This window comes from Arvicola amphibius, chromosome 6, assembly GCF_903992535.2.
Source record: "Arvicola amphibius chromosome 6, mArvAmp1.2, whole genome shotgun sequence".
Taxonomy (NCBI): Eukaryota; Metazoa; Chordata; class Mammalia; order Rodentia; family Cricetidae; genus Arvicola; species Arvicola amphibius.
The window spans coordinates 142,032,181-142,104,269 of record NC_052052.2 but is presented as its reverse complement, the minus strand read 5'-3'; the positions used below and the strand labels follow the sequence as shown (position 1 = coordinate 142,104,269).

At 45.3% G+C, this 72,089-nt stretch overlaps 1 long non-coding RNA gene across 1 annotated transcript; it reads left to right on the top strand.

The window, feature by feature from the left end:
- The first annotated feature begins 41,914 nt into the window (after positions 1–41,914).
- Positions 41,915–71,788, top strand: LOC119816751. The gene is made up of 4 exons (XR_005285819.1): positions 41,915–42,025; positions 68,248–68,305; positions 69,085–69,143; positions 71,566–71,788. It is a non-coding gene; the product is annotated as an uncharacterized LOC119816751 (long non-coding RNA).
- Positions 71,789–72,089: the final 301 nt, after the last annotated feature.

The following is a 72,089-nucleotide window of genomic DNA, read 5'->3' as shown; positions in this document are numbered from 1 at the left end:
CATCTCTAAAAAGAATGTTCCCACAGAGCTCCGGTAACATAAATTGGCAGACAGCTGACGTGTGTTCTTAGCAGTCTCTTTCACTGGGCAGCCTTGGTGATCATTATATTTCTCTCTCCAGGACACTTGACTCATTTACCACCTCGTTCCTGGTGACGAAAGTTAAGTGTTAGTGTAGGGTGAGGTGCTGGGGCTAGGCTGGGCGGTGCTGAGAGGCCATTCCCTGCCTGGGGCATTTAATTGTAGTGAAGGGGACAAAGCTGAGCAGGAACATGAGATCCGTGCAAGGCTCCCAGGAAGGAGCTGGTGGACAGATGGCAAAATAGACTCAGAGTCCCCCTGTCCCCAGGTGTCTCCTGTCGCCAGAGGGTCTGTGCTCAGGGTGCTATGAGCACATCTCTTTGTGTTATCTTCCTCCTTGTCTACCCAGTGGTGATTCTCAATTGCTTTCGCTCCTTGTGTCTCTACAGAAGTAGCCCAGTTTTGAGAAAAGCAAGGAGGGCTGGAGAGATGGCTCAGCCACTAAAAGCTAGGCTCACAACCCAAAATATGAGAGAAAAGCAAGGAATGTTCCAGCCCATTGGGCTTTGACTTGCCTTGTTGGTTCCTTCTGTTCTGCTCACGAGCCTCTCGTCTCAGGACTGGATCTAGGCCTGGGGTAGACTTTGAAGAAGATGCAGCTCCTCTTTCATTATCATTCATCTCCGTCAACGTTCTTCACTTTTCTTTGGCCTGTGTTTACCCACGTACAGCTGACACTGGTGGACAAGATGGATTCCCCTAGTGAGAAGTCTCATCTTCCCCTTTCTCCTCTCAGATGTCAGGAAGCTTGGGCTCCTGGGACTAACGAGACTATGGGAGAACTTGCCCACATCTTTCTTCTTTGGTCGTGTAAGAAACATATTTGCCTTCATCCTTTGTGAGTTGGAGTGGACCCTTGTAGTAAAGTCACCTTGTTAGGAAACAGACTGTGTGTGTGTGTGTGTAGTTTTTTTTCTCTTTGGCTCTTTGGGGGGACCCACCACCCAACTCCTAAATAAATATACACACAGGCTTATTCTTTCTTATGAATGCCTGGCTTTAGCTTGGCTTATTTTTAACCAGCTTTTCTTAACTTAAATTATCCCGTCTACCTTTTGCCTCTGGACTTTTACCTTTTACTATTTCTCTATATCTTTTCTTTCCTTCTTGCCTGTGACTTGCTATGTAGCTGGATGGCTGGCCCCTAGAGTCCTCCTCTTCTCCTTTTGCTCCTCAATCTTTTCCTTTCAGATTTCTCTTCCTATTTATTCTCTCTCTGTCTGCCAGCCCTGCCTTTCCTTTCTCCTGCCTAGCTATTGGCTGTTCGGCTCTTTGTCAGACCAATCAGGTGTTTTGGACAGGCAAAGAATCACAGCTTCACAGATTTAAAACAAAAGTAACATGAAAGAATGCAGCACATCTTTGTATCATTAAAGAAGTGTTCCAGAGCATAAACAAATGTAACACATCTTAACATTCTAAAGTGTGTGTGTGTGTGTGTGTGTGTGTGCGTGTGTGTGCATGTGCACGCCGGTGCGTGTGTGTGCGCGCGCATGTGTGTGTGTGTGTGTGTGTGTGTGTGTAAATACAAAGGCCAAAGTAAGATGCCGGGTGTCTTGCTCAGCCATTCTCTGCTTATTTTTTGAGATAGTCTCTCACTGAACCTGGAGTTGACCTATTCACCTGGCCAGCGTTCCACTTGCCTTTGTGTCCTCAGCATTGAGATTATAGCTTGCACTACTATACTTAGCTCTTTAAACATGAGTTTGGGGATCAGATTCAGGTTCTCATGTTTGTGTGACATCTCCCTATCTCCTGATATGTCTTAATGTGTACATTTCACACATATATGGCTGACACCTGGGGACTCAGCAGTTCTCAATGAAGTATCTTATGTACCGTTTTCAATTTAAAAAAAAAAAAAAGGAAAATAACCAAACAGTACATTTTCAGAGAGGTGATGAGGTAGATGAAAAGAGGTCGACAGGATACCAGACGTCTACCAGGTAAAGGCTGGTTAGCGGCACTTATTAATGTAGACTTCTGGTACCCTCTCCAGGCTGATAAGTGTCTAGAGTGGACTCCAGTGGCCTAGCTTTGTTCTCCCTAAGATAAAAGGGCTCCCAGAAGCCTTTTGGTTTGAGGCAAATAGAGGGAGAGCAGAGAGTTTTCATGTATCGTCTCCTGAATTGCCTTCAGTGCAATGACCTGCTGTGTATGTATATGTGTGTGTCCACGTATGTGCGGGTGTACCTATATATCCTCTCACGCATGTGGAGGCCATTGAACAACCTCAGCTGTTGTTGTTCTTAGATGCTCTTCAACTGTGTGGGAGCCCAAGGAAGTGGCTCCGTTCCACCTCGACTAAAGGTCAGAGAGTTCAGGCCTATCCTGGCACCTTCAAGGTTATTGACAGAAGGTTTGACCCAGGGAGTGACTGCCTATAGGATGCTTGGCTTAAGGTGTGATTGCTGCATGTCCCGCCTAAACGTCAGAATACTTAACTCAGGATATAGTTACTTGGTGTTTCAGGTATTAAAGGGGTAATTGTTCTGTTTGTTCTTTGTATCATGTTAAAGCAGTCTCTTGCCTTCTTCCCCCACTTTTTGGATTGGGGTATATAAGCATATGGAAAATAAACGCCGGCAAATTCAGTATTCACTGAATTACCACCTCCCCCCCACACATTCTATTCTCTGTCTCTGTATCTCTGTTCCTTCTGCCTAAAATTTCTAATCCACATGTCCCTACCCTGGAACATGTGAACCCTGTTGAGGCTGGACCTCGCCACAACTGTCTTGTCTTCAATATCTCCTTGGGTTGGAACTTGCCAGGTAGGCCCAGCAGCTTGGCCAGTGAGCCCAGAGATAGGCCTATCTTTCTTTCCAGCTCGAGAATTGCAAGCACGCAGCACCATGTCTGCATTTTCTAAAGAAACTGAGTTCTGGGGGACCAAACGTTGGTCCTCATGTTTGCTCACAAGGCAAGCATGTTACCGCCAGCCATTTTCCTAGCCTTCGTTCAATAATCTTATGTATTCTTGGCTGGCAGATTCTAGTCTCTCCTAAGTGCTTGGTCCTAGAGAAAGAGGAGACAGGCTTGTTAGGTTTTAGAGAGTGATAGTTATACATGTGTAACAAAGAGCATATTTTGCTAGCTGTTTTCACCACGTGAACAGGTGGCTTTGCTCTGGGGGCCCTTCCTCAAGTCTCTAATCATTGATCACATATGAAAATGTCTGGGCGACTGACAGAACCGGAGCCAGCAGCATTTACAAAGCCGGGACAGCCTGAACAAACCGCTATGCCAAGTGAAAAATGATTGGTGTGCAGAGCTCCGGGGGAAGCGAGGAGAAGCGGGCCCAGAAGTGCTCTGAGGCAGAATGCAAGGGCTTAGAAACCACGCAGTACAGCTTGTCCCTCCCTCCCTCCCTCCCTCCCTCCTTCTCTCCCTCCCTGCCTCCCTGCCTCCTTCCCTCCCTCCCTCCCTCCCTCTCTCCGTCTCTCTCTCTCTCTCTCTCTCTCTCTCTCTCTCTCTCTCTCTTTTCTTTTTTTAAGGCTATTGGGGAACCTCTGAAAAATTTAAGGTTGCATTGACCAGACTAGATACATATTTAAGAAAGATACTATGGAGTCATAGTGAGTTAGGAGCAGCAGAAGTGATGGGCAGTTGGTCTGATTAGGATGCAACTGAGCAATGCAAAGTGTCTGAACTGGGTATGCTGGGAGGCTGAAACTGACAGATATTAAGAAAGTAGAATGAATGGCACTGATCGCTGTCTTGCCTTCCAATTAGCTGTTCCATTGTTTCTGTTAATGAGCAGGGCTTATATGTTATTGGGAGGAGTGAAGGGAGCACCTGAAGGTTTAAATTTCTGTAGCCCCCGTGAAGGATTACTAATGAGATCTGAGCTAAATGATGGTAGGTGCTCATGGAAGACTCTTGAGGGAGGCTTGCTAAGATGGAGATGCCCTCATGGCCTCTCCTCATTTTTTTGTTCTTGGAAATCGGAAACTGCCATCTTATCTCTGTGATGTGCTCTAGACAGTGAAAGCCTTTGGAAAACATGGCAGAGAAGCAGGGCAGGAATACAGGGACTGAGTGTATGGTGAGCCCAGCAGCCAACCTCGGACAGCTACCTCCAAACTTTATACTAGGTAAGACATAGTATCCCCACCTCCACCCCCCCCCCCCCTAATTCTGTCTAGAGCCAAACCCAATTCTTGGAGACAGATGCTGACCAATTGTATATAATAAGCAAACAGAAGGATCTGAGCATGAACTCAGATTCACTGCTTGAATGATGGGTGGATGAAGACGCTCACTGAACAATAAGGCACAGAAGGAGAATTTAATAGGGCTGATGCACTTTGCTTTGTATATGTTGAGTTTGAGGGTTCCACACACATCCAATCTACAGAACCATCAACAAAATATATTCCAGGACTAGAGACACACATCTGGGGACTATCTTGCCAAAGATAACCATTTAACTCATTGGAGTGTGTGAGCTGCCATGGGCTAGGACTGTCTTATGTCTCTGAAATCAACGAGTGATGTTTAAGGTTTCCAAGGGAGAATTTGAGACAAGGCCAGGTATAGAGTCTGGGGAGTATCATGAAGTGACTCACCTGTGAGCAGGACATGGGAAGGGTATCCAGAGCACTAGGAAAGGAATCTAGAGACAAAGGTGCCGTGAGCATCAGGAGCGGTTACAGGATAGGACACTCACAAATGCAGGGAAGGAGGATGTCGGAAAAAGAGAAGTCACAAGAAAGAAACTGGCCAAAGAATTTGTTCATTTCCCATACAAAGCATTCTCAGGATGCTCCGCACAGAGCGGGGAGCCACGGATGAGATTTTGATGCGAGGACACTTGAGATTCTTCCAGACTTTTGTATAACCTGTTACTTGTCTAATTATTATTTTTTTAAAAAAAAACATTCTTTTCTCCAACAACAGATCTATCTCCTCAGATATGTCAAGTGATAGATTTTGTTTAAGATCAAAGTGAGCTCACAGGAGCACATAGTCATTTTAAGTAATTTCTTTGTAATGAGTTTTCAAGGGTCCCCATTGTACACCGAGGCAAAGCACAGCTGAGGTTGGATTCTGAGCTCTGCTAATTAAACACGTTGTTAGAGAGTCTCTGCGAAGGATTCTGATGTCAGAGGGGAAAAGGCCTTTTACAGGAGGCTTTAAACCTAAACAAAAGACAAGGCAGAGGGCAAGAACTGCTTTGGTTTGCCCTGTGCGTTCATGGCAGGGCACCCACAAAAGGCTTGGGTCTTCTGGAGTGGAATCCATGCGTCCACGGGTGCCTTGTTGGTTCCTGGATGTTGAGCTGGGCTATCATGGGCTCAGTCCGTCTCTCATTTCTGAATCTGAAAAAGAGCGAAGCTTTGGGTTGTTTCCCTCAACTTTTTAATTTATTGTCTAGAGCTAAGACGCTAGGAGTGTGTCTACTGGGGAATGTGCTCGGATTGCATCAGACAGGAACTACTGGGCCCAGCTCTCCCCCTGGTCCGGCTCCCTCAAGGGTGCCCAGAGAACCTGTTTTGGCTCCAGGCAACTTCCTGCTGGGGATGATGAAAATAATTGTTTTCCCATTTAAAGGGCAGTAGAGTGGGAAACGGGGAGGCAAGTGCTTTGCTTTTAGCTCCTGAGCAGCCAGTGCCCTCCCTGGGGAATGCGTCATGGTCTTCATCTGGAACATTTTAATTGGAAGAGCTCTTACTTGGTGTCTTCGAGAGGGACCCCAGGCACCACTTGGATAAGAAGTGCCTTGTCACTTCGGAGCTGTGGTTGCTCTGTGGCCCATTAGCCAGCTCCAGGAGAACCAGCAGCAGCAGGAATGTTAATGGACAGTGACTACTTACTGAGAACATAGTCCTCAAGATGCCACACAGTGACAAGCCAGAGAGACGACACCTGCTCTTGAGTCGCTTAAACTCTCAACCCGGATGGAGGCTGGAGCAGAGGAGAGATCGTCTAGTTTGCACTCGACGCTTGAAGGTTAGGTGTGTCTGTAAGCATATGCGTGTGTTATACATGAACATGTGACATTTCACAGGGATGGAGACACTGGAAATGTTCAGGATATCAGCTAGCTATATAGAAAAGCTGGAGGCTTTCAGCTATGATTCTGTAACTCATTTGGACACACAAGTGTGTCTGTATAAACGTGTATATAAACATGTGTTTATATAAACACACACACACACGTACAGTTTTTGAGACAGTCTGGCTTCAAAGCCAAGATCCTCCTGCCTCAGCCTCTAAGTACTGGGATTATATCAACACTTAGCTCAGTTCATGTTTTGTGTTTGTCCTATTCCAATTTCACCTTCTAGTGCTTGGGAGGTGGAGGCAGGAGGGTGAAGAGTTCAAAGGCAACTCTGTCTGCATAGTGAGCCTGAGGCCCAGCTGAAACATAGCAAATCCTGTCTCAGAGCAATACAAGCACAGGACTGAGGAGATGTCTCAGTGCATAAGATCACTCGTTCCTGAAGAGGACCTGGGTTCAGTTCCCAGCGTCCTCGTGGTGACGCACCGCCATCACTAGCTCCATTTCCAGGGCATCTGATGCTCTCTTCCAAACTTCATGGCCACCATTCATACGCACAGTGCATATATATGTACACACACACACATAGGCAAAACACTTATACACACAAATAAATCTAAAACCAAAACCAAAACCCACCAACACAAATGAAACAAAAGGTGTCTCCAACTTTCATTTATTGATCTGAAGCATCTCACAACGTCAGCTCTTTCCAGCTCCTGAGATTGCAGCTGAGGATGGTGTGAGCTCTGCTCCCCAACCTGGGCCTAGGATGTCTTCCCTACCTGTGGAGACATGGGGAAGCCCAGAAGTCTTATAGCTATTGCTCATGAAAGATGCTTGCTTGAGAGAGAGGTTGTACTATGATATTAACTGGTGAGAGATCAAGCTGTGAAATTCATGTTTAATATGAGACATTTTAATGAACTCTGTATAGATGACTTCCTAAAAAGCCTGAAAAGAGGAATAAGAACATTGGTTAGGTCTGATGGTGCACACTTTTAATTAATTCTGAAGAAGAAGAGTCAGGCAGAGCTCTGTGTGTTCGAAGCCAGTCTGATCTGTATGGTAAGTTCTAATACAATCAGGGCTACATTGGGAGGTCCTGTCACAGACAACTAATCAATCAACCAACCAACCAACCAACCAACTAACAAACAAACCAACTAACCAAACAACCAACCAACCAATTAACCAACCAACCAACCAATTAACCAATGAATCAACCAACTTAAAAATTCCCCAAACATTATCAGTGGTTACTTTTTGGATGGAAAAAAAATGGGTGCCCCTTTCATAAGGAGAGTATAGGTTTTCTAAGTAAAAACAGAACAAATAAAAGTTCTTCTTTTTATCAATTTTAGTTTTTGAAGTAAGCACAACTGTAAGACTTTATTGTCTTCATATTTAAACAGAAGATGGAATTGAAAACTAGATGTCTTGCTCCTTTCTCTTCTTATTCCCTTCTAGGTCTGAATGTTTCTAGTTCTCAATTGCTCGAATTCTCTCCTCTCTGTATGTAGTTGGTCTCATCCCACCCCAGACTCATCAGTTGGCTTACTAGCCACCAAAGCCCTTCTGCTCTGTGTCCTGAAGCTGCTCTCCCTGGCACACGACTCCTGGTGCTTCTCATCGTGTATTACCACAGGCAGCGGGTGCTTGGCGCATTTCTTATAGGACCATCCATCATGTTTGGAATGGATAATCATGTAGCAGGTTTTCTCGAACCACCAGCCCCCAAATCATGATACAGGGACTTATTATTAGTTATGAATGCTCGGTGTTAGCTTAGGCTTGCGTCTGGGCAGCTTTTAAAACTTATTTTAACCTGTTTCCCTTCATCGTGTTCCACCCAGGATTTTTTTTTACCTTTCGTCTTGCTCCCCTGCTTCCTCCATGTCTGGCTGGGGGCTGCCTGGTTGGCCCCTGGCATCTCCCTCTTCCTCCTTCTCTACTCTGACTTATCCTCTCTGCCTGCCAGCTCCACCTATCCTTCTACTGCTTAGCTATTGGCCATTCATCTCTTTATTAGACCAATCAGTTACCTTAGGCAGGCAAGGTGAAATGAAGGCACCACATCTTTATGTAATTAAACAAATGGAACAATAAACAAATGCAACACTTTTTATAGTTAAACAAATGCAACCTAAACAAATGCAATGCATCTTTACATAGTTTAACAAATATTCTATTACACAACATAAGCAAAGTTCTTCTTTTGAAACAGCACGTCCCAAATGATGCCATGAACCAATACAAATGTTTTTAGGTTTCATTCATTCTTTTCCGAAAAGGTTAATATCGATTGTCAACTTGACATCTTGATCACCAGGCAGTCGAACCTCTGGGCAGGGCTGGAAAGGAGTTTCTAGAGTGGGTTAATTGAGCTGGGAAGACACGCCTTAGATGTGTGTGAAGTCATTCCATGGCCTGAGGTCCCAGACTGAATAAAAAGGGAGAAGGTGAGGTGAGCACCAGCGTCTATTGCTCTCTACTTCCTGAGTGCAGAGACAGCAGGACCAACCGCTCCAGGCTCCTACTGCTGTGGCATGCCCACCATGATGAACTGTCCCCTCAAACTGTGAGGGCAAACAAACCCTCCCTTAAGTTGCCTTTGTCAGGTCTTTTCTTGTAGCAACTAGAGAAGCAGCTAGTGTGGTCTCTGCTTAGGCGGGTAGACAGAGAAGAAGCCATGTTAGCAAGGTCTTTCTCACAAGTCAGTGGCATGAATTCAGATATAAATTCTCTACCCTTGAAGGAGGCCCAGGCCTATGTTTTAACCCATGGAACGAATGCCTTTTGTTGTTGTTGTTTGCTTTTATTTGTGCAAAATCTCTGTATCGTAGTAATGTTCATCACATGATAAATAAATGCTCAATAAGTATTGGTTGGTTGCATGAATTCAGTAGTGATGCTCAGAGGGAGAACTTTAACTTTCTAGAAAAATCTGCTTGTTCCTCTTTAGTACAAAGAAAATAATTTTTAAAAATATGAACGCAGACCAGATCCACGGTCAAAGGATGGCAGAAAGGAACAGATGTCAAATTCTCACTCGGAAAACAAAGGAAAGCTTCATAGCCTGGCTTAGACCTCAGCGGGATTTTGAGGAGTCAATCGAAACTCTACCGAAAGGAATGAGGATGTTCCCAGCACACGGGTTAGCTGGTGCCAAGATCTGAGGGCTGAAGAAAGGCAAGGGTTGAAGGTGGCCAGGTGGTTAATGGGAGCAGGTGTTGTGGGGGAGGAGCTCCTGGCAGGCCTGCTGTTAGGACGAGCAAGCTTGAGGCAAGAAGCTCATCAGTAGGAAGGTTAGGCTTTGGATGTTTGTAAACCAGCTCTTTCGGAAGATTTTGGGGAGGGAGTTCCTAAAGAGGCTCTTTGGTCCTTTATTCCAGGGCAAAGAAAAGGAACCTTTACCCTGGGAGGAAGCTGGACTCTCCCGAGTGACTGTCCTTTTTTGGCTCTGTCACTCAGCCGTCCCAGGCAGTCTTCTAGGAGTGGAATGTGGTAGGACGGGCTTGAATGAGGAACCTTCCAGCAAGGTAAAGCAGCCTGGAGCTCTGTCCGCGCCAGGGGCGGGAGACCGACGTTCTCTGAGATCTCTCTGCTGTTCCTTGGCCAGCCTCTTTCCTCAGTTTGTAGTTTCCTGGTCTCAGCTGGGCACCCCGCTCCCCAACAGTTTTGTTTGTCTGTCCTTTGCTCAGTTTCTCTGCTCCAGCTCCTTCACCTCTGTCAGCATCAACAGTGTGCCTGTGTCCGCTGCTGATCTGGTTCCACCATAGCAGGGAAGGCACAGGGCAACGGTCTCCCGTCAGAAAACGGGCAATGAAGGCTAGCGCTCAGCTAGGCTCTTCGTTTCTGCTCTGCCTGCAAGCACAACATATGGTACGGTCCCATCCACATTTAGGGTGAATCTTTCCACCTCTGTAATACCCTTATAGACACACCCAAGGGTGGATTTTTGTGGTGATTCTACATCTAGTCGAGTGGACCTTGAATATTAACCATCACAGGTCCCATGGCTTCGCCTTCGGTTCTATACAGATAGATAATGGCCAAGTCTGTCTAGACCTGACACCTCCCCTGAGTTCCAGCTCTTACTTTGAGGTCCCTACGAGACACTTCTGCTGGCGTTAGGCTGAAAAGACCCTGTGTTAAAGTCTTGGTCTTCAGCTTTGGTTCTTTAAGGGGTGAAGCCTATTGGGAGTTTTAGGTTATAGGAGGTGTGCTCTCAAAGAAGATCATGGGATGCTTGTCTCTTTCTCCCTTTCTTTCATCACTTCCAGGAAGGGGGCAGAGAGCTCTGCACTCGGTCAAGCTCTGCTTCCACACATTGGAAAGCAATAGGGCTGACAAACCACAGGGACTGAAAACTCAGAAACTGTGAGCCCAAACAAACTTTTCTTTTAAAGAAGTCTATCGTCTAGGGCCTCTTGTTAGCCTAAGAAAAAGCTGCTAGGTGTACTCCAGGCAACGTCACCACCTCCTGCCCCAAACCAAATCCATTTTCTTCCTTCCACAAATATGCTTCTCTTTTGTTCGGCTGATGGACTCTGGTCAAGCAGAGCATCAGTTGGGTGAGCTCCTTCTCACTGTACACACACCGGAGTCTTTAACTATTCCTTCTGTGTTTGTAGCATCCTTAACCTCTTTCCCTTGGACCAGCGTGTTAGCTCCTAACTATTAGGCCCTTTTGCTCTCCATCTTTTCCCACCACCCTCTCTTTCTCTCTTCTCCTCCCCTCCTTCCCCTCCCCTCCCTTCCCCTCCCCTCCCTCCCCTCCCTTCCCCTCTCCTCCCCTCCCTTCCCCTCCCCTCCCTTCCCCTCCCCTCCCTTCCCCTCTCCTCCCCTCCCTTATCTTAGTTGCTGCCACAATAATCTTTCTGACACAGACTGAGTCACATTGTTTTGCTGGAAAACACAAACGTCTCCCTATTGCCTGGTCACAGCCTGGCAGGACTCGCCCCCCTCTTTCATCCTCCCTCCCTCCATACCCTTCCTTGCTGAGCTAGCTTTATGTTAACTCCACATGAACTGCAGTCATCTGAGAGGAGGGAGCCTCAGTTAAGAAATGTCTCCAGAAGAAGGACTGTAGGCAAACCTGTGGGGCGTTTTCTTAATTAGCGATTGATGGGGGAGGGGCCAGCCCACTGTGGGTGGGGACATCCCTGGGCTGCTGGTCCTGGGTTCTATAAGAAAGCAGACTGAGCTAGCCATGGGAAGTAAGCTAGCAAGCCGCACTCCTCCATGGCCTCTGCATCAGCTACTGCCTCCAGGTTCCTGCCCTGCTTGACTTCCTTCCGTGAAGTCAAGTGAAGCGGAACTGTAAGCAAGATAAACCCTTTCCTCCCCAAGATGTGTTTGATCATGATGTTTCATCGCAGCCATACTGACCCTAACTAAGACTCCCCCCTCTCTGCTCAACTCCATTGATGCAGAAATGTCTTCTGTACCCCACAAAGTACCCCAACTCCACTCTCCATTTTTCACAGTTGTTTTTGCTATTTTATTTTGTTCTGGTCTGACTTTCTTCTTCTGTCCAGCCCCAAATACCTTTTGCAAAACTCTGCTACCCAGGAGGTTGTTCTCTCTCTCTCTTTCTCTCTCTCTCTCTCTCTCTCTCTCTCTCTCTCTCTCTCTCTCTCTCTCTCTCTCTCTCTCTCAAATGCCAACACAACATATTCAGTGTTGCTCACTTTGATTGCCCACTTTATTGTTCCACTTATCATATATCTGGAAAATTGTTCTTTATTGACATCGAAGAAACAGTCTCTTTTTTCTTTAGTGAAAAACTAATTAAAGCAGTGCCCCCCATTTATCTAACAAGTTCCCCAACTGTGGGGCAATTAGAGAACTTCTAATGACATGGTAATGAATGCACTAGAGATAATATCATTTTTCACATATTAGTAAACTCATACTATAAATTCCTAAAAACAAAATTGCTGGGTCACCAGCTCACCCTTTCTAGCCAGCTTAAAGGCCGATTCCTTTAGTGTGCTTCAAGCGGAGTCTATGGAAGGATGCTTTGTAGACGTGGGTATCTTCTACCATGTCTCTCTGGGTAGAGCCTGGTCCCAGCCCAGATCCTGGCATTTACACAGCGGATCATCACTCAGAACGTATTAGTAAATGAGCTCAGACAGTCCTCATTCTCCCTAACAGTTTTGCTCCCTCCCCAAAGACCCCCTTTTCATAATAACTTTGCCCCACAAGGTCAAACAATTAGTAGAATATTCCCTTTTCTTTCTGCTGTAGAGAGGGTGACAACTTATTTCAAGAGGGAGAGATGCAGGGGAACAGAATGGAAGCCTCTGGCCTCGCTGCCTGGCTCCTTTGTTGGCACTCAGCAGTGTTCTCACGCTGGGTGGACCGTGTTGCCAGGCCCTGCAATGGTTTCCTCTGGACCTCAGGCACTGTCCTCTCAGGCCTGTGTTCAAGGCCACCACTCGCTAAGGAGCCTCTACCCACCCTGCAGGTCTGTGACTGGGGGTATGGTTTAATCAGGCTTCTGCCTGTGGTAGGAGCAGATAATAGAAAAACATCTGTTTCCACGTCTAAGCTTCAGACTGCAATCGGCTTTACATAGAGATAAAGCGGATATTTTACCCCCGTCTATCTGACTCCGATTCTTTTAACTGGTCCTAGCGTGAAACTGGATGGGCAAAGGTTGGGGAGAGAGCATGTTGGGCCACAAAAAATTATTTGTTTTTCTAAAAGCTAATACTAACCTATGAGTCTACCATTGAGATATTGGGAACTACACAAGTCTCAGCTATCTGAAGGAATCATCAGTCACATAAAATTAGGGAGAAAAGCTCTTGCTTTATAGGGCAAAAGGGTGCCTGGGACTGAGCCCTGTGTATGTTAAATATCCCATACTATTTAAGTGGATGAGTAAGGTGAGGAACAAGGTCTAGTTTAAACTAAAGGATTCTAAGAAGGGCCCAGAGAAGAAATGGGGTTTCCATCTTAATCTCTCACGTGGGCAAAGGCCCAAAGTTTAGTGACTCTCTATTGAAGACGATATGGGAAACAAGTGACCTCATACACTGGGCAGGAGATGACTTTGTGGAAAATAATGTATGCTGGCAATTGGGCAGCATCTATTTAAATACATATGAACTTGACCTTTGACCCAGCAGTTTTGTTTTTAGGAATTCATAGTATGAATTTACTAATATGTGAAAAATGATATTATCTCCAGTGCATTCATTACCATGTCATTAGAAGTTCTCTAATTGCCCCACAGTTGGGGAACTTGTTAGATAAATGGGGGCACTGCTTTAATTAGTTTTTCACTAAAGAAAAAAGAGACTGTTTCTTCGATGTCAATAAAGAACAATTTTCCAGATATATGATAAGTGGAACAATAAAGTGGGCAATCAAAGTGAGCAACACTGAGTATGTTGTGTTGGCATGAGAGAGAGAGAGAGAGAGAGAGAGAGAGAGAGAGAGAGAGAGAGAGAGAGAGAGAGAGAACACTGAGTCTAGCGGTACCTGCCTGTAATCTCATCCTCATACTCTAGAAACTGAGGCAAGAGCACAGTCAGTTTAGGGCTAGCCTAAGTAATACAGAGAATTCCAGCTCAGTGTGGGCTACAGAGTGAGATCTTGCTTGGCTCGAACAAAAACAAAAAACAAGAAACAAAAAACAAAAAACAAAAAAAAGAAAAAGAAAAAAAAACCTAGGAAGGCAAATAGAAAGCATTTTCTTGGAATGTTTTTGTCTAAAAAATATACAAGAGTAGCTGACGATGTTGTATGCCTCTGGGAGGGAGAACCAGGTAGCTGGAGAGACAAGACTAGGTAGCTCTCTGGAGGAGACATACTATTTATACTGAATTTTTTGAAGTCCATGTTTAATTCAATTAAAAGGTATATATACAAATACACACACTAAGTTTCATTTTTATGGAAAAAAATTCATTTATTAGGTGGAAACTTGGCAGGGGTTTTCACAGCCAAGTCTCAGAACACAATCCAGGAGGTGGGCGTTATCAGGAGAGAGAAGGGAGGGCTAATGAAAGGGCACAGGGTCCGTCTGCAGGTTCTGTCCCACTGTGCAGACGTTGACTGTCTGAGAAAGAATATTACAAGTATTGTACTATTATTAATACTCGGATAGCCTGCTAAAGCCAGCGTTAGTTCCCAGTCCCAGTCAAGGAAAGTTCACAAGGAAATTTGTGAAAAGCAATTTAAGTATTCACTGTAGTTTCCTTAGAAGATTCCAGCCAGAGGGTGGTGGAGCACACCTTAAAGCCCAGCCCTCAGGAGGCAGAGCGAACTGGTTCTCTGTAAGTTCAAGGTCAGTCTGATCTACAAAGTGAATTCCAGGACAGCTAGGACTGTCGCACAGAGAAGCACTGTCTTGAAAAACAAAACCAAAAACCAAAACAAAAGATTCCCTGGGTTCGTATATGCATAGGAGATAACTAATCTTTTTAAATGTCTTGACTCTGGGGCTGGGTTGTTGTTCAGTTGTTGTGTGGGTGTTAGGCTAATTTGTATGGGTTTGAATCCCAGCACTGCAGAAAGGTGTGTTGGCCTTCAATTTATCCCTCCCTCACTTTCAACAGAGGATAACTGTCATTGAAAATCTCTCCTCCATTCATTCTTCTCTCTCAACAAAAACACTTGCGTTCACCTGCTGTGCCTTCTTGGGGCTGATTGTTAGTTTCTGCGAGGCTATTTTCCATTGCAATTATAAATCGCCTTGCTGCCCTGGCTTACAGTAGCCCCGCCTCAAAAGCGGATTAAAGCCCCTGAGCTGTGGGGAAATGCCAAGTGAGCCAAGTCAGAATTTTACAGGTGGCAGTGAGGGTAGACAGACATAGGAAGGGATGGAAAAAGGGTGTAAAATATCCTTATAAATAAGTTTCAGCACCTGTTACACATGTAAGGCATGTATAACATTGCCTGGCACATATGAAGCACCCAATAAATCATAGCCATTAGTGCTCATAATTAACCCTTTCTCATAACCTGGCAGTAATAGCCACAGCTGACATTTACTGAGAGACTACTATATGTCCGCGACAGGTCTAGTTTTTGCAGTTGATTAACCCCGTAACTTCCCTGAGCTGCTGTGCAACATTCGTCTCCTCCATTTCAGAGACAAGAGATGGACAGAGGGGAAACTTAGTCGTTGTTGGAGATACCAACACGGGGATAGACTCAGGCTATGGAGCTAAGCAGTCTGGCTTCATTCAGGCCTCTGTGTTCATATGATTTCTACAGACCTGGTCAATTAACTCCTGCACTGGAGGCTTTTGAAGGGTTTTCTTTTGCTATTTTCCATAACCCTTAGTGGTCCTAAGGGAGGAATCTAAGAAAACAACAAGAATATCAGGCACTATTAAGCCCCTGCTATTATTGTTGGCTGGACTTCTGGAAGGCCAGAGATTCTTGGCCAGGAATCAGAGGAAGGCCTCTTCCAATAAGATCTTAGTTAATGTCTTGCATGGTTCTCTTCGGTTGCCTATCTGTCAAGAGAAATCATGCTAACCAGATAAATGGAATGCCCGTGGATGCTCTGGAATATTTGTTTTATGGTCAGTAGTGCAGCAGGCACTATTTTTTTTTTTGACATACAATGCCAGGATATGTCATGTTGTCCTGGATCTGAATCTAGCTTAGGGATTCAGTAGACATGACCACCCAGAATACAGGTTCGGACTTGGTATTAGAATAGCTATGTGCAAAGTGAGTCCTCAGCTCTGGGCTTTGATGAGGAGAAGCACGGTCCCAGTTTCAAGAAGAACATGAGGAATAGACTATAGAAGACTAAGCACAGAGAATTAACCCAACTTCCAGAGTTTCTCTAACTGCTAGAAATAGAAAACCTTGGCAGTTTGAGAATGAAGGGCTGAGAAGATTGAGTGGTGGGGAGTAGTTGAGTTCTCATTCCTTTTTCAAAGTTCACACATCTTGGTAGATGGTGAGGTAAGGTGGTAAGAACCGGGGACCACAATCCCCAGAAGCCCAGAGGAGCTCATCGCAAGGGAGTTGGGCTCTCATTCTCCATGCAGAACTGGAGAGAACACCACCTCATGATGGCATCTCAACTGAAGTGGTACCACTGCGGAGGAGATACATAGATGAGATGTGACAGTCAAAGGAGTTTTGTGTCATAATATTGTATTATTGCCTCATGGAGTTTTCTTTAGCTTGAGCATGTTCCCAAAGTTTAGGTGTTGGAGACTTAATCCCCAAATTCATATACCAATGCTACTTAGAGATGGGGCTTTTGACAGAAAATTAGGATTAGATGAGGGAATAAACATGGGATCCCTGTGATGATATTAGTGGCCTTTATAAGAAGAGGAAGAGAGCCCTGAGGTAGCACACTTGGTCCATCACACCAATGTGATGCTCTCTATCATGCTAGGATGCAGCAGGAAGGCCTACACCAGATGCTGGTACCAAGCTTTTGGGTTTCTTGGACACCAGAATCATGATCCAAATAAACCTCTACTTTTTATAAATTACCCACCTCGTTTAGTTTGTTATAGCACAGAGAGGTCATCAAAATATCATTTTAATAGAGGATATGGACAAAAGCTTAGGGGTGGCCTCGGAGAACTTGCTGGGTTGATCACCAAGCGAAAGGCAGAGTCCTCTTGAAGGGGATAATTAGAAGGCAACTGTTGGACTTGGAGCAGTAGGAGGTACAGACAGTCCTTGGGGTACCTGAAGGGCCAGGGAAAGTTGAGGTAAAACACCCTTAGGGGAAGAAGATCAAAGTCCCTAGAGCAATGGCCAGTGGGGTAGTTCCATGGCAAGAAGCAAAAGCTGAGCCCCTCTAGTCTTGGTACTTCAATAGTCTCAGTAGTGAGGCCAAAGGCTGATGGCTGGGCTCAGGCAGGAGACACAGGGGCTAGAGAGTACGACCCAGGGCCTCCCTTCTACTGCTTTGAGGAAAGTTAGGTCCCCTCCACTTGGGAAGATGATGGCAGGGTCAGACATTCTAGAAAGCAGCAGAAAGACCCTGGCCTTACTTCAGAGTCACTTCTATGAGCTGTGAGAAGCACCCTTCTACCCCAAACTCTCAACAAAGTATGGGTGCTCAACTGTGCATGCTCAGATGAGCACATATGTGTGCATGTTACATATCTACATTTACATTACTGCATGTAAATATTGGCTTTGGTGATGCTGGGGAAGAGTGTTATAGGATGAGCTGCATCCTCTGAACTCGTGTATTGCAGCTCTGACCCCTAATGCCTCAGGATGTAACTGTATCCAAGGATGGCACCTTTACAGAGGAAAGACAGGTACAATGAGGTCACTGGCACTGGCTCTAGTCTGACTTGACTAGTGTCCTTGGATAAAAAGGAGATTAGGGCACAGACACCTACAGAGAGAAGCCACATGAGGATACGGGGGGGGGGGGCAGCTATCCAAACAGAAAGGCCCCAGGAGAAATCAACCCTGTCGACATTTTCAGCTCGAACTTGAAGCCTCCAGAACTGTGGTTAGACCACCCAGTTGGTGGCATTTTGTTATAGATGCCCTACACAAATGGATATAGCCAGAAAAAGTCATTTTGATAATTCAACTTTAGGATGAAGCCAACATCCTAAATCACAGAGATTTAGAAATGAGTTATTGTTGCCATGTGAATTATTGGTATAGAGTGGTATTGGTATATTAAAAACAAATGAAGCTACATGATATGGTGAAGAGGCCAGGATTATTAAATAATGCTGCATGAGTGGCAATGAGCCAGCTGAAACTATGCGCCCCTTGATTGGCTTATTAGTAAACTTGGAATTTATTATCCATGATCTCCGCAAACCTAGATGTACAGTGCCAATGTAATATGAACCAGACCTTCTATATTAGCCATTTATTCCCTCCTTGCTGTGGCAGCCTATTTGACAAAGGCAATTTAGAGAGAGATGCGCTTATTTTGGTTCACAGCTCGAGGGCACAACCCATTATGTTAGATAATTCACAGAGCAAGAGCTTGAGGCAGCTGGGAATGTTGCATCCACAGTCGGGAAGCAAAGAGACGTGAATGCCAGGCTGGTGTTCAGTTTGTCCTCCTGAAGGGATCAGCTGAAGGTAATTGCTGGACTTGGAGACCAGTAAGGGGGCTACAGCCAACCCTGGAGGTACCTTCAACGTCAGGGAAAGCTGAGAGGGATGCTATCAGGAGAGGAAAATGAAAGACTTTAGAGCAATGGCCACGGATTCTGTGCTAGGAACAGATTCTGAGCCACATTGTCGCTTGAGCAGTCTCAACGGTGAGGACAGAGGCTGGCAGCACAGCAGCCTGAGAAAAACTGAACCAAGACAGTTGATCGCATCACATTGTAGCCACAGCCAGGAAGCAAGGAGAGGGGAACGCTTGTGTTCAGCTTTCTGTCCTGTTGTCACGCAGTCTGGGACCCTAGCCCATGGGATGGTGTCACTTACATTAAGGGTGGGTCTTCCCATGTCAACTAATGGAAACCATAAACTTCCTCAGAGACAGAGAGCGCTTTACTTGTTTCCATGGTGATTCTAAATCTCATCAAACTAACAATCAGAGGTCAACCTTTGCCCCATCACCGCACATCTCATACGTCTTCCGAGTCGTCATCCTTCATGCCGGGTAAAACAAGAGTGATAAGATTTCAACATTAGTGGTTACTGTCTGTGTTGCTAAAAAGAGTCTGTAGGTAAAGGATGTGCTGTTGTCCATTCAGTGGGGTAGAAGAAATGATGGCGGAAGCAGACCTCAGCGGCTTTCACCTCCACTCTGGCAAGAAAGCAAATTTCCTTTAGTAAGCTGTACTCCAAACCCTTTTATGAACCTCCTCCTTCTCTTTCTTCTTCCTTCCTTCCTTCCTTCCTTCCTTCCTTCCTTCCTTCCTTCCTTCCTTCCTTCCTTTCCTCCTCCTCCTCCTCCTCCTCCTCCTCCTCCTCCTCCTCCTCCTCCTCCTCCTCCTCCTCCTCCTTCTTTTTACATCTGTTCTTAAGATACCAGTGGCTCTGGACTCTTCACACTGTGTCAGAGACTAGTTGACTAAAAACACATTGTGATTGATGATCTCCATAAATCACAAAGCTTAACAGTGTGATTAAATCTTATACACATCTGAGAAGCCAAAGGGGTGGTGGTGGTAATCATTTTAAATTTAGGATGATAGTAGGTTTTATGAGAAAAAAAAAACCCAACAAAACAAAACGTGATTTTTCTAGAGTTGGGAAGCTGGCTCTCTTGATACAGTGACGGTAAGCACACAAGCATGAAGACCTGAGTTCAGATCCCAAGCAGCCACAGAGAAAGCTCTGTGCAACAGTGTGGTGTGCATATGTAATCTCTGCACTGGGTGACCGGTACAGCAGGCTCTCTGAAACTTGCTAGTTAGCTAGTCAGGAGCTCCAGGTTCATCTACGGACTCTGTCTCAGAAACTTAAAGGACGGAGTGATTGAGAGGAGTACCTAATATTAACCTCTGACTTCCATTACATACCGGTATACATGCAATCCTCCCAGTAAAACACACACACGCACGCACGCACGCACGCACGCACGCACGCACGCACGCACGCACGCACGCACGCACGCACACGTGATGGAGGACTCCCATTGGCTAATAAAGAAACTGCCTGGCCCATTTGATTGGCCAACCTTTAGGTGGGCGGAGTAGACAGAACAGGAAAAAGGAAGTGAGGTAGATGGCTCAAAGAATTGCCCCGCCTCTCCTCTCTGAGGCAGACCACTGTGCCTCTCCTTTGAGAGAGATACGATGAAGCCAGCTGCCAGGTCAGACATGCTGAATATTTCCCGGTAAGACACTGCTCGTGGTGTTACATAGATTATTAGATATGGGTTAGTCAAGATGTGAGTAAGAGGCTGAACCTAATGGGCCAGGCAGTATTTAAAAGAATACAGTTTCGGTATAATTATTTTGGGTAAAGCTAGCCGGTGGCTGGGAGCAGGGTGGCGGGAAGCCAGCCCACAGCTAATCACTACACACGCACGCGCGCGCGCGCACACACACACACACACACACACACACACACACACACAGTCTGAGGCCAGCTGGATACATTATTAAAATTACTTATTGTGTCCATATATCACCCCCGAAAAGCACCACTGTGCTGTGCTGTGTATCCTGGGCCTGTGGCCATGATGGCCCCTTGTTGAGCTGAGGGATTGTTCCTGTCCCATTAGGAGTTTTCCCTCCATTCTCAAGGAGGGGCCGTCTGGATGAAGCCACTGCTGTGGCTTCTCAGAGTGGCGTTAGAACAGTTACCAGCCAAGAGGTCATTCTTACTTTGTTCCAGAGAAAACGTCATCTCAAGATTTGATTAATTAAAACTTCACCCAGCTGCGCAGTGGTGGTGCACACCTTTAACCCAGCACTCAGGAGGCAGAAGCAGGTGGATCTCTGTGCGTTCAAGGCCAGCCTGGTCTACAAAGCTAGTTCTAGGACATCCAGAGCTACGCAGAGAAATCCTGTCTCAAAAAAGAAATCAAAAACCAAACCAACCAACCAACCAAACAAACAAACAATAAACCCCCCCAAACTCCCCCCATAACAAAAAACAACACCTAGACAAACAACAACAAAACAAAACAACCAAAAAACAAAAGAAAAAAAAAACCAAACCTTATCTGTTTTATGGTAATCCTCCCCGCTCCCCCCCCCCTCCCCCCCGTTATCTCTTCTTTTCCTTCCCCGTCCCTGGCACGGCACAGCAACAATTACTTAAGTGATGCTATGATGGACATGCGCCCTCTAATTAATTTCTACTATGGATGGGGACCTTTAGTTGGTGAGGTATATTTTTAAAATTCTTTAAAAGACTTTGAATACAGCATTCCGTCTGTCCCCAGTATACTGCGGGCACTGTCAGTGGGTATTTTCTGTTCCCCGTCTACCAAGAAAAAAAAACAAAACAAAACAATGGTGGGTAGACTGATAGACTTATAAGGCCGTGTTTCCTCTTTGAATACATATTTCCTGTGGTTTTCTTTCTTTTCCCTTCCTTTTAATAATGGGATCTCAATTCTGCTCCCAAGGGTCAAGCTCTATTCTGCTGCCATTTCTAATCCTCTGTGTCTCTTTACTAGGATTTCGTCTGGCAATTGATGGCATTTGAATGGCCTGAGTATAAACCCGTTTGTATTAGGTATGTTAGAGGAGCCATGCTCACACCAAGAGCTTCCCTTTCCTCCCAAAGGGTTCAGGTCAAGTCAGCAAGTATTATCCAACAGGACCTAGCTAGATGGTGAAAGAGGCATGAAAAGAGAAGTTGAGAGCGCTCTCGCCTTTCCTGGAAATAAATCGTCCTCTGGAAATTGTCGCTTGAAGCGAGGTGTTCGACAATTCAAGGTTAGTCATGTGATACAGACGGTGAGCAACAAGGCTCCAGAGAAAGCTAATTCTCAGGAATTGAGTTAGCCAGGGAAGACGTACTGAGATCAAGAATGGACTTGATAACCAAGAACAAAACCCATTCACTGGAAGACAAATATTTTGAGCTAATCTTTTTCTCTCTAACTCTGAACTACTTGGAACAGTCTCTATTTCTTTAGGGAGGATTAATCATACGAACAATGCATATCTTTTGAAAGCTAGACATTATCTAATCTGTGACACAGACTGACATAGGGGATTATCAGAGCAGAAGAAACCATCCTAATCCTTTGTGTCCAATGAAGACAAAAGTTTTTAACTGGACAGTTGTTAATATGATCTCCTTTAGCTCTCTTATATGTGGAAAATAATTACATGTTGTTCTCATTTTATGGATAAAGGTATGTTCATATGAGGTGTCCCACTGCCTCTAGCAATAACTCCCTCCTCTTCTCTTCCCTCTCCTTCTCCTCCTTCATCTTCCTCTTCTTCCTATGCACTGATGGCCTAGTTTCCTATGCAGTACTTCGGGTAAGCAGTGGGATAAAAATCCTCATACACAGGCAATCTTCACCGTGTTCCATTGAAATAGGGTCTTCCACTGGACCTGCAGCTAGGTGAGTCTCCAGCAAGTCCCAGCGAACCTACGCTCTCTTCCTCCTAGAGTGCTAGAGTTGCAGGGACAAGCTGCCCATGCAGCTTTATGTGTGTGGTGGGGATTCAAACTCAGGTCCTTGAGCCTGCGCAGCAAGCGCTCTTACCTACTACGCCATTGCCCCAGCCCCCAAACTCCTCGTTACTGTTGTCAAGTCCAGACAGTCTTAGAAGCCATTTGCTAAACAAGGCGGAAGAAATATTTGTTTCCTAAAGTCAAGAGAACACAACATAGCAAGATTAATATCAAAACATAAAACGCTGCTTTCTGTCATTGTAGCAATTATTGTGCTCCTTGTAGAGCATTTAGAATGTCTGAATATGTTTAAAGAAAATAAGAGCCGTCCCTGATCTCATAGGCCAGGTCCCTAAGCTATTCAATGGGTCTTCTGCATTTAGACCTATGAATGAGAAGATGTCACTTAGGTTTCTCTGAGTGTTTGGATCACTGAGTGATTTTTATGAAGGAAGTTTATCTATTTCCAACCTGCCTAATTTTATTTGGCTATGTAATATGATACAGAGAAACGTGTGTGTGTGTGTGTGCGCGCACACACACACACGCTCATGCACATGCTAAGCTGCTGAGATGTTGAAATTAGTCTCACACCATAAACTAGCCAATCCAATTAGTACAAGTGTTTTTGGGTCAGGAATGCACAGTATTCTTTCGAGAACCAGACTTCCTGTTGCATAATAATTATTCCTGTCACGTACTTAGCTATGATCTGGGTAAGTGTTCCCTAAAGGCCCATGTGACAACGTTTTGGTCATCAGCTTTTGGTGCTATTGGGAGGTGGAAGGACCTATAAGAGGTGGGGCTTTGTGGAGGAACCCAAGTCATTGGGGGTGTGCCTTTGAGGGGTGATACTGGTGTTCCAGCCCCTTTTTCTACATCCTGTTTGCTTTTCAGCCGCCATGAGGTGAGTGGCCTTTTCAGCCCTACCCTCACAGCAGCATGGGCTACGCTGCTCCATAGCCATGAGGCTCCAGAAGGCTTTTCTCCTGAAGTTGATTATACTGCGCTTGTTGTGGTCACGGAAAGCTGGCTAAAACACATATTATGTTTTCCTTAGTCATTTCTGTATCACCAGACATTTATTTCTTTCACACATTCTTTTTTTGTTGTTGTTGCTTAAAAATAGCAAAGTAGTGGAAAATCTCGCTTGCCTGACATGTTCTCCTGAGGAACTTTTTAAAGAAATGAAGTTGCTAAGTCAGAGAACTGGGATGCATTCAAGGCTGTGGTTATGAATCAACAAGAGTCCTGCAGAGACACCCTCCTGGAGTGTGCTTCCCCAGGCCGTGTGACTGGAGAATGCACACTTGGATGTGCTGTGATCAAAGTCAGGTTTTCAGTATTTCAATATATATCATTTTCTGATTTATAGGAAGGGATCCCATTTATCTGAACAATAATAAGGATGAATTAGTGTCCTTTTGTCTATTTGTGTGTCTTCTGAATGTATATAAATCATGACCTGACTAGGTAGGGCATTTTTTTCATTTTGCTATTGACTTGTAAGTACCCTCAGGATTTTTGTTGAAATATTTTGGTGTGTGCGTGTGTGTGTGTACGCGCGTGCGCACGCGTGTGTGTGCATGTGTGTGCATAGACTCTGGCCTGGCAAAGTCTGGTTTCTGTAGTGGAAGTTCAGACTCTCCCTCCATAGGCTTGGCGAGTGAGTTATCCAACGTGAATGGGGAATGGAAGGTAAACAGAAAATTGACAGAGGAAATGCATGCAAATTCGTGAACATGTGCATATGTGCATCAGAACAACACAACATGCAAAACTGAAAGAGAGGTCTGGTAACTGAGGCTTGCGTACCCGCTTCATAGGGAAAAGAGAAGTGAGGAGAGCCTGTGGGACTTTTAGAATGAGGGTAATTATTTTCAGAGTGATCCTGGAGAACAATGAATGGCCAGGGACAGTTCCTTTGAGCACTAGGTGTGGTGACCGGCTCTCGGTGCCCTCTGTGATATAAGGAAATCATCCCTTCTCCCTGTAGGAAGATCAAACCCCACTGGTCTCCTTTTTGATATGTGCAAACTTTAGGTGGTGAGGGAACTTCAGAGAAAGCCCCTCTCTGTATTTGAGATTCAGATGAGGAGAGTGGTAAGGGGATGATAGAGGGAGAGAGAGAGAGAGAGAGAGAGAGAGAGAGAGAGAGAGAGAGAGAGAGAGAGCGCGCGCTTGACCCTGAGGCAGCTTCTCACACCTTCCCAGGTCCTTGGATCCGAAGAGCTCTGTGTGTCACAGCTGGCTCTTCTTTTTTATTTCCAGTCGTCTGAAAAGCACTCTGATACGTCTTCGTAGAGGCATGTGTGGTTGGGGGCCCTCTTATGGGACAGGTCTCTGGAGATGTGGAGGTTGGGTCTTGTAGAGAAGAAAGGAATGATCTTGAGTCACTGTTATGTGTTAGGGGACAGGAAAGACCAAGCCATGAAGGAGAACCACAGATCTGGCGCGATGGTGCTTGGAGAAGGAGGTGAGGGGGTCAGAACGTAAGCAAGCAAAGGTGGTGGTGTCTGATCCAGTCGTGAATGATGGATGGGTAGGAATCACCTCTTCTGAGACACAGCAACCACAGAACTCACTGTTTGACTAAAATTCAAAGCTAACTGAGCTCCCTAAATTTGTTCCATCCGACCGCTCGGGTAATGGTGAAGGAAAGGGTGGCAGACTCTGGGTGGCTCCTAGCTTTGGGCTCCTGCTGCTCAGACAGGACAAGACAGGGGAGCTGGAGGAAGTCTCTAAAGGGAAGGAGCAAGGGCAGGACTCTAGCTGCCAGCTCTAAGAAGTGGATTAATTAAAGACAGTGTGTGGATTAATTATATCACACAGCAAAGTTACTTAGGTACATGTAGATTACTGTGACTCTCTTCTAGGTGCAGTAACTGGCAAACTTACCCTTAGAGCTGAGCACAGCCACCGTTTGGACCACGCACTTACATCCAGAAGAGGATGCAAGAATTTGTTTATCACCCAGGAGTCAGTATTTGAATACATTGTGTGTAGATGCTTTTTAGAATTCTTTCCACTCTTGTTAACTTTCGGTTTTTCATTACACACTGCATGGCCTATGAGCTTTATGCTTAAAAATCTGGGCCTCAAGCTCCCCAACTTCACCGTCTGCATTCAATTGCTCGGTAATAAAGGGAGGACCAGGTGTGTTCAGCATCCTTATTCAAAGCCTGGGCTCCCCAGAGGGACCCTGCTTTTGTTTGATGGAATTCCACGGCTTCATCTTTCTCAAATGTTTCACAAGTGTGTAGGATTTGCATTACTCGATGCAGAAGGGCAGAGACTTGGCTGTGTTTCTTGTTCTCAGGTATTCGGCTCCAAGGCTGGTGAGTTGCCGCTGTTTGCTATTCCATAAATACTTGATAGACTGAGTAGTTCATCATGGGAGCTGAGCCTTCTTCGGAGCTCTGCTTCTGTTAGCAATACAGGCTCCATGTGTGGGATGTGCACATTGGCTATCTGAGTTTTTTTACATGGGTCTCTTCTACTGTGAAATGCCAATTAACAAATAGATATTGGGCATGTTGGAGGTGCCAGGCCTGAGTCCTGGGACACAATGATAGGCAGTTTCTGCCTTCACAGAGCTTGTAGGCAAATGTGGGGCGAGAGCTATATAATTAAGTTACCATAGCATCCAGCCATAATGGAGGATTGAGTAAATTAGAGGGAAGCAAGAAGCTGTACAGGGCAGAAACACAGTAGTAGCCTTGGCAGAATTAGCATGTAGCATTCTTCAAGCTGATACTTCTGAAATATATGTCCAACATATAGTTCATTTAGACACAGTGAATCCTCTAGTGAGAAAAAACTTCACTCCTTTTCTTCTTGTCTAAACAAAGAACTTAATGGTAGACACCAAAATACAGCAACAGCTTCATCTTTAATTATTGGAATCTTTGAAACCAGCTCATTTGGGGGGGACATTAAAATGACTGAGATTTAAATGATACCATCATCCACCTCTCTGTGCATCTTTTTGTGCAATAGTCCCATTCCTGAGTCTGGATAGTGAGGGTTGGAGTAAAAGGGTGTGACCATTTGGACATCTGGTCACCAACGCTACCTTCAACTCTGGCAAAGTAGATACTGTTGCCATGAGTGACCACCTAATTGATCTCAACTACATGGTCTACATGTTCCATCATGATTCTACCCACCACAGGTCCCATGACACTAGACTGAGAAACTTGTCGTCATTGGGAAGGCTGTCTCCATCTTCGGGAATTGAGATTCCCACCAGTACCAAGTGGAGTGATGCTGGTATGTAGTATGCTGTGGGTCCCTCTGGTGTCTTCACTACCATGGAGCAGGCTAGGGCCCTGGAGTTTAAAGGGCCATCATCTCTGCTCTTCTGCTGATGTCATTGTGATGGCTGTAATCTAGGAGACGCGCAACTCACTGACGATTGTCGGCAATGTCTCCTGCACCACTTACTGTTTAGCTCCCTGGTCAAGGTCATCCATAACAACTTCAGATCATCAAGGGACTTGTGACCTCAGTACACGCCATCAGTGCCACCCAGAAGACTGTGGCTGCCACTTTGGGAAATTGTGGTGTGGTGGCTGTAGGATTGCCAGAACATCATCCCTGCATCCACCGGTGCTCCCAGGGCTCTGAGCAAGGTTATTCTAGAGCTGAAACCCATTGTCATGACCTTCCATGTTCCCACCCTGATACGCCTGTCTTGCTGCCTGTAGAAAAGTGCCAATATAATAGCATCAAGCAGGTGGTAAAGAAGGCATCAGAGGGACCCCTAACGGGCATTCTGGGTTATATAGAGTTCCAAGTTGTTAAGATCTCTGGTGATCTTAACAGAAACACATGTTCTTGTACTTTTGATACTGAGGCTGGCACTTCCCTCAATGACTACTTTGTCAAACTCATTTCCTATATACATATACAGCAAGTATAGGTATGGCAACAGGCTGGTGGGTCTTATGGTTCACATGGCCATAAATAAGCAAGAAACCTGTGGGCATCTATTCTAGCAATAACATGAGAGGAAGAGAGGGTCCTGGCTGCTTGGGAGGCAGAAAGAAGCAGGTCCTTGGAGCCCTCTAGCCAGCCAGCATAACTGAATCAGCAAGCCATAGGTCCCAGTGTGAGAGACCTTGTCTCAAAAATTAGGGTGGATAGCTCCTGAGGAATGATCCCCAAGGTTGGGTTCTGACCTCTACTCAGATGCCATAGCAAGAACCCAAGGCAGTGACACTTAGTGTACTATTGGTATTCTTTAGTGCCACTAAGAAATATCAATTTCAACCAAGATTGCTCTTCATGAAACACTCCTAATTCTTGCTTTATTAAGTCTCAGTTTTTTTTGGGGGGGGGGCTTGTACTGGGGTTAGGGCCTTATGCATGCTAGGTAAGTACTCTACACTGTGCTATGTTCACTGTTCAGGCTCAACTCTTGAGTACATTTTTTTGATATTCTGAATGATGAAATAAGAACTGTGAATAAGCACTGCTGCCTCCACCTTAAAATATGATAGCTGTAAGTAATCATGTGGTTGTTTAGGTTACTAGCTAAACTAGCAGCCTTGTTGTGGAACAATAAATTTTCACTTGAAAGGAAAAAAAACATCTTACTTACTAAGGTTGCTGCAGCAAATTATCACAGCTGTGTCACAAAACAGAAGTATATTTCCTCTGTTTCTCTGGAAGTTTCTCTGGAAGCCAAAAGTCTAAATTCAAGGGCTGGCAGAACCGTGCTCTCTCTTTTGAGATTCTGGGTGGAAATATGTTCCATGTTTCTCTTAGCTTCTAGGGGTGATGAACAGGCTTTAGTGGTCTTTGACTGGTGATTCCATTACTCTGGTCTTTGTTCCTTTCTGTATATGCCCTTCTTGTCTTTGTATCTTTTGTCTTCTCTTCTTATTTTTGGACCTCCTTCTGTCTCTCTCTTATAAGGGACCACCAGATATAAACCTACCTGGGCTGTCCAGAATAAGCCCACCATTCATGGTCCTTTAGGAAGTTAGTTTTTTCCCCTTCTATAAATAGAAACATTCACAGATTCTCGGTGAATATGTCTTTAGGGTAGAAATGTGATGGTGGTCTGCTGGTTCTACTTATCACATGGCTTGACAGACTTGGACATTTGCCAAACCATTTCTTGGAAATGAACAAAGAGAGCTCATCAGTTCAAGGAAAACAACTATATTTCGGTTACTCCTTGAACAATTCTAGCTTTCAAAATACAGTGAATTCTGGGAAAAGTTGTATTCACAACCATAAGCTTGACAGCTTCTCAATACCTAAAGACTCTCCTGATGGGGTTGTGGGTGAGACTGATGTATGGGGTTTTAAAACTCTCTCTCTCTCTCTCTCTCTCTCTCTCTCTCTCTCTATATATATATATATATATATATATATATATATTCTGTAATCAATGAGTCAACATTTAGAAGTTCTGTATAACTCAGTGGATCAATATTTTCTAAATGGTTTAGTGTTCGATACTATGAAATCATAAGTAGGTAAAAATCCATTCCAAGTGTCAGATAAATCAATGGATTTTCATGTAATAAAGTATGAAAAACTTACTGATAAGATTTTAGAATCCATATTTTTGCTTAGATTTTTAGAAACTATCACTTTTGGGGTGCTGGAGGGACAGTTCACTTGCTGAGAACTGGGATTCAGTTCCTAGCACCCACATGACAGCTTGCAGCTGTCCATAACTTCAATTCCAGGGACTTAATACCCTCTTCTGTCCCTCTGTGGGAATTGCACAAGTGTGGCATGCAGACTCATGTAGGCAAAACACTCAGACTTAAAATAAAATAAAAATAAATCTTTTTAAAGTGGAGTTACCACTTTTAGTGATATGAGAAGTTTATAGTACAAGAAGGGAATGTCTACAATTTTTTTTTTTAATCCCACTAAAACTCTCCTTCCTTTACCTATTATAATATCCGTGTGGCTGAACTTCTTTTCTCTGCCTCACCAAAAAGGACAAAAACAGAAACAAACAAAAATGACAGAAATGATATCACAAAAGACTGAATATAGAAACAGATCTGAGAATTCAGATTCTTCTGTTAAACCAAATAGTAAACAAATTTACATTCATCTAAAATGTTGCCAAGGTTACTATTTTTCATTTGGAGAGATACAATTATTTTTCATAAAAATGTGTTTTAATGATAATAAGGAACATGCTTTATTTTTACTGAGCAAATAAATATTGAAAATTTTCATTAGTTTAATTTATAATCTAAAGTTTAATTACTGGCAATTCATTGGTAAGTATAATTATATTGGTAAAATGGATAGCCCATCGGACTAAAGCTCTTTGGGTTCTTAATAGTTTTGAGTATGCAAAAGAGTCTGAAAATGAGTAAGTTTGAGACTTGTTCTAGGACTAAGAGCAAAGAGAGGTTGAGGCCTTGGGACCTGATGAACTGTCGATGGAATAATGCCCTTCAAATATGTAAGTGGCAGGCACAGGAATGGAGAGCCGAGAAGGTTGTGTTTTATTAGAACTTCAACTAGGTCAGTGATAGTCAGTTTTCACTGCCCACCTGATACAGTCTAGGTCACTGAGAAGAATTTCTTAACTAAAGTATAGCCCAACTCAGATTAGCTTGTGAGCATGTGTTGGTGGGGGGATATAACCCCCAAATTTGCATTTGAATTAAATAAATAAAATCAGCCTCGGGTCAGGAAGCTGTGTTAGCAACTAATTGACAGAAAGTAACCATAGAGCCTCAGAGGGCATCCAGGAGAGATAGAGAGACACAGGAAGTAGCAGGGTAGGGTTTGGAGTGGTGCAGGCAAAGCAGAAGCACAGGTCTTCAGTGGATACCAACAAGGAGAGAGGGTTAACTAGTTACTATTCAGCCTCTCTAGCAAGCAGATTTTCACCCCAACCTTTGAATCTCGAGTTTATTCATAATTAGAATTACAGAGATTTAGTTATAGCTACCTTTAGTGGGAGGAACAGGGTCAGTACCTGCAGGAGCAGAATTCTCTCCAGGGTGCGGCCTGAGTGGCCAGGCCACTGGTAGAAGCAAGCCGGTAACTGCAGAGTTGCAATTGCTGGCTGAGATAGCAGGAGATTAAGGCACAGCCACTGTGCCAAAGCTACAACAGGCAAGTTTGTGGGAATTGTCATAGTAATTACATGATGTAGGAAGCCCCAGCCCACTGTGGGCAGCACCAGTCCCTGAGCATGTGGTCTTTTATTTATTTATTTATTTATCCAAGTAAACCCTTTCCTTCTGTAAGTTGCTTTTGGTCAAGAGTGTTTAATCACAGTAACGGAAAGGAAACCAGAACAGTCCGTGTGGCAGGACCAGATGATGACTGGGAACTCAAAGTTCTACAGGTGGTGGAGCCAGCCATGTGGCTGACAGGCAGGATTCCTGCTGAGGGGTAGAAAAGCCGTGTGGGGAGGCTGTCTAGGCTGGTAAAATGTTCCATGCATAGGAGCTGAGGCTGAGGGCGAGGGTATCTAGGCTGGTAAGATGCTCCATGCATAGGAGTTGAGGCGATGGGCCATCTGAGACTGTGCTATGGTTCAGGCATGAAGTAGCAAGGGACAGGCCCAAATCAATGAAACTTCTGTGATGATACAATGATTTAACACATGAGACACCAGAAAGGGAAGAAGGGGAGAAAGGGGACCACCCTAAAGTCCTAACATTCATAGGATGTTTGGAGTGCTTTTTTCCAGCCTTCAGACAAGAGGGGAAAACCCTTTAATGCCTTCTCCTTCCAATACATTTTGAATTCTATGAACAAATTTTGTTAAATTCACAAGGATGGGCCAACTTCTTGGATATGACAAGACTCTCATTCCTGGGAATAATCCTCAAATTTAATCGTTGATTACAAAGTAGCATTTCTGCTAGAATTTAGAGCCAGTGCGCTATTATAGCACGGAAGACCCAGGTGTGCTCACTAAAGAAGGAGGAGATTCGGGTGAAGAATGGAGGTGTGGGGATGGCGAATTACCTCACTGATTAAAGGCACTTGTCACCAAGCGACGACCTGAGTTTGATCCCTGGGGACCCTACATGGTAAAAGAGGAGAATCAACTCCCATAAGGAATCCTCTATTTTCCACATGGGCTCTGCGGTACATATGTGAAACCTTCCCCTGAAATAAATAAATAAATGTACATAAAAATTATTTATACAGACTGAAGGAAAGTGGGGGTGAATGGCCTTGGACTAAGAACATTATTGCTGCGCAGAGGGGATGTGACTGGTGTCACTAGGTATTTGTTATCCTGGGTCCTTAGATTCTCCACTGGAGCCTTCCTGGTGACCCAATCCTCTACTCTGTGAGACCCTGGCCCAAACTTGACGTCCTCTCTTCACTCCTGTGTCCTTACTTCCTCCTGGGTCTTTTTAATTTTTTGTTTTCTTGAGATACAGTCTCATGTAGCCCAGATGGCCTCAGATTCCCTTCTTAGCTGAAGATAAGAAGACCTCGACCCCCTGATCCTCCTGTTCTTACTTCCCAAGTGCTGGGACTACAGACGTGAACCACCATGCCCTGCTCCCTTGCTTTTATTTAATTTAATTTTTATTTTGTGTTGTTTTGTTTTTGATATCTGTTGTAGAATATGAGTTTAAGATGTGTGACATTCATTTATGCTGTGGAATATTTGTTTTAATGATGCAAAGATGTGTTGCATTCTTTTGTGTTGCATTTGTTGAACTCTGTGAAGCTGTGATATTTTGCCCACCTGAAACACCTGATTGGTCTAATAAAGAGCTGAAAGGCCCTTTCAGCTAGGTAGGGAAGAGGATAAGTAAGAGGAGAAATGTAGAAAGAGAAGAAGAGCAAGGAGCGAGGAAAGGAAAAGGAGAAGGAGAGGCAGATGCCAGGGGCCAGTCACCCAGCCTCACAACCAGCCACGAAGTAGGAAGGAAAGAAAGATATACAAAATAAAGAAATGTAACTCTGGGCTCAGAGACAAAACATAGTTAAAGAGAAACAGGATAGCTTAACTTGGCAAAGCTGGCTAGAAACAAATCAAGTTAAGACCAGGCAATTATAAGTAAGAATAAGTCTCCATGTATTTATTTGGGAGTTGGGTGGTGGGCCCCCAAAGAGTAAAAAAAACAAACACAAAAAACCAAAACAACAGCAACAACAACAAACAAAAGCCAACTACAGACATCCCTCAGGACAGTGTTTTTCTTCTTTTTAAATTCTGTTCATTTTCTTTCCCTCTCATTCTTCCTAAGTGACCTCTGCCATTTAATAGTTTTAATTACCTAGAAAATAAATTCCCTGGGGGCCGAGATTTTATTTTCATTGTCTTATTCTTCATTGTTGTGGAGTTTTCCAGGCTGACTCCACAGTTAACCTTAGTGACGGGTGGGTCTAGGTCCAGTTTAACACACCAATATTCACAACAAAAGACACTTGCAAGCGCGGGTGGACAAAAAGCTCTGGTAAATCCTAAAGTGTACACAGGTCCACACTGTGCAGCTCCTCTGGTTGTGTATATTAGCCAAAAAGATCTTACATGGACCCATGAAAGAAATGAGGGTGTTTGTTCTAGCATTATACATGGTAAGAGGTTGGAATCAATTTAGACGTCCTTTGTTAGGAAACATCAAATGAAAGGTGGCAGCTACACAGACCTAATCCTAAGAAGTAGCTGGAGAATACCTCAACGCCGAAAAAAACCGCCGTGCTGTAAAGTGAGGCAAAGCCCAGTGCTCTCTCCTGTGTGTATCGTGTCACGGCTCTAAATCAAAGGCACGCTGAGAACTGCACAGACATTTTCTGTGTCTTGATTTGGTTACACAGGTGAACACATTCACGTAAGATCAGAAAGCTTTGTAATCAAAAGGTTATTTTACCTTCCTGGGTGCATGCTTTAACCTCAATTGAAGTTCATACAGAAATTATATGCCTTATGTAATAACAATCGCCTAAATGAAAAGATAGACACCCATTAGAAATAGAATACATTAGAAATGTAGTAGGGTAAGTAGAGAAAGAAGCAAATGAATGCATTGAACTGATGAATTTATTTAAAAACGGAAAATGGATGATAATGTATTAAGGATGATAATGTACCCAGAACTAAGATGTGTGGGGTCTCTTCTGTATATTTCATCTATAATGACTATGAGTTTGATAAACTATAGAATTACCTGCACTCATGACATCAAATGACACATGCCAGGGTTTCTCAAATACTATTCTTTTCCTAAACTCTAATTCTATATATGTCCCTTCTTGTTGCAGAATATTTGTATATACTGTAAATATGTGTCTTTGCCAAAGATGCCTTCTGTTTGGTTTAATAAAGAGCAGGATGGCCAATAGAGAGGCAGGAGAGATAGGTGGGATTTCTGGGGAGAGAGAGGAAGAGGAGGAGGAATCTAGGCATGCAATTATGCCAGAGAGATGCCAAAGAGAGAGGAGGGAATCAGACATACAGAAGTAAAGAAAGGTAAAGAGACAGGAGGCAAAACAGATTAATATAAGTTGGTTAATTTAAATGATAAGAGCTAGTAGGACAAGCCTAAGCCAAGGTCGAGCTTTCATGATTAATAATGTCTCCAGGTCATTATTTTTGAGCTGGTAGCCCAAAGGAAAGTTCAATTACACTTTTTCTTTCTAGGCACCTGTATGTGAATGGTTTTATTTTTGTATTTTGGATGCTAGACAAGTGGAAAATGCTGTCTTTCTTTAGAGATTGTCTTTTCCTGCTGTTGAAGTCCTACACAAGTCCATGCATCTCAGCACATCCTTTTAGCCAGTACAGCATCTTAGACCAGCAGCATCAGCACCACCCAGAAGTGTACAATATCCCAGATTCCATCCCAGACTTTCGAACTCCAACTTTCTTTTTAATAAGATTCCTAGTGATTCTTTTGCTCCTTAAGACTTAAACTACTCTCTAATTTTTTTCCTTTGTTAACTGGAGCTAGTCCATTGTCTGGAGATAAGTTGGGACCTTTTCTCAAGATTCTAAGTGGGGTTAAAGACACACTCTATTCAGGCTTTGTATGTCGGGCCTGTTAGACGAAGAACAAGGCAGCCAGCTGTCTAGTATCTTCGTGGGCAATGACCTTGAAGAGGCTACTCTCCATGATGCATTTCAATAGCACTCTGTATTAACAACATACTTCTCCATCAATTTATTAGTGATTCTCTCATCCTCTCTGCATCGTCTTCCCAAGCAATAAATCGTGGGGAATTTCTCTTAGTAAAGTGTAAGTGGTTGATAAATTGTAAACAAATGGGTTGAAAAGGTAACACAGCAGAGAAGTGTTTCAATTTGCCTCCATCCATCCTCCCTACGCTACTTAGGGGGAGAAGGAGAGTGCCCACAGACTTGATCTGGTGTGTCAAACATCCTTCTAAACAGAGGCAAGGAGGGAGCAGCTTTGTGTTCCATTATGTAAACCATTAGTTTGATAACTTCAGGTGGGTTTGACAAGGTGGTCTGTCAATCTAATGACATTAGCTGAAGCCCAACATCAACAAAATTCAGTAAAGGCCTTCCAAACACTGTGCCCACATCACTGTAAAACTACTGAGGGCCACAGGAATTAAGCATACTTAGTTCTCAGGCATAGTTGAAGGGCTGTCTTGGCATGAATTATTTAGAAAGTAAATAAAACAATTAATATAGACTCTGGTTTTACTCCTGTATAAACCAATTCTTCAAACAGTATCCTCTTTGCTCAACAAAGAGAGAAAGGTAGCGATAAACTTTCTTATCCAGGGTCAGAGAGTTGATCCAGCTGGAAAAGCTGCCTGCCACCAAGCCCGATGACCTGAATTCAATCCCTGGCATCCACACGGTAGAAGGAGAAAATTGGTTCTTGGAAGTTGCCCTCTGACCTTTACAAAAGCCCTCATGTGCACGCACGCACACACTCACACAAACACATTACACACATGCAGACACATGCATATATACTTTTTTTTTGAAGCTTAAAGTTCCCTGCTCAGCAGTTTCCATTCTGCAGGGGTCTCTTTGAGCCTTTTTCTCCAGAGCTCTGTGTCAAGTCAGTACCTTTGACCTCTTGGTAGATTCCCGTTCTTTCAAACACCTTACTTCTTCAGAGTCAAGTTTCAGTTCCACAGAGATTCCTACGTACAGCTTCAGGCCAACGAAGAACCCAGGGTGATGTCTTCATCCTCCAGACCCAGACTGGTGGGGTAACAGTGAGCTGGGCAACCTGAACAGCTGGATTCCACTCTCGACCAGCTTACAGGACTTGGCCAAGCTGCTTAGCTTTCCCTAAGGTAAGATGCATGCCATATGCAGACCTGTGGCTTCATAGCCCGGCTGTCAACTTCTGGGATGGTGATATTCTTAAAATCAATGTGTTTGACTCCCAGAATAAGAAAACGCCCATAAGATGGAAAAAAAAATGAAACCACAACTCTTGGTCTACTAGGAAAAACACAAGCATTGGCAATTAAAAAAGGATAATGATAAAGGCATAAGCACAAGGATTGATATCTAAAACTAGATATTGTATGTGTGAATAAGGAAAAGGAGGGAAAGGATCAGACAGTCTTGTGGTGAGCAGCATCCACGGACCTGCTGACCCTGACAGAATTTCCCTACTGCCTTGCCAGTACCCACAGGGCAAAGCAATCATTTTAAGAAAATCTATTTGAGGCTAACACTGTCATTATCCTTTTAACGATGCTACTCTAACAATCCAGTTACGGCAGCGTTAAAAAAAAATAAGAAATGCTTTTTTTTTGTCGGTACAGTTAAGGCATTTTGGAGGCAGTTGACATCAGAGCAGTGTATAGAGGCTCTTTCTCTCATGACATCTAGAAAAGGACATTTTTGCAAGTGCACTATAGTATAGTACAGTATGGTAACCACGCCCAGCAAAGGTGTGCATAGCCAAGCAATCTTAGTGGTTTGCCAGAAAAAAAGCAAACCACAAAAGACCATGAAACCCCAATGCAAAAGGGGGCTTCTCCAGGTTTCAGACAAATGTGTTACAGCAGTGGAGAGTAAGTGGGAAGTAAATCACTGTGTTTTCTAAGAGGAGAAAAACTGACTTTTGGCCCCCATAATCTCTTTCTCTGGATCGTCATGGTGGCCACCTGTCTGTCTTCATCCGTAGCATCTGCACTGATATCCGTACATTCTTTCTCACTCCCAAGTGTCATTCCCAGCCCAACATTCTTTGTGGTGTAGATTCATGTCTAGGGGTTTGGGCATAACAAGCCCCCCTTGACTTATGCATTTGAGCACTTGGTCCACAGCTAATGCTGCTGTTTTATTAGAGGGTTGTGGACCCAACTCATTGGAGGAAGTGGGTCATGTGGTAGAGGGACCCAGAGTAGACCTTCAGGTTTATATTAAGGCCCTGCTTCCTGTTTTGTTTGCTTTCTGAGACGTGAGTGAGTATCAGCTGCCACACCCTCCCTGGCACTGTGGACTGTATCTCCTCAAGTTGTGAGCCAAAATAAACCTTCCCTTGAATTGCTGTGCCAGGTTTTTGGTCACAGTGAAGAGGGATGTAAATAAATACAGAGGTTAAGCCTGCAACTTGCTTTGCTACCACTCAGGAACATAAGGCAGATGGATGGATTAAAGGAAAGAGACACGGAAAGTGTGTGACAAACTGCCCTATTTCTCCTGACATGGGTGTAGAACAAAGGCGTCTTTGCGACGGCCTCCGTGTGTTGCTTCCTTTTATGCCATCTGACACAAGCTAGCGTCGTTTGAGCAGAGGCAACCTTGCCAGTTGTGGTCGGGCGTGGTGATAGGACTTGCTGAAAGAGAAGAAGGAACCTCGCCTGAGAAAATGCTCCCACCAGATTGGCCTGTAGGCAAGCATGTGGGACATTTTCTTGACTGATGATTGATGTGAGAGGGCCCAGCTCACTGTGTGTGGTACCATTCTTGTGCTACAAGAAACAGGTTGAGTAAGCCATGGGGTGTAAGCTGGTAAGCAGCACTTCTCCATGGCTTCCACATCTGTTCCTGCCTATAGGCTCCTGCCTTGAATTCCTGCCCTGACCACTCTCAGCGATGGACTGCAAGCTGTGAGCTGAAATAAACCCTTTTCTTCCCAAGTCACTTTTGGTCATGGTGTTTCATCATAGCAATAAAAACCCCAGTGCAGACACTCGGCATGAGTCAGTGGAGACAATCACTTTTATTTAGCTTTTGGCTTGAGCTCAAAATAATAACAAAGAATGCTGTAGAATGAACAGGATCTAGAGACTGAACCCATCAATACCTTCAAGAATAGATGTTTTAAAAAAACGTATGAAATATGCTTTTTGAGGTGCTGATAGTTCCGTAGCATGCTAGAGAACAGGTCTCTCCGCAGTTCTCTCCATATATGACATTAAAGTGGGTAACTTTGAAGCAATTGTCATTTGAGTAGAGAGAGTAAAATAAATTATTTTGTCAATCCTGAGATGTTAACACTATGTTCAGTAGATCTTTAAAGGGAATTCACTAGAGCTCACACTGAGACTGCTACCTGGAAACTTGTACAATTAGCTCTTTTTGTGATCTCGTAGATAAACAACTTGGGATGATGTCCAAGGGGATCTTCTATACTGAGCTTACCCTGTGAGAGCCTAGTAATATGGTGAGTTACCAGTCTCTCTCTCTCTCTCTCTCTCTCTCTCTCTCTCTCTCTCTCTCTCTCTCTCTCTCTCTCTCTCTCTCTCGCCTTCCCATCCCCTCTATTTTCCACCCCTTCTCTCTCTCCCCCCCATCTCTTTTGCAAAGAACACAAGGTAGGAGATATTTGCAATACCTATAAAGAGGATTTGCTGCATATTGTGTACTTTAGATGTAATCTGGAACTATTTTGTCACAAGAAATCAGAACCAAGCATATCCTAGTTCCCAGCATAATTTGGACTTATTTTATTGAATATGGTTCCAATTTCTTGGAGTGAAATAAGTCTAATTTGTTTCTTCTGAATCCAATTCAGAGTGATCTTTGCAAAAGGGCTTGGCATCAGAGAGAGTGCTGAGCGTGTAAGGTGAGGAATTTTCAAGACGGATTGGTAATCATTATTTCATTAATAATCGTAAATGTTGTATTGAGATATAAATAATCGTAAATGCTGTATTGAGATAATATTGAGATTATATATTTTAAAAATATATAATCTTATTACTGGTATCTTTTTAGCTTTGTGAAAACACATTCAAGAGTCCAAGTTGCATACAATAAGATGAATAAACAACAAACAAATAAACCAAGACAAAATCCCTTATCCTCATTTTTGATATCAGCATAAAGTATGTGCCATCGTAACATCTGAGAGAAAAAAAAAAAAACCCTGCTACTAAGCAAATCTTCTCATGAAGATGTAGACAAAGATGTACTTTTACCAAATGTCAAAATTAGGTTGTCAACTTTGATATGTAGCGCCACAAAAATGAATCTATTGCATGGATTTCCATGGTAGCAGTTCTCTGTGGGAAGGAGTATATTTGGTAAGGGAAATAGTTTGCAATCAAAGTATTATTGCTTTGGGCGCAAGGAGAATGCCACTCAAAATGAGTCAGTGGCAGAACGCAGCACCTCTGTAATTCTGTGTGGCATTGTTAATACAGTCGCGTTCATTAGTGCACCGAATGTTATTTTGCATTCTCTTACAAACTTCAGCACTGGACTTACGGAACTAGATGGAAGTTCAGAGTGTGGGAGGAACAAAACAAAACTGAGGATTCATGATCTTCTGGAAAATTAACTGTATCTATAGCAACTCAGGGTTAGTGATGAAGCAAATTTGAAGACAATGGAAACTGTTCTTCCATTCTTCTGAAAGTTCTGATGCTTCTCAGGCTGCTTTACCATTTGACCTAAAGTAGGGCACCTCAGAGCCCCAGCTCTACTCTGTGTAGCACATCTATTTGCTTACATATACGTCTGCGTAGAGCCTGGGTTTTGATTAATAGAGTTAGGTTTGCACTCCAGCTCACCCATTAATTGTGTGGACAGTGCTGGAGCAGCTGCTTGACCTTCTGATGCCTCAGTTTACCCATCTGTAGAAAAGCATTATGGCAGTTGCCTTCTCGTTGTTGTTAAAGAGGCTTCATGAGACGTCGGTGGATCCTCAGCGTCTGGAAGCTCTTGTTTCTATGCAACCACACTGGCTTTGCATCCGTCTCAGGGTGACAAGGCAGCTTCCCCCACAAAGACTTAGAAGCTCGCTATCAGATGCTGTAGAGAAGTTTCTTAGGCGCTGCTCCCTTAGCCCTGTGTCTCCTCTTTTTCATTCTTTTTCCCTTTCCAGGAATCCTCACCAGAATTCATTTCAGACCAGAAGAAAAGTGTAGGGGCATCCACAACGGGACTGTGGGGTTTTATAGACACTTCATTTAAGGAGGAGACAGGGATTACTATTTGAAATTTTGAAATTCTCCTGGACACCTCCTTTCCTACTCCCTTGGTAGGTTAGTTTCATGTATGTGTCCACTTGACTGAGCACATATGTTATTTCTGCCTTTCTCCTTGATGTGGCTAAATACTTCAAAGAAACAGCTTATGAGAGGGAGAAGTTTTTGGAGCTTGCAGTTTGAAGGGACACCACTCATCACGGAGGAGAGGCATGTTGGAAGAGCGTGAGGCAGCGATCCTGTTGTCTCTGCTGTCAGTTATTAGAGAGTAGAAGGAAGTGGGGCCAAACTACAAAATCTCAAGGGCCCCTCCTAGTGATCCCCTTCCTTCAATGAGATCCATCTCCCAAAGATTCCAATCCTTCAAAATGGCATTCAAACACGTGAGTTCACGAAGACACTTTTTTTTGTTTGTTGTTTTCTTATTGCTTTGTTTTGTTTTGAGTTGGGGTTTCTCTGTATAGCCCTAGCTGTCCTAGAACTCTCTATAAACCAAGGCCTTGAAGGTGTGTACCACCACCACAGATTCTTGGAGACATTTTATATTTAAACTCCACAGATATTACTCCATTATGTGGTCACTCACTCACCTTGGGGCCACTGGGAAGGTGTTTTGCAGATGTTAATACCAACCAGCAGTGGGCTTCATTTGTCCTTGGGTATGTGGGTGATCTCCACACACTTACCATGGACACTAAAAACAAAAGCACAATTTCCTGGAAAAGGAGGAATTGTGCTCAAGTCTTTCTGGGACTTCTAGCCTGCTGATCTGACCTCTAGATTTTGGGTTCCCCAGCTCTATCATCACATAAACTGATTCTTTGAAATCTCACCTGCCCTGCCTTTTTTCTAATTGTTTGTGTACATCCTATTGCTTCAATTTTTCCAGGAAGCCCTGGCTAACCAGCCTCCCAATCCCTTGTTCCGTAAGCTCTCCCTACTCTTTGCCAGATACCCCTGTATTCAGAAGTGAAGTGGTTACAGGCTGGCCCCGCCTGCAGCAATCCAACCCAGAGCCAGTTGTCCATTCCCAGGAGACAACAGAGGACAGAACTTCTGGAAATAGAGGCCTTCCACCAAGCTTATCTTAATGTTTTTTTTTTTAGCATCCCAACACTGACATTCTTTTTCCTTCTCTGTCAAGCAAGGCTTTTTTTCTCTCGTTCTCTTTTTTCCCCCCAGAAGAAATTGTGCCGCCGATAAACATTAGTTATGGAAAGGTTTTCTTTGAAGCTCAAGGGAAGAAGCGAGATAATTTCCCCTGGTTCAGGAAAGCGGGAGAATAAGAACTCTTCTTGAAATATGAGCTTGATAAAAATAATATTGTCAGTATGAAATAAAAATGAGGACTTGGAGACAGTTTCATTCAAACGCACTTGATCATATATAATAAAACTCGGGAGAACTGGGTTGAGGGAGGGATTTTAACATGTTGAATTGAATCCAGCCTGCTCTTAGCTTGTGAGTTTAGCTTTCTCTGGCAGTGTGTTAAGCCAGCTTTCTGCCATAACAAATACCTGAGCTGATCAGCTTACAAAGAGTAAGGGTGTAACGGTAAAAGTGAAATACCGTGCTGTCCCCGAGGGGCGCAGTGGCAGAAATGCTGCAGGTCCCAGAGTGGCAGCAGTGGGCAGCGGACCATGAGACCATGCCGCTGGTCCCCACGGCGGCAGGTAGCGGGCAGTGAGTCCGAAGGCAGCCAGTTCCAGGCAGAGAACAAGTCCCAGGCAGGGAGCACATGGTGGGTGAGAAACTGAGACATATATAGGCATGCCATGCAGAATGAAGTTGGATATTTATTTGGTGGGTTATGGAAGAGAAGAAACAGAGAGAGAGGGGTGGGGGGGGGGGGGGGGAAGAGCCACAGCAGCAGCTGCCTCTTGGGTAGCTGCAGGCAAGAAGGAAGATCTGCCTGCCGTGGTGGTGGTGGTGGTGGTGGTGGTGGTGGTGGTGGTGGTGGTGGTGGTGGTGGGGAGTGGGTGGGGCTTATCTCTTAAAGGGACAGAACAGCCCATTACAAAGGGTTTTATTGGCTCCACAGTTTCACAGCTGTCAGGCCATGGCTGCTTGGCCCTATTGCTTTTGGATCTATGATGAGGCAGGATGGCATGGCTGGAGCTGGGTGAGAGAACAAAGCTGGTTATCTGATGACCAGGGAAGAAAAGAGAAGATGACACCAGGGTGGGACAATCACTCTCAAGGACACATCTCCAATGACTTAAAGCCTTCACTTGATCTGGCCACAAGGGTAATACCACTTCCCAATAGCTGACTGCCTGGGGACCATGCCTTTAACACACGGCCCTTTGCATGGTGGCTTGGATCCAAGTTCCAGCAAGCAGCTTGACTGCTGGAATTGTCACTGTGGACTGGAAGGTAACACGTGCCTCTGGACCGTCCACTGAAAACTCTTTCTCTGAGTTCAGCTTAACTTTGCTCTTCCCACCCCATAAGCAAACAGCAGCACCAACAAAACGTAAGGGCTACTAGTGGAGTGGTCATCGGAACAGAGACCAACTGTCCAGCCAGGGAGGTACGCGGTGCTACTTCTTCAGTTTCGTAAGTCACATCTCTTGTAATGTTCAGACCGCTGTGGCTGTAAGAGTGCCTGCCATCTAGACTGGAAGAAGTTCAGGGTCCTAGAAGGGTTCCCTCTATATTTAGGATGTCCTCAATGAATGACTTTTTCCGCAAGCTTATCCTAGGAGGGCTGGGTCATTGACACTGGATACGTGGAGCGGCTCCACTTACGGCTCTGCCTAGCTCTCTTTCCATTTACCATGGAATTTCCAGGTCATGTCCTTACTTGGAATTCTTTCACCCCAGCAGTGGATTTACTCAAGGCCTTAAATGTGGCTCCAGGTCTAGCTTTACCTCACACTCCCATGTTCCCTTTGACTACGTATCCATGGGAGACTCCAGGACCTTTCCTGGGTCCCCTGCAGAGATGGCCCTTCCTTCCCTCGGTCCATGTCTACCTACTCTTTATGACCCCAAATGGTTGACAATGGAAACATTCGTTTTCTTCTTTCTTTCTCTTTCTTTCTTTCTTTCTTTCTTTCTTTCTTTCTTCCTTCCTTCCTTCCTTCCTTCCTTCCTTCCTTCCTTCCTTTCTTGTTTTGCTTTTTTATTTTTATTTTTCGAGACAGGGTTTCTCTGCATAACAGCTTTAGCTGACCTGGAACTAGCTCTTGTAGACCAGGCTATCCTTGAACTCACAGAGATCTGCCTGCCTCTGCCTCCCGAGTGCTGGGATTAAAGGCATGCACCACCACTGCCCAGCAGCATTCGTTTTCTTAACAAGAACCATCTCAATGATGGTATTTAGTGTACAAGCAAATCACACACTAACCCTCCCTCAGATCCTAAAGAAAGGGGCTGTCTGACGTATTTGCCCATTGTCTCAGCACATCTCCAGGTGCACACACATTCATATCTCCCTCGCCCTGTGGCATCCTGGAGGGCTGGCTGAGCCAGGCTGTCAGCCCTTGTTAGCCCTATCATAATGGTTTCTGGTCTTGCTGCCCTCAGATCTACCCTTGGATGATTTCATTCATGCATCTGAAAGCATAGCCTCATGACTCCCTGCTGCTCCTACACAGCTCCCCATGTTAAAGGGCTAAGACAAAGCCCCTTTTTTACATGGCTCTCTTGACTCAATTCTTGTTCCTTTCAGATTTATACTTAGAATGACAACCCCGGTATGCTTCATGCCTTGAGTCATGTGACCTCAAAGACCTATTATGAGCTAACCTTTTGATGAGGCAGGGGAAAGAAGAAAGGGGGGATGAGGAAAGGGGAGAGGAGGAGGAGGAGAATGCCCACCTCTCCATCCTGAAGGCTAAAGATGCAGGGTGGGAAGATTATAATGGAGAAGGCTTTTTGGCCACTGGGTCTATTCTGCAGCATGATGGTAGCATCTTCTTTGGGGGAAGGAAGTGTCTCCCAGGACCCAGCTTGGAAGTATGTTTCATTGTGTCTGTAGTTCATTGCCAAGAACCTGATGTCTCCTTCAGACCTCTCATCTCTGTAATGTTAAAAATAAAACACTGTAGGTCCCTGAGGGGGAGGCAGACCACTGAGGGTGGTTTAGGGCAATGGCAGATGGGAGACCATGGTGGGCTGGGACAGCCAGTCCCATGAGGAGCTGTGGCAGGTGAGAGACAGAGATGGATAGGCATGCCATGCAAAGTGAGGTTGGACATTTATTTACGGGTTATGGAAGGGAAGGGGAAAGGAAAAAGGGAGGGAGAAGGGGACAAGGAGAGAGAGAAAGAGAGAGAGAAACAGAGAGGAACAGAGAGAAACAGAGAGAAACAGAGAGAGAGAAGGGGGCAGGGGAGAGGAGAAGAAAAGCTACCTCCAGAAAAGGAAGGGTGCAGACTGGAAGCGAAGGGAGATCCCCTTGCCTGAGAGGATGGGGAGGGAGTGGGCGGGGCTTGTCTCTTACCTGGACAGGACAGACTATTACAATCTCTGTCTGTCCCCAAAGCAGGGTGGGTGTTACCTCTGCTCTGTAGGTTCTTCCCTTTGGAGAAAAAAGGGAGTGTCAGCATTCTTCCTCCTGGTGATGGATTTACCAGGAACAGTGAGGCACATCACAGGTACCGTAGGCATCGAGGCCAAGGCTATTTGTCTAATGTCTCAGTGCGGATGGTTGAGTTGCTGTCTTCTGGCCCTAGCAAACATTTATATTAAAAGAGAGAGGGGGTATGACCTTTTTTGTATTATTTTACTTTAATTTTTGACACTGGCTCTCATGTATCTCAGAATGGCCTGGAACTCTGTGTGTAGCCAAGGATGACCTTGAATTTCTCATTTTTCTGCCACCCAACTCCACGCTATTTTATCATTCGCTCTGACAGAGATGATACACCCCAGTCCTCTTCCAAGTCAGATTCTAGAACCATCTGTGCTTTTCCAGAAGCCATCCATGCCAAGTAATTATTGGCATTCCTGAAGTGAGGCGTTCATGCTGTCTCCAACTCCAAGGGCAGTGATAACAGAATGAAGCCATCAAGGGTTGTTTAAGGATGGGGGCAATGTTTTATTACATTTCATTCTTGTGCGCCATCACAGTATGTACTTATACAAATTAAGATGGTTGTGATATTGCTTCTGGGCTTTAAAAAATTGTGTGTGTGTGTGTGTATGTGTGTGTGTGTATATGTGTGTGTGTTGGAGGACAATTCTTGGGAGTCTGTTCTCTCCTGCCACTGCTACCTTGTGAGGTCTAGGAATTGAATTCAGGTTTTCAGACCTGCATAGAAGTCCCTCTCGCTGGTCCTTCCCCAGTCTTTGAACTGGGAGCAAGTGAAGATGTCTACTACTGGGCAATAGAATCTTATGGGAACACTGTCATACACACGGCCCCTCCCTGACTAAAACAATCATGTTTTTGTAGTTACCAGAGTCTTTACCTCATTGTGATCAGAGATGACAGCACAGAGTTCAATCTCAAGCTGCAGTCTGGGCTATCCCGCGGGCTTCCTAGACTCACCTGTCCTTGGGACCACTATATGTAGTTGTAAATTGGCCCCAGATGTGTGCACATTAGTGGGACCTTTCTCCTGTTCTGGGCTCAAGGGACCCAAGTGCCTTTGTATTATTGTGATAGAGAAAGAACCAGTGGGTGCCTGTTTGGTCAGAGGGTTGGTCAGTAAGTGTTAAAACAGCCATTCTGTCTCTACCTCTTTCACTTATGAACTTGCTGCCTTAGGAAGACTTATAAAACGCAACCAACGCCTCGTTAATTTTAAATGAATCTCCCCATGTAACCACTCATCTCTGAAGGCCACAATTAACCTCTACTCCGCACTCCCTTCTAGGTTTGGCTGGCTGAATGGGGCCTCTCTTGACTTGTACCTGGAGTTTTGTGAGCATTTTAGTAAAAACCCCAGGAGGGATTCTCCAGCTCAAAGCCCCTTCCTTCTCTTTCCACCCCTTTACTTCAGTTCTTTGGACCCCGCTCCCCCACTCTCGCTCCCAGCCAGCCACCTCCAGACTGGCTAATAATGCTTCAAATGTGTTGAGTAGTCAGACTTCCCAGGCAGTCACTCTGACCTGGCAATTTCCTCTTCTACCTTCCTCTTTGACTTCCAGACTTGTCGTTTCCGTAACATGATGTGTGTGGGTCATGGGTGATGGAACAGGGCTTCATCAGCTCTGTGTGTCCCGCAGCAGGAAGAAGGAAATTTGAGTTGGTGTTTTCTTCGAGGCTCACAAGTCACGGTGTTTTTGGTTGGTGCCGGGGGCCACGGGATTGCTCTCTCTGGAGCAAGGCCCCAGGTCAGCTTTCTTTCTGTTTTCCATTAGGGAAAGGCTAAAAATGTCACAAATTGCTGATCATTCCCAGTGTCCCAGAAGAACTGAAGGCTGTGTCCCTTCCTGTCTGCCTCCTATTCATGTGTACTTTGTTCATGGAAGGTTTGAATGTCTGCAGTCTGGCAGATCCATCCCGAGCATGACTGTGACCATAGACTCCTGAAGAGCTATGCCACCGCCCGGTCTCCACCTCCCAAACCCCTCTCAGGGTAGCCTGCAGGGCTGGCTTTGAGAACGGGAAATCACTGCTGACAACTCGGATGTGTGATTTACGTCTTGGTCCAGCCTAGGATCCCTATTTGGTGGACTTGGGAGTGGACCTGTTTCCCCATCAGAACAATCGTGGTGAATAAATAAGGTGGTTAGAGAAAGCAATCAGCTAAGTGCAGAAAGCCTCGCCCGAGCGGCTTAGCAACAGCTGCTTCTCTGACCCCTGAATCCTGACAAGGGCTGATGGTAGACAGATGCACCCCTCCTCTCAGCATCTGGGACAGGAATTGAGCAACGCAAGAAAGAGTCCATAGTGCACAATATGTTTGGCTTATTATTTGTTATTATTATTATTATTAATTTGAAACTAAAGAAATCTTCATGCTTGTAGCCAGATTTCCTTCCAGCAAGCCCATCTTCCCACCCCTGCTCTCTCTGGGCCGTCCCTTCCCACCTTCCTCCTAAACCGAGCTCAGTTCCTGCTCACGCTGTGTTTCTTTCAGCACCTACACCTGTTCTATTTAGTCCAAGAACGGGAACGAGACATTTAGGAGCTTAGGTAGCTATAGTAATTTGATATGACATGTCCCCATAGGAAATGAGTCACTTGTGACTGACCTTGAGGTTATAGGACCTGGTCCACTTCCCATCCTCTTTCTTCTTTCCGGACTGTGGAAGCAAGACAAACAGCTGCCTCACACTTCTGCTCACACGCCTTCATGCCCGTGATGGGCTGTATTCCCTCAAACTGTGTGCCTCCCTCCCCCACACTGTTTTTTTTTTTTTTTTTTTTTTGCAGGTGTTTAGTTCCAGCCAGGAGAAAATCCACTAATGCAATGCCCAAAGTGGATGATGTACCCCTTGACTTTGTTTTCTGACTTTTGAAACTAAGTGTGAGAAGGCCCCAGGCCTATGGGTGTGACAAACAGTCTAGGTATCCCTTCTGCTTTCTCCTGTATGATTGGCAGCTGCTGCTTCTTCTCTTTCTATCCTCCCTTTTTAAAAATATAACCCACACTGGCTAGAGTTCAAAATCCTCCTGCCTCAGCCTTCCAGCTATTGGGATTATTGGCATGTGCCTTAACTGGGTCATCTTTACAGGAATGGTCTATGCTCATAGAAATTTTCTTCTCACCCTTAGTCTCTGCGTAGCCAACTGCCCCTTGGCCTTCTTGGCTCCCAGAGAGTCCCATGCCTGGCTTTAGAGGGATGAACCCTGAGTTTGCAGCGTAGGAGATGACTCCTATGTTAAGGATGTAATTCCCTGTGTTAAGACCAAAATAGCGGCAGCTTAATTCCGGGCACTTGGGTAAATCATTACAGGTCATCTCTATAGGAATATAACTATTCCAGCTACTTGAACACATGAGACCCAGGGCCTAAGTTCCCCACTAAGAGGCAGATTGAACCCTAGTGCACACATTCATGTCTTAAAAACAAGCAAGCAAACAAACAAAAAACAACTTCATGCAGGAAACTGAACCAACTCATTTCTCATTTCTCCCTTGATATGAGGCCATACTCTAGTAGTCAATTCCCAGTTCCCTGGAGAGGCTTGAGGTTAGTTCTGTTTGGAGACCACATCTATCCGAGGTGAAATTGAAAACTGTTGTTTCTGCATCGGGGCCCTGGCTTTGGTGGGAAAAAACGAAGATAAACATGTCAGTAGTGTTCCAGGGGCCTGGGAATGGGGTCAGTGGGTCACATCCCTCTGGCAGGCATACCTGCTGGATCAAATGGGGACGCAAAAGAAATGGCCCAGGGCAGAGCTCTGTTCTAGGTGACTCTACAGCTGGGCTTCCTGGGTCCTTTGGATGCCTGCGTTCTCCTTATGCTTTCTTGAAGCTCCCTGCCGTGTTTGCCAGGCCTTCCTTCCTGTAATGTCAGGGAGGCATGCTATCAGAGCCTGCTTAAGAGTGTTGTTTTAGCTTTAAGGTTTGACAGTTCCCTGAAAACAAGAACCTAATACTATTTAAAAGCACTAATCTTCGCTGCCAGGTCAGGTTTGCAACTTAAATCTGTGGTAGCTTTTTTCCTCATCCTTGGAAGAACTTTTCTTCCTGGAAGCTGTAAATAGTGACCAGGAGATTTCAGTGGGTAAGGGGACTGCGAGAGAGAGAGAGAGAGAGAGAGAGAGAGAGAGAGAGAGAGAGAGAGAGAGAGAGAGAGAGAGAGAGAGAGAGGGAGGAAATGTTAAGTCTTTGTCATTGCCATGGTACAAGTTTGTTTTCCTAGTGGGGAGTTTTCCGGAGGCTCTTAGCGCTCAGACTTTATGGGGTAAATGTGCTGGAAAGAGGCACACTTCCCATGCAGAATGTCCTTTTAACTCTCTTCTGCTCCTCTGAGCTTTGCCCCTGAATACACAAAACCCTGCATTTGTGACTGCCAAGAGCCTTCTGCTGGGAGGCAGAATGTATTGTAAATCAGTCTTTCACAGCCAGTTAGCAGAGAGTGTCGTTCTCACCCGTAATTATGGTTTTGCTTTGAGTTGAGAAGGTTGTTTTTGGGGGCAATAAATTGTGATGTCAGTTATCCTTCACTCTCTACGAATGAGTCCTCAGCCGGAAATTGGTATTCTTAACAGTCGGACCTCTGGGGGCTCTGAGGCTGAACAGAAAAAAAAAAATCTGCCCAGAAGAGAGGGAGGGGGAGAAAGGGAAAGGAGAGGAGGGAAAGGGAGGGGAGGAAGAGAAACAGGAGGGGAGAGAAAAAGAGCTGATAAAGGAGGAGGGGTGGGGAAGAGAGAGAAGCAGATTGATATAAGGCCTTTTTGTTTTAATTTTGCCGATAGGAAATTTGAGAATGAGGAAAGAGACCTATTAAAATATCTTATGTTAGAAAATTTTAGTGAAGCATTACCCCAGTATTTTTGAAAAGTTTAAAAACTATATTAGGGTCACGGTTGACTATTTGCAGTGGTGTGTGTGTGTGTGTGTGCCTATTTTGAAAATCTCCCCCACAAATACACTTGTGTTATTATATTATATTGAGAAAGCTTCCCAGCCAGAAAATTCCAAGTAGAATAACGATAGAACTCATGGACGCTGCTAACTGAAAAATCTTCCCAACATCAAATTCTGTATTTCTGGGTCAGATTATGTTAAAAATAATTTTCCCACTTGCAAACATACTATTATTTTGAGTCTTCTCTGCAGTGGGCTTATGACTTTAGGATTGACCCTTTGGGTAATCTGTGATGACGAATTGCCTGGCAGCCTCTGCCAAAGAGAAGTCATTTAGTCAGATTTTAGCAATCTTAGGTTGTTACTAAAGCCCAATTGATAAAGCCAGATGCCAGGGTCAAGTGCTAGCTGGAGTCCCAGAGTCGGGCTCTTGTCCCATGCTCCACGTGGTCTCGTGGACATGTGGAGGAAGAGTTATTTAAGCTACAGTGTATGGGACTAATTCAACAATCTCCTTTCTGTTTTTCTGGTTTGAATGAGGGCCAGGCATGTGGGATCTGGCTGTCTTGACCTATGGTATTTCCATGTGATACAGCTTGGAGGTGGTCCAAGTGAACAGGAGGCTGGGGTTGGGGAGAGGGTGTGCTCTCAAATCAAACACATCGTGATTTGATTTCTGACTCTGACTTCCTTTGCCGTGTCATCTTGGGCAAAGGACAAGGATGCTAGCAAGAAGGCGGTGCTTTCTGTCCTGGGCCACATGCCCAACTTGGACAAACCTGGGAAGCTCTGCCCAGGGGTTGGGGAGAGTTTGGGTTTCTTCCCTGCTTTCTGTACTGCCACCCTGGTTCAGGTCACCAGTAGAATTCCCTGGATTATTATATCAGTTTCTGAACCTGGTTCCTATTCCACAGAAGGCAGAGTGGGTGGATCATGGCCAGATGGGAAAGGATCCTCATACACTGGAAGAGACTGGATTCCGAAGGGCAGCAGCATAGGTGGTTTTCAGAGTGATACTTAATTAGGTATGAAACAAGAATAAGTGTCAGCAAACCTGTAATTCCAGCTATGGAGGAGGCCGAGGCAGGTGGATTGAACTTCCAAGTTCAAGGTCTTCCTGAGCTATAGGTTAAGTTCAAGGCCACCCTGGTAAACTTGGTAAGATATTGCTTCAAATAAACAGAAGGAGGAAAAGAAGTGTGTGTGTGGGGGGGGGGCTGGCTCAATGGTAGAGTTCTTGCCTAGCATATATGAGGCCCTAGGTTCCAACTCCATTATCCCAGAGGGGGTGGAAAAAAATGCAGGTTTGTATACTTTATTAATTTAAGATCAGTAACAGCACATACTCTTATTACCAGGAAGGATGAGGCAGGGGAATCCTAAGTTTGAAGCCAGTCTGGGCTACATAGTGAGTTTGAAGCTAGCTTGGGCTACAAGTTAGGCCCTGTCTCAAAGAAATAAAAATTAGTAGATATATACGCAAGTAAGTAAATAAATGAAAACAATGGCATAGGCAGGCCCGTAATCATGGAACCTTGGAGGTAGATGTAGGAGAGTCAAGGGTTCAAAGACAAGGCTAGCCTGGCCTTACAGGAGATATTGGAGAGAGAGAGAGAGAGAGAGAGAGAGAGAGAGAGAGAGAGAGAGAGAGAGAGAGAGAGAGAGAGAGAGAGAGAGAAATTTGCTCTTGATATTTATTTTCCATCAGTAAATTACAGCTGCATTTTATTTTAACCATAGTGTCTGGTGTGATGTTGTTGGGTATTTAAATTTAGATTTTTTTTAACAAAGTGCTCTATTTTGTGCAAAAGGGAAAAGCTACTTATAATGATACCAAGGTTAACAAAAATGTCATCAGCATTAACCATTCTGCCCCACCCAGTTTATCTCAAACCAGGAGGGAAGCAAAAAGCAAGGCCTGCCCCAATCCTCCCAGGTCAACCTGAGGGAAGAAAGCCATGGCACGTGACAGGTGTGATAGCCACGGATGTCTCTGAGAGAAGCAATAAGAAGAAAAGCCAAGCTATGATACAACACCTCTTGCTGGGATGGTCCAGAAGGAAGGACGTGCGGAGGAAGTACAGGCTCATGACATGGGCTTTTAAGATTCCTTCTGTATCGTGTCTCCGCTTCCCTTTTCTATGTGTCTGGTAGGAGCTCTCTGAGGAGTTATCCCGAGTCTAAGATGACATCAGTGTTTTCTGTGCGCTTATCACACAGGTGGGGACGAGATGAGAACTGAGCACGACTTTGAAATAGGTTGGGTTTAGGTAAAGAGGAAGGAGGGGGATGTAGCATAGGGAGTTTCTAGGGTTGATGAAAGCAGTCACCATTGTGGCTCAGTGTGGAGGCAAGACCTGGATAGAAAAGAGAGAGCCCATGTTGGCCACTCCTGTCAGTCATGTGGTCAAAGGAGAGGATAAAGAATTGGTGTTCTTTGTCCAATCAGAAAGGAGAACCAAAGATGATGAAGGTATGAAGAAGATGAAGAAGAACATGGCCTTGGGGGGGGGGGGTCGTTGTCTTGCTCTGACTTTCAGAAGCGAACTGGTAGAGGCAGAAGAGAGAAATGCCCAGGTAGGAATAAACCAGAGTTAGGCACGCAGGGGGAATGGCTTGGCAACCTGGGATTCTGTCTGGGTTATAAACACCCTTCACCCACATTCTAATAATTCATTTGGAAGCCTAGTTCTTTACCTGCATATAACACAAATACACACGCTCACTCACACAGACACACTCCTTTATAAACAATGCACCTAGCAATCTCAGACACACCCCTCACTGGCACTGGGCTATGCCTATACCCATATAGTTACTTAATTATTGTCACTGAACAGTAAGCTTCTCTTCCCTTAATGGCCACCAAACTTGGGCAATTTCTATTCTATATTCTCAATGTATCTGATTACAAATAATAGGAAGGCTGATGTGGGCTCAACCAGTTTTAGGTACATGCACAATAGAACAAAACTGTCCGGAAGTGAGCTTTAAGGGGAGGATCTCCTATTTACAATCATATGCCTTTGCATAATTGAATATACATATGATTAAAAATCAGATGCCTTGTGGGGAGAGATGTGTACAGTAGAGAAATGATCACATGACCTAAACTATCAATCAAAATGGAGAGTCACCCAAATGACTCCCCTTAGCAACCACATTCCATGTTCTCTAGAGCTCTCCAAAGGAAGCCACAAACTCGGGGTGCTTATGGACTTGCGCTCTTGTGGCCTGCTGTCAATGGCAGAGTATCATTCCTCTTTAATCCATAACGTCATTTTCCTTGCTGTCTCTGCAACTCTGCGGGAGCCCTCACTTTCAATTCTTCAGGTAAGAGGCCATGAACCTAGAAATACCCACCTCAGACCACCAGCAAACCCAGGAGGGCAAGTCCTGTAGAAATTAAAACAGGGACCTCAGATGGCTGGGGTGGGGGTGCTATCAGACTAAAATATTTCGCATTATAAAAGATGAATGAGAAGCGAGGGAAGGTTTGGCATTGGATGTGGCTGAAGACGCCTGATGACCAGTAACAGGGAATGATCCAGGGATGTGGAGGGGTGCGGTCCACACGGTGGAGGTAAGGAAGGAGGTGTGTTTGGGGGTTGTAATAGCCATGGCTCGACCAGAGGTTGCCTGAGAAGGAAAGAGCAGCTCAGAGGGGTCATCTCAGCATTCAGGGCCTGCGCTGAGATGAGGACAATGGCACATTTTAAGGGAAGAAAGGTGGAAGTTATAGAAAAAGCTAGAACCAAGGTGCAGAGAAGGAATCACCGTGGAAGCAGGGTCCCTCAGGCGTCCTGGATCTAAAGCGTCGGAGGCTAGAAAATCACCTGTACTTCTGGGATTTCTGTACTTCTGCTGACTTCCTGTCAGCAGCGGGGCTGCTGTGTGACTTCTCCAGGGACGAGGTCAACAAACACATATCCGGTCCAGGTGGGGCATTGGCAACAGACCAAAGGAAAGATTCTACTCAAGTCCAGCTTGAAGTTTACTGGAGCTTCTTATGGGAACAAGGGTGACGTGGCTAGCTGTACTGTTGAGAAGCCCACTCCAGCATGGCTGGCAGTTTGGGAAAAGTGCAACCCTGGAATTCTCTGTATAGCTTGCAGGCTGCTCCCCGAAGATCCCCTCTCCTCACCAATAGTTTGCTGTCTATGACCTGAGGGAAGGGCCTCATTGTTTTCTGGTTTTTGAGCTTTCTGAGTCTTGTGTGACTCCCTTCTCTCTCCAAGAGGGTATGTTTGGATCTGGAGAAAATAACTGTAAGACGACAAAGGGGATTTTGGCAGAGGGAGAAGCTGGACTGAAGAATTGAGGAGGCCCGGGGGTAGGGGAGGGGGGCTTTGAAACTCAGGTGGGGTGAGGGTAGGTGGAGTGGGTAGAATCCAGGGACTGTACCCATGAATGCGTTCATGCTGTGTGCCTCATGGGAATAAGAAGATAAATGAGGTGCTCATGGGAGTGACTGGCAGGCCAGATGTGGCCATGGCCTTAAGGGGTCAAGGCAGCCTCTTGTCAACGCATCTCTGGAAGGACAACGGCCGGCAGAGTGGGGCCGAGTGAGAGGCTCCAACCTTATCCCTTTCTTAGAACCCCATATGCGTGTTCAGCAACCATTTCGTAAGAGTCTTCTAGCAACTGCTTATTTCATAAGGGCCGATGTTGAAATGGGGCTGGTTCCCTCTGGCCACTGGGCTCGTTAACGCTTCGTATGTCTGTTTCGAGGGTTGCTGGGTTACTAAGAGGCTCTAGGTGAGGTGTCACTGGACAGCTTCGGATTCTGATAGTACAGCAGCTGGCACCTGCCTTTGTTCTTCCTTCTAATTCCACTTGAGACCTTTACCCACACAGTCTCATGGGTATTTAAGGAAATTGTTTCTCATACAATATCATGCTTTCCCCCCTCCCCTAACTGGCTTCCAGATCCTCCCCACCTCCCTACCTACTCAACTTCGTTCTTTCTATCAAACAAACAAACAAAATCAAAACAAAGAAAAAAAAAACCCAACAAGACAAAACCACCCCCCCAAAAAAAACCCCACCAATAGCATGGGTTCTGTTATAGATTCTGTTCTGGTTTTCTTCTGTGTTGGCCTGGGCGTAGAGCCTGCCTGAGTGTGGTTGATAAGCCCAGGGACACTGAACTGTAGAAAACAGATTGTGTCCTTCCCAGCAGCCATCAGTTCCAAATAGCGTCTTGGTTAGGGGGTGGGGCTTTGTGTCCTCTTCCCCTTCTCAGGGCTGGGATTTTGTCTGGTTCGAACACATGCGTGTTTTGTGTGTCCTGCCTGTCACAGTTTTCGTGAGGTCCTGTGTATAGCAGTCCGGCTGTGTCTGGAAGACACTGTTTCCTGGGAGTCACCCACCACCTCTGGCTCTTAGAATCTTTCTGCCCCTCTTCCACGCAGATCCCTGAGCACTGAGGAGAGGGTGTAGTGGAGGCATCCTCTTTAGGACTGAGTGCTCCCCGTCTCTGGCTCTCGGCACACGGTCAGGTTGAGGGGCTCTGTGTTGATTCCCACTTATGGGCAAGAAGCCGCTTCTCTGATGATGGCCAAGTGATGCTCAGATTGACCTCCTGGGTGCTCTTATACATTCAAGGTGATATTGACTGCAGGCCAAAACCAAGCCCATAGACACAGTAAATGGTTTTAAGAAGCAATAGGATGGCAAATGTAAGTGTCTACAGACAGTACACAGCAGGAGTCGGGGGGCGGGTGGTGACCTCCTCTGGGGACCCTGACTCCAGAGAAAATGAGCAACACAGTGTATGTGTATGGAGGGGGAAGCTGGGATGGAGTGGGGGGGGCAGGAGAAGAAGACAATAGAAGGTGAAACCTCCAGGTGTGCCCGGACACCTGTCTTTATCTGACTCCTCACCCTTCTTCCCTAGCCCAGCTGTCCTCCTGCCCCAGAGGCTCAGACAGAACATGCCCGCTCCTCAGGCTCTCGTTAAATACTCTGTCACATGGGGAAAGAAATTCTGCTGCAGGCAGGTGAGTCAGAGTTCACAGCTGTTAGACGGAGCCCTCTGTTCTGGTCTGCGTAGGAAACGCATGCCAAACCAGAGCAAAGTCCTCTTGAAATCGCCTCTGGGGAGCAGCCTGGCGGTGGCTCTCAACCCGGAACTGGCCTCAGAGGAGCCGAGGTCTGTCTTGTTTGCAGGTCCACAGCACAAACCGATTGCTAAATGGAGGCGTGGACTCGGAGGTTGTTAGTTTCCAAAGGGAGCTGGGAACGGCAGGGAGGCTTGGAGGAGCGCTTTTTGGAGCAAAGTCCACCTGTGCTTTCCATGGGGCACTTGATCCCTGAGGTCAGGGGTTATCCAAAAGCTGAGGGCTGATGGGATTTCACATTCCTGAGGACAGTAACTCCAAAGTTGATATGTAGTGCTCCAACCACATTGTTCCAGGAATCCAGTGTGTATGCTGTTAGAAACCTGAGCTGTGAAACCTGGCAATTTTTTTTCCCACTGTGCTAGATCTTTGGATGATATCAGATGAGTGAGCTCCCCCAAGGACAACCTTGAATGCTCTTGGAAATGATTGTGTGTGTGTGTGTGTGTGTGTGTGTGTGTGAGAGAGAGAGAGAGAGAGAGAGAGAGAGAGAGAGAGAGAGAGAGAGAGAGAGAGAAAGAGCACGTGGTGTGCAATTTCCAAGGAATCCACAGGTTGAGATAAATAGGGGGACCACGAATGATGTGACACAAGGTTAGTCATTAGTGTTACTCAAGCCTCAGAAGGGCGGGGTGACCTTGCGCTAATCCCTTTACTCGCTGGGAATTCGGGTTGATAACAACACTAGAGCTACTCTGAGCCTGGCAGAGGTCTCTTCCGGACGGACAGTTCAGAAACTCTTCCGTGGAAAAGCCAGATGAACAGAGCAGCGTGAACATTTGGCGGTGGCGTGACTTGAGCGGTGGCGAAATCGTTCCGTGAGGCTCTGCCGGAGCCCAGAGAACTCCTATGAGCTCCAGTTTCCGAGCACAAAGTGTTGCATGAGAATTCCAAACCTCTGAACCCACGGTCTCTCTTACCTATGCGCCGGTGTCAGTGGACTTTCAACTTTATTTATATTGGTCTGCGTTCTGGGGGATAAAATTAACTATATATAGATCTAGACCATTTCTAAAGAGGAGAGGGGCTTGGGATGTAGTCCTCTAGTCACGTAATTACCCCCACTTTCAGGGAAAACTGATGCCGGGATTCGGATGGAACATTTGCCTGTCTACACAGTTTTCCTCTGGTCCCCTTCGCTCCAGGATCTCAGGAGGTGCTGACCTCATCAGTCCGCTAGAGCCGTTCTTTGTCCTTGGCTAGCAAGGGGCAGATTTTAAGAACCCAGGTGGCCTCCCTTTTTGTTTTGATGTGTTCTGTTTAATAACTGTTGTGTCTGACCTACTTGTTCTTCAGTTTTGCAATCTGTTGTCTCTTTTTCATACTTGTGCTTATTACTTATTTTTGAGGCTACCCGGGGTATCAACTGCTGTTGACAGTGCTCAATATTGACTTAGAAAAATAGGAAGGTGCATAACTCCCATGGTTCTGAAATCAGTGCTCATCTGAACAAGAAAGGCTGGCAGCCTTTTAGAGCAAGTTTCTGGATGATTCTGTCTTCCCCACTCTCTAGAAAAAGTTTCTTGTTTGGTCTTCTCTCCAGACAGCGTGGCAAGCGGAAAAAGAGTCAGACAGACTCCGTTCTCCGTATGATTCCAAGCACTGATGGTTATTTTTCAGAGAAAAATAATCCTGAGCATCAATGGTGGCTTTTTTTCTGAATTTCTGGCCCCAGAGGCTGTGGTGTCTCCCTGCCTCACTCAAACAATGCTATTTCCCAACCCCAGCTACTGCTCTTTATCCACCATTTAGGAACCGCTTTAACTCAGATTCAGCTGCCTTCCTGACGTCACTTTTGGGGTCATGAGGAGATAGCATCTCCCCCATCCGTGCCCCGTCACAGTTTCTTCAATGAAACAAGCCCTTTCCGTCGGTTGACTGCCCAAACCCCACTTATTGTGCCTCTGTCACTGGCTTGACAACTGCTTTGGAAAAAAATTATCGAGGACCTCGCTGCCAATTTGGTGATCTGGGTTAGTGTTCCTTAACCTGGGAGCCCTGGATTTGGAAGGGAAAAAAATATGATTGCTAATCTCTAACTGAAACTTAGCATTTCCTTTAGCCAAGGGCATGGTCACAAGCCACAGCAGTGCTAACAGGACAGCAATTGCAAGTATCTTGACGCCTCATTTTCTTTCACCGCTCCTGAGAAGTCACAGTGGCTTGTGAAGTGGCGGCTCAATCTTGTTTCTCAGTGCAATAAAGATGCACACATGTGCCTATAGGAAGATGTTTTAATGGTGCACCACAGTCATATTTTTTGCTGTAAGTAGCTTTAGTGATTATATTTTAGTTTATGTATTTAATATTCTTTTTTTGAGAAGGGTCCATGGCCTCCAGTAGACAGCCAAAGGGATCCGTGGGCTTTGTGCGCTGGTGGTGGAGAAACTCACTGTAACCATTAGTGGCTTTGTGTTCTAGTTTTATGCTGTTGCTGGAATAGATGCCTTCGACTGAAAACAACTCAGGGAGTAAAGGGGTTATTTGGCTCACATTGCCAGACTGCAGTCCATCACTGAGGGAAGTCAAGGCAGGAACTGGAAGCCAAAACTATGGAGGAATAATACTGTTTGCTGGCTCACTTTGTGCCTTGAGCACTCTGGCTTGCTCCGTCACTCATGTCTAGCCAGCTCTTTTAAACAGCCCACGTCTTGCTCAAGGAATGACTCTACCCACAATGGGCTGTGCCTTCCTGTATCAATTAATCATCAAGATTATAGCCATGTCCAAGATTATAACCCTTAAAACCATGGCCGTAGACCAACCTGATCTAAGCTTCTCTCAGATGACTCTAGCCAGTGTCAGGTTGACAGTTAAGGCTAACTGGTGTACCTGATTTCTCTAGACTATTTTTCTTAAGAGTGTACTACCAAAAGGTTGTTTTTCCTTTGTTCCCACCAAGTGACTTTTCCCCTAGTGTTTTCCATCACTCCTTGTTGACTTTTTAAAAAATCTATTCTTCCTTAGTTCATGCCTTGCATTTAAGATTTTTTTCTCCATCCTATTCTTCCTCCCTCATTCCCACGCATATTTATTAATCACTACTATGAAGTACTTGGAGTGCTTCAGAGGGGGAGAGACAAGTGCTAGGTTGTTATAATGCTGCTGCAATGCACATTTATGGAGCATGGAAGGGAAATAGCTACCCTAGCTTCGAGAGCCCGTCATGGAGATACCTCCAGTTAAGTCCTAGAAGGCCAACTAGAGTTAGTTAGTTAGGCTTGGTGATGGGAACTAAGTTGTGACTAACCAAAGCAAACAAACACCAACATCAAAAAACTAAAGCTGGTAGTAGTGGCGCACGCCTTTAATCCCAGCACTGGGGAGAGACAGAGGCAGGTGGTTCTCTATGAGTTCAAGACCAACCTGGTCTACAGCGCGAGTTCCAGGACAGCCAGAGCAGTTACACTGAAAAGCCCTGTCTTGAAAAACAAAAACAAAACAAAACAAAAAACCAACAACAACAAAAAAAGGTGTGGCTAACAAGAACTGTTAATGGTCAAGCTGAGACTGGACAGGCAAGGGTGGCTGGATGGTTAAGAGGTTTCTAAGCCCTGCTGAGTAAGCACCGAAGGTTTTAAGAGAACTGCATTTTAGAGAGGCAGCTCCAGTTCAGTGCAAAGATGGGTTGTGGGGAGGAGGCCCCCAGGTGAGACATGAGCTAGAGACAGATGCATGTTACCTTTTGCTTACTCCTGAGGATACCACTGTGTCCACCCTGTGCTTTGCCTTCCACCTGGGATGTCCTTCCACAGCATCCCACGCTCCTGGGTGGCTGTGGTTGGCCTTCCAGGCAGCACCATCTTATTCAGCTCTAATGAATTTTTTAAAAAATGTTATTTGAGGTCCATTTGAGCTACTTTTTAGTGTATCCATTTCTTACCTCTTCTTTGACCTTGAGGACCAGGAGTAGGTCATGCTTCTGTACCTAAGAGATTTTCTGAACAGACACAGATTAAGAGAGAAGTGTAAGAAATTCATGGAATTTGTCTACAGTCACAAAGGAAGGCATGCCCCCCCCACCAAGCCTCAGAGTCATAAAATATTTGGGAAGACTGCCTATTCATTATTTTTAAAATGAGGTGCTTTTGTTCTGCATGGGAGAAGCTGTTGGCATTATTCTGTGCCCCACCTCTCTGTGCCACCATCAGCCAGGATTTGGGTGCTGCCAGACTTCACAGACAATTCTAACAGGAACCAAGAGTTCACTTTAGAAAATTGGATGGTGTGGGCTCCTTAATGGAGAATGTCTCCCATGATGGTACTAAAGAGACTAATCAAGAAAAGGGAGGAGGGGTAAATCAACCAAGAAAAATCATAGATTGAAGCCTAGAATCTCAGGAGGCTCTATACTATACTTGTTTGTGGCCCACTGGATTGGCTGGTTCTGTAGTTTTGTGTGTCAACTTGACACAAGCTAGGATCATCAGAGAGAAGGGAGCCTCAGTTGAGGAAATGTCTCCATGGGACCCAGCTGTAAAGCATTTTCCCAATGAGTGATCAATGTGGAAGGCCCCAGCCCATGGTGGGTGGTGTCGTTCCTGGGCTGATGGTTCTAAGTTCTATAAGAAAGCAGGCTGAGCAAGCTAGCGGATAGCAGTATCCTCCATGGCTTCTGCCTCCAGGGTCCTGTCCTGACTTCTTTTGGTGATGAACAACAATGTGGACGGCCATGTAAGGCAAATAAACCCTTTCCTCCCCAATTTGCTTTTTGGTTATGATGTTTCATTGCAGCAGCGGAAACCCTAACTAAGACAAACTGATACCAGGAGTGGAGTTTTGTTGCGACAGATCCGAAAATGGCTTGGGGAGGATTGTGGAAGGACTTTGGAACTTTGGGCTAGAAGATAGAAGAACCTTTGAGTGTTGAGACCTCGGTGGAAGGTTCTGTGAGTGATAAGAATATGGAGGGAGAGACGTGAGGAGGATGGAGGCCTGCCTTGCAAAATTTCAGAAGGAAGTTTAAAGGCTGACAGGGCCATGTATTATTTTGAATTGAGAGTCTGTGGGTCTGGTTAGCTGGAGCTGAAGGATCAGCTGTGATTAGTAAGATACCAGAACTACTAAAGAAAACTTTGCTTTGCTGGGATGCTTGATGCTGGCTGCTGGAGCTAGGAAATTAGTGGTGATTAGGAAGAGACCAGCAGCACTGGGGTGAAATCTTCTGGGATTTGTTTCCTGAGAGCACAGAGAAGCTGTGTTCCAGAGGCGGCCAAGGTTGTACCTTGTGCTGGCAGCCAGACTTGGTGATGTGTAAGCATCACCAGGTGGGACTGGTTTTGAAGGCACGAGGGATCATGGAAGGCAGCTGAGCTGAGTCTTGGCGCTGTGAGAGGCCAGGAAAGGCCCCTGGTGAAGGTGCAGCCTCGATGACAGTTGAAGGCCCAGGACTGAAGGGGTCTTGCAACGCAAATGATGTTTGGCAGCACAAAGAGTGTCTATGAAAGGCTATTGGTGAAAGTGCAGCCTGGTTTACCGTAGAGAACCCCAGCATTCTGGAGATGTTATGGGATGACCCCCAAGAACAGCAGCAGCAGTGGAGTGGAGCCAGCTGGAGTCTAGAAGACAAGCCGTGTGTGCTGCAGAGGGCGGAGCTGGAGAAGTGACCCAAGTTCTTTGCAGGAATTGAGACGATCGTGAGAAAATTCCAGATAATTGAATGTTGAGTTATTTATACTGTTGGAGTTTGACTTTGCTTGGATGAGACTATCTATGATGGTGTTCTGGCTCTTCCCTCTTGAAGAAGGTATTTAATTTTGATTTTTATAGGAGCCCACGGGCGAAAGACTTGAACTTTGAAAATAGATTGGATATTTTAAATGGACTCAAATTTTAAAGACTGAGTTTGTAAAGACTGTGGGACTTTTAAAATTATTTATGATTTTAATGTGAGATCTTGGGGATGAATAAGAAAGGAATGCAGCTTGACAGGGATGTGTCTGTGTGTCAAGTTGACAGGGGGTCAGTTGTACTGCCTGGTTTTGTGTGCCAACTTGACACAAGCTAGAGTCTTCAGAGGAAGGCACCTCAGTTGAGGAAATGCCTCCATGAGACTCAGTTGTAAGGCATTTTCCCAACTAGTGTTCAATGGGGGAAGGCCCAGTCCATGGTGGGTCGTGTCATGCCTGGACGGGTGGTCCTGGGTTCTATAAAATGTGGACAGTGCAAGCCATGGGAAGCAAGCCAGTAAGCATCCTCCTCCACGGCTTCTGCATCAGCTCCTGCCTCCAGGATCCTGCCCTGTTTGAATCCCTGTCCTGATTTCCTTTGGTGATGAACAGCAATGCTGAAGTATAAGCCTAATTAACCCTTCCCTCCCCAACTTGCTTTTTTGTCACTGTGTTTGATCATAGCAATAGAAACCCTAAATGAGACACCCACTCTCCTTGAGTTACCTGTTAGCCAGGGGTTGATAGAGGAACAGAATCAGCAGGGCATATACTTTTAATCATAAGTGGGGCTTCTGGGGGCTCATATGATCAGAGGTCCAGCCATGTTTTCCTGCAGTTTGGAGTCCTGGAGAAACCGGTGACTGATCAGTCTAAGGAGCCCCGGAGTACGGAGGGACCGGTGGTGTGTCCCAGTCAGGGCTGAGGCTGTAAAGCCACCGGTGCAAGGCTGAAGAATCTGGGGTCTATTGTCAGGTTAGAAGCAGGAAATATTTGCCCATGTATGTGCGTTTCTGCTTTCGTCCGCCTTTGTTCTGCCCAAGTCCTACCTTTGAATTGTGCTGATTCTTGTTTATTGATATACATCCATTTGTCTCCGGAGACATCCGCAGACACATCAGTTTTCTATATTACTGTCAATCTAGCCAAGCTGCTAATCAAGATTAATCATTGTAGGGTAGGTAGGAGAAACAATAGTGGTCTCATAGCAGATATTTCACCATTAGCTCGCACAAAGCCCTTGAACACTTCCTCAACCTTCCAAAGGCCTCGGGTTCTGGATGACACTGGCTAAACCAAATCAAATCAAAGAAATCACAAGTGTGTGTGTGTTTGTGTGTGCACATGTATGTATGTACAGGTGTGCATATGTATGCGCATATGTGTGTATGATGCATTTGTCTGTATATAAATGCATATGTGTGTGCACGTGCATGCATGTATGTGCGTGTGTACATATATAGATGAATGCATGTGCGTTGTGCATGTGTGTGTATATGTATAGGTGGGTGTGTGCATGCAGGTGTGTGTGAATACATGTATGTATGTATGTGTGTGTATGTTTTTACGGGTGTAGTCCTTTCTCTGGGTGCTTTGTATGTTCCCTAGTTATTCACCATGACCAAGATAGAAAATGTGTAAACTTCTTTGCCCATATGCAGGTATTAACCAGACTCCAGAGAGCACCAGGAATGGAAAAGAATATCAAGGCTGCAAGTTAATCCTTGAAGTTGTATGGCCGCAGGTTGAGGGAGAAAGCATACTAGCTGGCTGTTGGAGATGCCTGTGTACAGAATGTATGGTGGACTCTTACTCCTTCGCAGGGAAACCTCTGATCTCCCATCACAACCAGCCTTCCCAATTCCAAATGCTGATGGTATGCGAGGAGTTAGCCATTTGAACATGCACACACACATGCACACACACATATGCACGAGCACGCACACACACGTGCACAAACATGCACACACACATGCACAAGCACGTAAACCCCAAACTTCTGAGGAACTTAAAAACAAAACAAAGAACCCCCGCCGGCCATTAATAACAAGTTAGGGAAGCCCTGTTTACATTGGAACACGGATTCAATAAGGATTCCTGTGTTCCTGGCTCAGCCGAGCTTGGCCAGGTGAAGTTCATCTAGTTCTTGTCGGTTTCACAAATACTGGAAATGTCATAAAGCAAGCCACTGGTCCCTGGGATTAAAAAGATTGGGAGACACATTTCTGAGGTCATGAAACAGAAAGGTGGGGAGCTGTTCTTGGAGAAAACTGGAATCAGGTTGGCCACCCCTCCCCTGTCAGCTGCTCCCGTTGTTTCCAAGGTGCTTTTTATCTCCTATCAGCACAGCTGTTGAGAGCAGGCTTTGCAGAGAGATGACACCACGGGAAGGAATGCAGTACTACCTGAGGACAGCCCCGCGAGCTGGTGAGACAGCATGCACACACTGTGCTGAGCTGGCTGCCAATCAAGGCAGAAGTTTGTGCACCGTTTGATAATGCTGTGATTCAGGTGTTTTTATCAAATTTGAAATGTGCCATAGTCTGCATTTCGAGTTTGTTGTTGGTCTCTAGAGTGCCTCCCCGCACAGTTTCGAGTTCTGCATTCAAACGAGGAAGGCGGGTTTGGGACACGGGAGAAAGTTTAAAAAAGTCAGGGCTTGCCAAAGAGAATCAGCAGAAGCAAATGTCAAGTCTGTCCACATTCGTCAGTTTCCTAAGACAGAAGACACTCTTTCAGGCTTCACCCTGTAGAACCACAGGGTAGGTCCTGAGGAAGCGGGTGGGTTTAGAGCTCGGCTTGTCACCCCCAAACCTGCATTTCAATGTAAGTGGAGAGAAACAAAACTTCTCTCTATCACCTCTGCCCGTGTCCGTGAAAAGCTTGGGAAATGATTGTCATCCTGGAACTCAGAACTTGGTGCCTTGGGAGCATTGCCTGTCACTGCCTTGTGGCCGACACCCACGGTGTTACATTTACTCCTGTTGTAAGGTAAGAGCCTTAAGGCGTCGAATATAAACAGAGTATTCTGCAGTTTAACCACCCTACTGGGTGATTTCCTATTTAATGTTAGCCTTTAACTGTGCTAACATCTCAAACTGGTGGGGGTGCTCAGTGGGTAAAGGCACCCACTGCACGACCTGAGTGTGATTCCCAGAACATGTAAAGGTGGAAGGGGAGGACTGATCCCATTAAGTTGTCCTCCAGCCTAACCTGTGTGCCTATGTATGTGCGGGTGCGTACACGCACACACACACACACACACACACACACACGCACGCACGCACGCATGCACGCACGCACGCACGCACACACGCACATATACATGCACACATGTACACACATGACTAACATCTCAAAAAAATGAAAATAATGACGGTGATATTGAAGCCACTTTCTTCTTTCTTTCTGTCTGTCTGTCTGTCTGTCTGTCTTTCTATCTTCCTTTGTCTCTCTCTTTCTTCCGTCTCTCCCTCCTTCCCTCCTTCCCTCCCTCCCTCCCTCCCTCCCTCCTTCCCTCTCTCCCTCCCTCTATCCTTCCTTCTTTTTCTCCCTTCCTTTCCTGAGCTAGGCTCCCATGCAGCCCCGGCTGGCCTCAGACTCATTATGTAGCTAAGGATGACATCGAAATGCCCATCCTCTTGCCGCCTCCTCCAGGGGGTTGGGGTGACAGGTTTGCCCCACCACACTCGGTTTGGTCTGGATTCTTTACAGGATCGCTGTGTTACAGGAGAGAATTACAGCTCAGCCTACATCTGCACCTATCATTTGCAGACTGTGTATTTATGAATTCGCTGCTTCCTAATTTTTGTTTACAAGCTGTGGATCCGTACTGTCAGTGCCTTCCCACTCGTGTGTGGACATGTACAGAGCTCAGTATAATTTGAGCCACTGGGCAAGCATGGTCTCAGCTAAAGAGGGACAAAGTGACGCTTTCAGCTCTCCCCCTGCACATGGGAGTTCTTTTTGTAATTTACTTAGTGCCATATCCTTTTATTTTACTGTCTGTGTGTGCAATTATTGGGCAGTTTTGCTTTTGAAAATGCTCCAGTCACAGGGCTGACCTGCTGTCACGGGTTCCTGGGCACAAGAAAGCTGCAGTGTGTCTAGAGGAGGGAACTGTCGTGGTGATGCCTTCTTCAGGCAAAAGCTTCCGAGCCCTTTGCTGGGAGTTCAGAGTTGATGAACAGACACTATTTCTTAAAGCTACTTTTAAAACATAAACCAAGATTTTGTAGTCATTGATAAAAATGTTATAATCAAATGCTCCCGGAAACTCAACCCTGCATTTTCTCTAGGATTGATGATTTGGTACCTGCTAATTTCATGATATTGGTGGCTTTACAGAGCAGAACTGCCTCAGATAACAAGAACCAACCGTGTAGTGATGTATTAAAAGGTGGTGGGGGTATTCTGAGACACACATTTTTGGACTATGTCGTGTTAATGTCACAGAGTGCATTTACACAAACTAAGATGTTGCTGGGTAACAGAATCTAAGGGACTATCCACACACATGCCTTTTCCCATTGACCAAAATATCATTCTGCAGCTCATGACTGTGCTAGAAGTACTCATAGGCTCTTACTGGAAGGAGGAGCTTGTGAATCTGTTACTCTCCCCACCTTCTGTTGGCCTGGAAGCCATACTGTTTTTGAACTAGAAGTTTGTTAGTTGGCAAGGTAACGCATATGTCTGGTACCCTCTTTGTAGGGATGACTGAAACGTCCTTCTTTCAATGGCAGGAACTCCTCACCCCCTGACTGGAAACCCTTGCCTTAAGGTTGAGGTCTTACAGAGAATTTGCTCTATTATTTCATGGAAATTGTTTATTCAAGCCATGCTCTGGCCAAGTGGTAAAACGGGACTGCACGGTGGACTTCATTCACAGGCAGGTTAGAAAGGGATCAAGCTGATCCCTTTTTTAAACTACAAGCATAGAATCTTGGCCTGGGGAGAGATTTATTCTTAACCTGGAAATGTCAGTGTAGACGAGCTAGAAATAGATCCATTGGATCCAGGAAGACTGACAGCAATGGCAGCTTAGTAAGGATGGCTTGGCTTCTTGGGGAGCCAAGGCCATAAAAAAAAAACCTATGTGACAGGAAGGAGAGAGCAAGACAACCCCTCTATGGATGTTCCAGAATGTCTCATTCACAGTGCACAGATATATATCTGGTGGGACCAACACTGAGTGTTGGAAGATGGCCGATGGTTTAGATCAGGAAACCGGGCACGTGCTAAGGCTCTTATTATACGTTCTAGGTTTTCTTTCAAATGTCTTTTCTTCTTTGGGGCAGGAGGTGGTGGTGGTGGAATCCCTTGAGGTTCCTGAGAGAACTGCAGTTTCTTCCTAAGCTCCATGGGCTATAGGTGAGAAAGAGGCTTGAGTGTTTCTCCCTGTCTGGATGTCTTCCCAGAGTCTGCTATATCATGGCCTTACCTCATTGGCATTACCACTGCCTGCTAACCATGCACTGCTTTCTGTGGCATCTTCTGATTTAAAATCAGGCTTTTGTCCAACATGGAAATGCTCTGATAAGAGGGAGTCTGTGACCTAATATTGCGGAGTAGGGGTGGAGGTTATAAATGTGTGCATGCAGCATGGATGTGCATGTGTGTGTGTGTCCTTGTGTACACACGTGAGACTGGCAGGACACCCTTGCAAACCCCAGAGGCTTTACAAGCTATCTTTTCAGGCCTCTCTGCCTGGAGTCTAGAACAGGAGGACTCACATTGGGTGGTTCCCTCTGGCCATGCAAAGCCATATGTCACTCCTTCTTCAAAAGCAGCCTTCCCTATGCCTTCTATGTTCACCGTCCACATCTGGTAAGTTCCTGAATCTCCAGGAAGGACAGCCTCCCTTCTGCATGCTCTGGAGTCATGACTGTTTAAGCTACTACCATGCTACTCTCTGTCTTCCATTCACTGTCTCCAAAGCTTCCAGAAATGCCTTCTTTCCACAAATCTGGATCTTTCTCTCTCTCTATTTTTTCAGGTCTCTTTTTGATGAAAACTCTTTGTGGTAGTTTGAATGTAATCCACCCCCCCCATGAGTTCATAAGGAGTGGCACTATTGAGAGGTGTGATTTTTTTGGTATAGATATCACCTTGTTGGAGAAAGTGTGTCCCTGTGGGGTGGGCTTTGAGGTCTCCTATGCTCAAGCTACTCCCAGTGTCACAGTCCACTTCCTGCTGTCTTTTCTTAAGATGTAGCCAGCAGCATGTCTGCCTGCACACCACTATGCTCCCTGCTGTAACAATAATGGACTGAACCTTTGAAACTGTAAGCCACCCCAGTTAAATGTTTTTCTTTATGAGAGTTGCTGTGGACATAGCATCTCTTCTCAGCAATAGAAACTCTAACTAAGACCCCCTTTGAAGCCTTCTCATCATTTTCAGAGCCAGGGATAAGTAATCATGTGTACCACACAATATTCTTCAGAATTTTTGTCTATTATGTGACTGTCCAATATCCCTCTTATGTGTGTGCTTGGGGGCAGAACCCAGAGCTTTGCAAAAGCTAAACACGTGCTCTATGCCTCTACCCACAACACTTTCTTTTTCTCAATCCCCCAGTATTTGTGGATGATCTGACTGGGATCCACACTATCTGATCCATGGTTCAGGGGGCTGAGGTGTTAAACTGACACAGGGTGTTGATTGGTCATAGGCTGACAAGCTTCAGGAAGAGGGGTGTGGGTGACGTTTATTTACACAGATACAGGAGAGAAATCGTTCATTGGCCTTTTCTGTTCTAACTCAGCTTTCCTCTTTCATTTTTGTTCTCTTTTGAATGGCATGACGTCACCCACTCGCTGGTTTTATATAGCTCTCACTGAAGTAGAACTCAACGGAAATCGTGCCTATTAATTAGAAACCCAGAATGTGGGCAGTTTGGAACTGCTAATTAAAACTTACCAACTGAATTGTATTCACTGTTTTTAAGCCTTTTTCTTTTCTTGAACCTAGAACTTTGCTCTTCAGAGAGGATGACTTTTAAAAAAGCATCTCCCGTGAAAACAGTTCCTTTTATCTCCCGTAAAATCTCAAGGCTGGATTTTTTTCCCTCCTTTGGGGAGGTTGTTAGTGAGAGACAAAATGGCTCAGGTGCCTTCCGCTCTGCCCTCTAATGACTGCTGCCTGCCCTCCTTACCAGCCTCACCAGAGTGGATGGATGATTAGTCAGGGCCCGGAGATGCCTTCCTTCCCAGGTTGGCCACAAAGAGAATACTGAAACTATTGAATATCTAGGTTCTGTGAGGACATCAGTGACTGCTGAGGGGGTGGGGCATGCTCTGTCCATCACCACAGCCACCTGTAGGGAACCAAATGGCCCTATGAAGGTAGAGGACAAAAGTCTGAAGGCACGGAATCTATCCGCTAGTCTTCTCTCTGTCTGGACTCCTCTGCAGAAGCCATCAGTGCTGCAGCTTGCTCAGGAGTGTGGCTTTCTGGGCCCAGTGCCAACAACTCACACAGGCCTCTGTTCAGCACAGACTGCATCTCAACCTGACTTTTTCTTTCTTTCTTTCTTTCTTTTTTTTTTTTAGGTGGCCCAGCAGGGATGCCCTTGTGACTGGAATCAGAGTTTGCACAGACTCCTAAGAGGTAGGCCCATATGAGGGCTGGGTGACGTCTCCAACAACTGGCCTCATTGTATCCTGGCCCGCGGGAGGAGAAAGAAAGGTTCTTGTGGCTGTGGCTGTTTGACTCGACTGAGCCAGGCAAGGCCATGTGTTGCGCATGTGCTTGGGGCTGTGGCTGAGGCCATGGCTGGCCATGTGCTTTGCGTTTCCTTTCCTTTTCAGAAGGTGGTTGATTCATGCAAAATGCTTAACAATGCCTGCCATGCGCAGCGTGGGGGGATCGGATCCCCTTTGATGTGCAGGGTCTTTCTGGAGGTTCCAAAAAACCAGTTCAAAAGGTTTACTTTGGACACCACACCTCCAGCATATGTGAACGGCAAGGCCAGGCTCCCCAGGCGACTTGCCGAGGAAAACATCTTGTGCTGGCTTCTTCCCTTCTGTTTTGTCTTGTGCTGACCACAGGATTTCAGATTTCACACTGTCCTGGTGGTGAAAGGAAGGGATTAAGTGAAGGAAAATGGCCAGCCCGGAGCTGAGCTGTTTTTAGGTGTCCAGGGAAACAAGAACACACACCCTGCAAGTCTTGTTGGACAGTCAGATGGCCAGGGTGAGGCCAAGGCGGGGGACTTGCCAGCCATGAGGTGTTTTCCCTGCTGGTGCCTCTGAGCTGATAGAGCCACCTGGGAAAGACTGAAGAGGAGCCATCTGGTCACCAGGGTGGGTTCCACTGCAGCTGTCCCTGGATTTTTGTTTTCAGGTTGTTGGGACGCTGCTGTCATCTTTCTTGCTTTTCTCACACAGGATAGGATTTAAGGATGGCTGAGCAACAGTGGGGATTTTGGAGAAATGTCATGAGGAAGGTAGGCACTCGGAGGAGAACCGTTTACCATACTTCTCTGTGCTGAGTTTCCTGTCCTGTCTTGTCCTCTGGGAATGGGCTCTGGAAAGTCTGTACACACACACACACACACACACACACACACACACACACCGGTTTGCTCACAGACAAGATTTTTGAGAGAAAGCATCATAGAACCTGTCTTATTATGTATGTCCCCAGCATGGCTATGGTCAGGGGCTCAGGGAAGGCGAGTTTTCTTTCTTTTCTTTCTCTCAGGAGCTCTCTGAATTCCTTGTTCTTCCATGGCCTAAGGTGAATGCTTCCTCTGTGACTAAACTCCTTTGTAACAGTGAGCGGGGAGCTGGTGAGAACCAGAAACCCCAATCCCTCTCTGTGTTAGCAAAAAGTCAAGGGATAACTTGGACTGGCCCCCTGGGCACAGGGAATAGTCTGGAGCATTTGCTAGCGCAGGTATACCAGAGCGTCATCTCTGGAGAAGGGAGGAGACGTGGAGGCCCCACGGTCTTGCCATCTGCTCCCTTGGAGCTAGATTCCATTTCTCTCTTCACACAAGGCAGGTTACTGCCCCTAGCAGCCGCCAACCCCCTAGCTGAAGCTGGCATCTCTGAAATGCCACAAATGCTCAGTTGGCCTCCCAAGTGATTTACCACAACATATGGAAATATCCTGGCCAAGCCTATAGCTATTTGGCAGATTACAGGTATATATAAATCATGCACTAATTTTCATGCAATTTACTCCTGCTCTGCAGTACTCTCTAGTGATCTATCCTTCACAGGTTTTCCTTGCAGATCTCCTTGACCCTGTCCACAGAGGCTCACCCTCCAGCTTAGACAGAGGCTAATCCTTATGTGCCCACTGAGACTCTGTGATGCTGCGCCTTCTCCACTGTTTTGCTCACAGGAGAGCGTAGTGAATTCTTATTTTCCTTCCTGACTTGATACCGTTGTGGATCCCTGGTTTCAGAACAGTCCTACGTGCACCCTTCACTTCATGCCGTGTCTTTGCCAATTTCTGAATTCTGCCCTGAAGAGGATGCAGGGTTCTGAGCTGGAAGCATTGTCTTTTTTTTTTTTTTTAATTTTTTTAAAATTTTTTTTTAGCATTGTCTTTGCATATCATAGACCACAGCCCTTCCTCTCTCACCTATTTCTTTCTCCATCTTCTTCCCTCTCCCTCCTTCTTCCCATTTCTTTCTTGATACAATGTCACGTATCAAGTGGATATAGCCAAGGCTGACCTTGAACTTTCAATTCCCCTGTGTCTACTACCCAGATATTGGACTTAAAGGTGAGCACTACTATCCTAGGTTTATGCGTTGCCAGGGATGGAAGCTGGGGCTTCGTGCATGCTAAGGAAGCATTCCTTTCACTGAGCTGCTTTCCCAGCCCTAGGGTTTTGTTTTCATTCTAGAACACACGGCAGCATTTCGTTTCTGTGTGAGTTAACAGTTAGTGATTTGCCTCTCTGGGGTGAGCGGTGTGCTCTGTATTGATTGTCCTTTATCAAGGACTTGGGGACATCCTCCACCCTGCTCCAATTTTTATGCACAAAAACACCACAAATCATTGCCAGGCATAGGGCACACACCTGTAATCCCAACACTTAAGAGGAAGCAGGAGGGTCAGCAGTTCAAGACCAGCTCCCGCTACATAAGAGTTTGAAGCCACCTTGAGCTATCCGAATCTCCATCTCATCAAACACACAAACAACAGCCAGTCCCTAAGTTAGACTGGCAGTGAGAACTCCAGCTGTAGCTTAAACATAAAGACATTGTCTCTTCTCTCTATTATATGTGGTCTCCTCATAGCTAAATGGAGACCACTCTCCAATCCACATACTCTTTGGATTTTCACCTATCTTGAAACTTAACTATCTTGGAGATGTAATTAATCTGAGGTGATAGGTGGGACTCCATATCATGGGTGTGTTTTCTTTAATGTTGTCCATTGTTGTAGATAGAGATTATTCTCCACTTTAGCAAACAGTAAACCAACTGACTAATTTGAAGAACCAATTCTAGGTTCTTTTACCAATGCTATATAATTAGAATCAATCTCTATTTATCAATGCCCTTCCTTAGTTTGTTTGGGCTTTTTAGCTTTAGTTCTTGGACATCCTTGACCAAGGCTTTTCAGATTCCTCTCACCAGTTCCTAGAAGGCATTTAGCATGAAATCCTCATGGCCAAGATAATAATGCATGATTTGTTTCATGGAGGTGGGTTAGACCTCTTCCATAAATTCTAGGACTAAAGACAGGGATGCCTGTTGGAATTGTTAGGGAGCCTAAGTCTTACAGGGTCAAAGAGGTTAAGCGGTATATCAGGGCCCCAAATCGGGAAATTTAAAATGAAAGGGAAGTGACTTGACCAAGGGAGAACATATTTGAATGCCATCAAATCTTGTCTCCAATTGGAAGGTTCTGGAGCCAGGGCAGTTACTGTTGAAGATTAAGAAGGAAGTGTGAGCCGGGCGGTGGTGGCACACGCCTTTAATCCCAGCACTCGGGAGGCAGAGGCAGGCGGATCTCTGGCACCACCAGTTGTGAGTTGGGCCCTCTTACATGAGTCATCAATCAGGAAAATGCCCACACACTTGCCTGCTGCCCAATCACAAGGAAACATTTTCTCCATCAGAATTCTTTTTCCCAGGTAAGTCTAGGTTTGTGACAAGTTGACAAAAACCAGTTGGTACATTCTGTAAGCAAGTGGAGTGACTCTCTTAAGGCATTTCCTGTCATGAGTGTTCCTAACCTGGACATACATTCTTTCATAAGTAACTAAAGGAAGCAACACTTTAGCTCTAACCAAAGGGTGGTGACCCAGCCAGCCAGAGGCTCTGGGCACAAGGCTTAGGCAACTGACCACACCAGAGAATTACAGCCCTGAATCCACCTACCAGGGGCCTGACCCTGTAGAACTGGATGGGCAGGAGGGAGGGCAA